At 49.9% G+C, this 71128-nt stretch overlaps 1 protein-coding gene and 1 long non-coding RNA gene across 2 annotated transcripts; both read left to right on the top strand.

The window, feature by feature from the left end:
• Positions 1-31588: 31588 nt before the first annotated feature.
• TEX44 (testis expressed 44) lies at positions 31589-32641 on the top strand. The gene has a single exon (XM_040228998.1). The coding sequence runs from the start codon at positions 31589-31591 to the stop codon at positions 32639-32641; it is 1053 nt and encodes a 350-aa protein (XP_040084932.1).
• Positions 32642-41977: 9336 nt separating this feature from the next.
• LOC120854262 lies at positions 41978-51166 on the top strand. The gene is made up of 2 exons (XR_005718943.1): positions 41978-43899; positions 49543-51166. It is a non-coding gene; the product is annotated as an uncharacterized LOC120854262 (long non-coding RNA).
• The last annotated feature ends 19962 nt before the right edge of the window (positions 51167-71128 follow it).

Below are 71128 nucleotides of genomic sequence, written 5' to 3'. Positions count from 1 at the left end.
GCCGGTTGGGAGGGACAGGTCCCCAGACAGCTGTGGCCGGAGAGCTGGCCCCAGCGGGAGGGAAGGAGAAGACGAAACTAGAGGGAGCATGACCACAGCTCGAGCAGGCTGGGCCCTGCAGCTGGACCTCAGAGACCTCCGCCTCTCCTCCCCATGGAGAGGCCTGCTTGAGGCCGTCTGGCCTTTGCCACCCAAGGGCCAGGCAGCTGGTTTCTGAGCTACCCCAGTCTGTCAGGTCCCCGAGGAACTGAAACCCAGAGGGTCACTCACCTCCTCCCCCAGCGCCTGACAGGTGCCCCAGGCCTCACCCTCCACTGGTGGCCACAGTCACATAGCGAGAGGACCAGAAAAAAGCCTGGACCTCTCTCATCCTGAGCCTGTGTGTCCCTCATGCCTCCTCAGGGTGTGTGTGTGCGTGCATGCCACGCACCTTCCTAGCTAACACACCACGTTCAGAGGCAGTATAGAGACCACTCCTTAGATTGTCCCTTTTAGGAATGCCCACGGTTACTTCAGAACCAAAGCTCCGCCAGTGAATGGAGTCAGACTTGGGAATTCATTAGGTCACCATGGTTCACTGTGTCTATATTAGAGTTTTTGCTTTTCCTTTTAGTTTCTATTTATTTGTGTATGGCTGGGCTGGGTCTTCGTTGCTGTGCAGGCTTTCTCTAGTTGTGGCAGGTGGGGCTCCTCTGTTGCGGAGCACAGGCTTCTCATTGCAGTGCCTTCTCTTGTTGCAGAGTAAGGGCCCTGGAGTGCTCAAGCTTCGGTAGCTGCCAATCTCAGGCTCTGCACAATGTGGGAACTTTCTGGACCAGGGATTGAACACTTTTCCCCTCCATTGGCAGGTGGAGTCTTAACCACTGGACCACCAGGGAAGTCTCTCCCTTTTAGCTTTTAATATTGGCACAGTTTCATGCTTACAGACAAGTTGAAAGAATAGAATCAAGAATTCCTATATGTCCTCCACACAGATTCACCAAATATTAAAATTTTACATTTCTTGAATCCTTTTCTCTGTGTGTGTGTGTGTGTGTGTGTCTGTATGTTTAGTCACTCAGTCCTGTCTGACTCTCTGTGACCCCATGGACTGTAGCCCACCAGGCTCCTCTGTCCATGGGATTCTCCATACAAGAAAACTGGAGTGGGTTTCCATGCCCTCTTTCAGGAGATCTTCCCAACCCAAGGACTGAACCCAGGTCTCCTGCATTGCAGGTGGATTCTTTACCGTCTGAGCCACCAGGGAAGCCCTCTGTGTGTGTGTGTGTGTGTATGCAATTTTTCTGGACTGTGTGACAGTCAGTCGCAAACCTTTACCACTTAATACTTCAGTTCTGGTTCAGTTTCAACATGTTCCATGAATATCAGTTCCATAGGACTGTCTTCCCAGAGGCATTGGCGTACCAAGAGGTGAGGGTAGAGGGAAGAGTCAGCCTGGGAGGAATAATATCTTGCCACTCAGCATTGTGATTATAAAAAGCAGACCACTTCTAGCTGGTCTGATAACCACTTTACTTTTCTTCCCAATTATTGCCATTCCCAAGGCAGACTGCTTCCACAGTCAGTAGATACAAAAGCAGTAAATAGTCAAGTGCCAACAACAACAAAAAATAGGCTCAGGACGACAAAGGAAATAGCATTAAATTGGAGAAAATAAATGAAAGAACCCAGAAGTAGTGAAAAAATGACAATTGTTTGTGCATGTGGGTGAATCTTTCTAAGGTTATCACAAGATGAGAAGTGCTGGGTATAGCCACCAGCAGTCGTTAGACTTGGGGAAGGGTACAAACACAGGACGCTGAGAGCGTGTGGTGGGGAGTTAGGCATCAGTGTGGGCACAATTGTCACAAACTTAAAGATGGCCAGGAGTCTGAGCACTTCAAGGCAAGATGCTAGAAGATTCTATGACTGAAATTCTTTTTTTTTTTTTTAATGAAACAAAGCTTTAATTTTTATTTTACCTATTTATACATAAAACTTCTAAGGAACCCTCTGAATCCAACAAAATGTTAATAGCACATCTAAAAATAAACCTCAGGTAGTCAACATCCACAAAATGTTGAATACTGATTAAAATATATATATATATAATGGAGAGCTACAACTTCACTATGAGGCAAGCATGCACTTATTTGACTTGGATAGCACCGTCATTTATAGTTCTTCTTTAAAACTACAGTGAAGATTGACAGCAGTCAATGGTAAACTACTGCTCCAAGTCAAAATCTCTAAACAAATAAAAATAAAGTATAAACCCCTCTCTTGGATTAACCATGACTTGTGGTGGTGTAAGTACTGTCCATTTTTTGGTAAAAATATAAATTCTTGTAGCAAGTGATGTGGGCTCCTGTGCCCAATTTATTAGTTCATTTGGACTCATATGTGAGGATCTTGGTTTGCAAATATCAAAACTGGCTCTGGCTAATTTAAGCATGATTTCCTGAAGACTAGGCAGCTGAAGACCTCCTGCAGCTGAAAGGGCTGGTGGTGTGGCAACATGAGCCCCAGGCTGGGACCCCATCCCTACTTCTTTGAGGCACCTGATGGACCCCTGCCCAGGGTGACATGCCAGATGCTGTGAAGTTGGATCCTAACTCAGCACTCTCACTATTTGGGAAGGGGAGCCTTCAGGCCCTCTGCAGTGGAGAAAGGAGGATTCCCACGCAATGGGCAGCTATAGCTCCTGGCAGACAGTACAGGGGCCAAGCAGCCAAACAAACCACAAAAGTAAGGAAATGGCAACCCACTCCAGTATTCCTGCCAGGGTAATCCCATGGACAGAGGAGCCTGGCATGCTACAGTCCATGGGGTTGCAAAGAGTTGGAGGCGACTTAGCAACTGAACAACAAGTCTGCCAGCCAGGGCTTCCCAGGGAGCTCAAGAATCTGCCTGCCAATGCAGGAGACTCAGGAGACTTGGATTCAATCCCTGGGTTGGGAAGATCCCCTGGAGAAGGAAATGGCAACCCCCTCTAGTATTCTTGCCTGGAGAATCCCATGGACAGAGGAGCCTACATGGAGGGCGGGCTACAGTCTGTGGGGCTGCAAAGAGTCGGACACGACTGAGCAACTAACACTACTACTATCTGCCAGCCAGGGTTCGAGAGCTCTTCAAATGCACCAGCTTGAGAAAGAGGGGCTGGCGACCCAGCAGAGCTGCTGCTGGGCCTGAGTGGCTTGTCCCAGCTCACAAGTGTCACGTAACCTTTTTGGAAAATGATACCAAGTAGAACATGTGTCTGCCAAGAAGAAAATAAATTCCAATTATTCAAATAGGAAGGCCCAGGTCACACTCCTATTTGAGGGAAGCACATCTGGGAACTGAAAGTTTAACCCTTTTTATTAGTTCATTTGGACTCAAAAATAGCAGACTTATAAACAGCCTGCCCTCGGGAAGAGAATGTCAGTTCTCCTTCCAGCTGCCTTGAGGCGGAGATTATAATGAATTGACTTTTAACATGTGGAAGCAGGGAGCCCACAATGTTCAATAACTTGCCCAAGGTCCCCCAGCTCAGCGCCGGAGCTGGGATTTGACTCAAAGTTTATCTGAGTAAAAATTTTCCCTTTTATTCTACATTTCTGAGCCTGGCTCTCCCATTTTTAAAGCAGGTCAAATTTCAAGAGTCTAGGCTTAAAACAAAAGTTCATATGTATATTTACCCGCTCAGAGACTGGATTTGTATAAACACATCTGCCATAGTTCCCCTCCTTTTTTACAAAAATATTTATTCATTTATTATTTATTTGGCCATGTGTGTCAGGACTTAGTTGCAGCTCACTGGCTTCTCTGGTTGTGGCATGAGTTGCCCCGCAGCATGTGGAATCTTCCAGGTGCACCTGCTAAGTCGCTTCAGGCATGTCCGACTCTTGGCAACCCCATGGACTGTAGCCTACCAGGCTCCTCTGTCCATAGGATTCTCCAGGCAAGAGTACTGGAGTGGGTAGCCATGCCCTCCTCCAGGGGATCTTCCCAAGCCAAGGATCGAACCCCCATCTCTTAGATCTCCCGCATTGGCAGGCAGGTTCTTTACCAGTAGCGCCACCTACAAAGTCCTAGTTCCCCTTCTGAAGCCCCTTTGCCTTTCCCTCACTGGGCTACGAGTTTTCTCCAAGAGCTACCTGGGTGCATCAGGGTTCTTTAAGGCTCTGAACTCCTTGGGGTGCCAGCTGCCATGGGCTAGCCTGTCACCATTTAGCCCAGGGATAGTTGTTCCGTGGGGACAAGCCAGGCCACTGAGTGCCTTTCTCCAGAGTGTTGGTACCCAGTTCACTCTGGAACTTTTGGTAAAAATTCAAACCTTCCCTAGTTAGGGCTTGATGCCTTCCAAGGGGTTATAATGTGTAGTCCCAGCTCAGAGAGGCTGTTAGATGCATTTCCAGGGACACAAGTTGTTTTATCTTCATCCTTTGGCTGTTGGAGATATGATGCTTAGGCTCTCTATGCCTCAGTTTCTTCATCTGTAAAATGGGAATGACAACAGACGTGCTTCATAAGGTTATTATGGAGATTAAATGAAATAAAGGATGCGGAGTTTCCAGGAAGGCACTCAGCCAGCTTTTGATAACTGTTTTTCAAATAAATCAGGGTAGGTGCATGTCTCAAAAACTTCGTACATTTTCTGAACACAAAGGAAGTGATTTTTAATATTTTTTTTCCAAGGCACTGAGAGAAAATAATAAAGAGGTTTCTCTCTTTGTTCCCTGGCAAGAGGGGCTTGTGGAGAGTGAAAGGGAGGGACACAGAAGCTATGGAGTGGAGGCAGGCCCCATCGGGAGGCACTCCCCACCCTCAGGTGGTCTCTCTGGGATCCTGCCTTCCTGTGAAAGCTCTCAAGTTCCCAGAAATCTCTCAAGTGTGTTTGTGTGCAGGCACTGTAAACAAGGTCGGGAAGAGTGGGCTGCAACCAGCAGGGCTTTATTAGGGCATAACCACTTCAGTCAGGCTGAACCCCTGCCACGGGAAAGGTTTCCAACCTCACTGGGCCCCAAAGGACCCAGGAGGACGCCAGCCCCCACGCTGCACCAGGCCCCCAGCAAGAAGGGGGCAGAGACTCCTCTGTAATGAGGGAGGGCAGCTGCAGCGAGGGCAAGGAGAGGCTATGGACCAGCTCGGTGGCCTTGGGTAAGTCCGTTCGCTCTGCCAACCTCAGTCTCCTTGTCTGTAGAATGGGGACGTGTATGCCCCTGGGGAACGAAGCAGACGGGATCCATCCCAGGCACTGAGCAGTACTCAGTTCTGAAGTTGAACGTGGTTATCTCCAAGGAGCAGATTAGGGTAATTGTTTGTTTTCCAATCAAAAGACTCTTTTTCAGCAGTCAACATTCATCCATCCTATAATAATATATATATATAGATATATTTTTTCATTTTACTTTATTTTTTAAAATATTTATTTATTTATTCAGCTACATTGGGTCTTATTTTTGTTGTTCAGTTGCTAAGGCATATCTGACTCTTTTTGACCCCAGTGAACTGCAACACACCAGACTTCCCTATCCTTCATCAAATTCTGGGGTTTGCTCAAACTCTTGTCCATTGAGTCAGTGATGACATCCAACCATCTCATCCTCTGTCATCCCCTTCTCCTCTTGTCCTCAACCTTTCCCAGCATCAGGGTCTTTTACAGTGAGTCAGTTCTTTGAAGCAGGTGGCCAAAGTATTGGAGCTTCAGCTTCAGCATCAGTCCTTCCAATGAATATTCAGGGTTGATTTCCTTTAAGATTGACTGGTTTGATCTCCTTGCAGTCCAAGGGACTCTCAAGAGTCTTCTCCAGTACCACAGTTTGAAAACGTCAATTCCTTGGTGCTCAGCCTTCTTTATGGTCCAACTTTCACATCCACACACAACTACTGGAAAAACCATAGCTTTGACTAGATAGACCTTTGTCAGCAAAGTAATGTCTCTGCTTTTTAATATGCTGTCTAGGTTTGTCATAGCTTTTCTACCAAGGAGTAAGCATCTTAGTTGTAGATTTTTTTTTTCCATTTTAAAAGGCAGTTCCTTTCTTAAACTTGACAGCTTGTCTCTGCTCAAGCCCTTTGTTCAAGCCATCATCAGGGTCATGGCTAGTCTGGTGAGAAGCCTTCGAAGGACAGCTCAGGAAAACTTGGACACAGAAACGCCCGCCAGTTGGTCACATACCCTGTGCCCCCGAGGCCCCTCCATATCGCTGCCGTTTTGTCACCCCGACTGTCACGCCTCTCCTGTGTCGCCCCTGCTGCACACCCAAGTTCCCCAGGCCCTGTGTGAGAAGCCAGGAGCTGGGCACCTGGTCTGCACTCCTCGCCTCTAGGTGTGGCGGCTTCTGCCCTCCTGATCCTGGTGCAGGGGCCAGGATGGAAGGGCACCCTCTGCCCGAAGCCCACGAGGGACACACAGGGGCCTCCGACCAGGAGCCTGGACCAGATCCTGCCCCCTGTGTGGTCCCCAAGTGGGCACAGGACCCATCACGCCTGACGCATGGTCCTCTGGGCGCTTAAAGGCTTCAGTATTATTCTGAGAGGAGACATCACTGGCTCTCCCTCTCCCTGCTTCTCACTCCCCCTGCAAAGCCCTTATCCTGATGGACCACATTCCTCACTGAAAGACCTAAAAAGACAGTGCAGGCCTGGCTGAATCCCCCACTGCCCCAACTCCCTGTGTGAGTCCCAGGGCCTCATTCATCTCACCCATCAAGTGGCTGCTGCAAGGATTAAGTGAGATAATTCTTACAGACTCTGGGGAACATGCAGCATTTTTAACAACAGAATACATTCCAGAAAAATTTTGCGAGCATAGTACATCCTGAACCTTTTGAGAATAAGCTGCTGGCCTGAAGCTCAGTCTCCCTAAATACTTTCTTACCTATTTCCTGCCAATGGAAACCCTCTCCTGTATCACCACAACCTTGCCATCAACATCAGGACTGGCACTGAGGCATTCCAGCTGGCCAGCGCTCAAACGCTTTCACGTTCTGCCAGTTGTCCCAGTCTGCAGTAGTTCCTCAATCATCCCTTGACTCCATAACCTTGGCATTTTTAAAGATTCTAGGCCAGTTGGTTCGTGGGCTTCCCAGGTGGTGCTAGTAGTAAAGAACCTGCCTGCAATGCAGGAGATCTAATAGACTCAGGTTCGATCCCTGGGTCAGGAAGATCCCCTGGAGAAGGGGATCCCACTCCAGTATTCTTGCCTAGAGAGAATTCCATGTTCAGAGGAGCCTGGCAGGCTACAGTCCTTGGAGTCACAAAGAGTCAGACACGACTGAAGTGACTTAGCATGCAGGCCAGTTCTTTTGCAGGATTTCTTTAAATTAAGGCTTGATGTTTCCTTATGAGAGATTCAGGTTATACATTTTGGGTGGCAATATCACAGAAAGGGAGATTTGTTCTTTTCATTGCATCCTATGAGGCAGCCACCAGTTTTGATTGGCCCTGTTACTGAAAATGATCATTTTATTCCCTTGATTAACATGGTATCTGCCAAGGTTCTCCTGTGGAAAACTACTACTTTTTCTTTGGGAATTAATTTGTATCTCACGGAGGGTACTTTGAGATTGTGTAAATATCCCATTTCTCATCAAACACCCACTAATTTAGCATTTGTTTATGATTCTTAGATAAATTAATTATTGGTTGCCAAATGGTAATTCTATCATTCCTTCATTGGTTAGTTTGCACTATACTGAAAGATAAAAATTTGTCCTCTCACTCTTTATTTATATCTGTGTGGAAGCAGGATTTCTAATAATCCATTATCATTATTTATCATGTTTAAATTATCCCAGATTTGGCCAGTGGGAACCTCATCAAGCTGCCTCCTATATCCTTTCCACATCTTCATCATAAACATTTCTGTGTTTTCTTGCACAATAAGATATTACAGGCTCATCATGTATTTCCCTGCACCAGTCTGCAATCAGCCATTTTCCAAGGAGATCTGGTTCCTTTTAGCAGAGACTGGGGTTTAGAAACAAAGATCTGGGTGCCTTGAATGATCATTACTACTGGGGTGTTGCTGCCCCCAGGCCCCGTCAGTGAGCCCAACTAGGAAATATAATTTTCTATTTTACAAAAGTAAATACAATACATATGCACAATCAATATTTATTTTTATATCAATAAACATTGAAAAACATGAACTGACATCAGTACCTCTAATTCCAATCCAATGCCCCAGCATTCACCTTCCCTGAGAGTGAGAAATGTGTCTTCTATTTGCAGCATATTTACTTACTCTGTGGGCCCCCCTCTTCATTTTGTTTTTTCATCTTGTTTTCCAAGGCTAAACTTGCCTGTTACTCCAGGCATATCTTGACTTCCTACTTTTGCATTTCAGTCCTGGATGATGAATAGAACATCTTTTTCAGGTGTTAGTTCTAGGAGGCCTTCTAGGTCTTCATAGAACTGATCGGCTTCTTCAGCATCGGTGGTAGGGGCATAGACTTGGATCACTGTGATGTTGAATGGCTTGCCTTGGAAACAAAGCTAGTACTTTGGTCATCTGATGCCAACTGATGACTCATTGGAAAAGTCCCTGACGCTGGGAAAGATTGAGGGCAGAAGGAGAAGAGAGTGACAGAGGATGAGAAGGCTGGATGGCATCACCAATGCAATGAACATGGACTTGGACAAACTCTGGGAGATGGTGAGGGACAAGGAAGCCTGGCATGCTGCAGTCCATGGGGTCACAGAGTCGGGCACGACTGGGTGACTGACAGCAACAACAAGGACCCCCCTCAGTATGTAACCAATCTTGTCGACCCCTCCTAACCCACACAAGCCTGACTCTGAGCTGTCCCTGCCCTCTCCTCACCTCTATCTGGGAGGCAGGCAGGACACCCTACTCACTTCACTCAGCCTCCCAGAGACAGGGAAACAGTCTCCCTCACCCACCATAGATGAGAATCATAGCATTTCTGGAGGACAAATTGGCCATAGCCACCACATAGTGAGGTTTATCCCTTCGGCCCTGCAACTTTACCTCCAAAAATTTATGGAAAAGAATAGTAGCTCAAATACAGAGATAAGTGTAAGAGGCTACTTGTTATAACTTTGTTTGTAATAATGAAAAATTGGAGACAACCTAAATTATCTTAGCTCCTGAAAGCAGAGTATCCTGGGTAAAGTATCCTTTACCCAGAGCCATCCGCCTGAAGGACCAGACAACTGGTTTCTAACTGACTTTCTCTGGAGCTCTTGGCTCCCCCTGCACTTCCTGACTGTGTTTGTACAAGAGTCCCGAGGACTCCTGTGTGTCAGAGGTCTTGGAGCAGAAAGGGAACAAGGTAAATCCTGTGCCTGAGCGGGGGCCCCCCTCCCTCCCCAGTGAGGCTGAAATCAGAGCCACATTAGGGGAAAAGACAGAGGGCCCCAAAGGCACCTGCTATCTCCGTCAATCAGTTCAGTTTAGTTCAGTCCCTCAGTCGTGTCCGACTCTTTGTGATCCCATGGACTGCAACACTCCAGGCCTCCCTGTCCATCACTAACTCCCTGAGTTTATTCAAACTCATGTCCATTGAGTTGGTGATGCCATCCAACCATCTCATCCTCTGTCGTCCCCTTCTCCTCCCGCCTTCAATCTTTCCCAGCATCAGGGTCTTTTCCAATGAGTCAGTTCTTCGCATCGGGTGGCCAAAGTATTGGAGTTTCAGCTTCAACATCAGTCCTTCCAATGAATGTTCAGGACTGATCTCCTTTAGGATGGACTGGTTGGATCTCCTTGCAGTCCAAGGGACTCTCAAGAGTCTTCTCCAATACCACATTCAAAAGCATCAACTCTCCATCGATAGGGGATGGGAAAACAATTGGTGGGACATGCATATTAAGTAGCACTGTGCATGCATGTAAAAAATGGAGGCTAATCTACACATATTGTCCTAGAGAGGCACCCAGACAAAATATGTTGCCAAGAGAAACCTGTAAGGAACATAATAGCAGGGAGGGTTGGATCCCAGCCATGTAAATGACTAGGTGTTTTTTGCTTTTTTTTTTTTTAAGTAGGTGGGATTAAAAAAAATTTTTTTTAAATAATTTGAATTTTGCCTTCTGTTTTATTTATTTTGGCTGTGTCAACTCTTAGCTGGAGAACACAAGCTCTCTAGTTTTGGCACAATGGCTCAATAGACCTGTAGTATACGGAATCTTATTTTCCCAACCAGGGATTGAACCCACATCCCCTGCATTGGAAGGCAGATTCTTAACCCCTGGACCACCAGGGAAGTCCCACTTATGTGGGATTTTTATGCCCAGAAAATTGTTGAAGAATATGTGTCAGTCAAGCAACCTTGATCATTTCTAGAGTGAGATTATAAGGGACTTCTACTTCCTAGTAATATATTTTTGTTTATTTGTCTTTTCAGCAATGTTTATTGCTTATATAATCATAAAACCAAAAAAAAATCTATTAAGTATTTAAAGAAGCCTGTGGAATCTGCTGAAATAGCTGTTGATCAACTAAGGGAGGAATAGATAAGAGTGGTCGGGAAGGGGAGGGGAGGGATGTTCGAATGAGGGCAAGTGTTGGGTGGCAGTGGGCCTTTCAGCAAGGAAGGAGGATATGGGAGTCTTGATGTGGGATGGGTTTGATCACCATAACAGACCAAATCAGCACCCTGCTCTTATCTCTTGTAAACATCTGCAAATACAGCAACTACTCACTGACAGTTTCCTGAATCTCTGTCTGCCTGAGGGTGTTCTTCTGCATAAAAGTGTCTTCAGGATGTTCAGGTTTAGGGCAGAAGTGTCAGGGACTTAACTCCCCAGAAACAACTCTCCTACGGAAGGGTGGGAATGGATGAATAAATGCCCCATGTGATAGGCAGCCTCCAAGATGGCCCCCATGAGCCTTGCTTCCTGGTATTCACATCCCAAATGGAGAAACAAATGGGTATATATGTACAATGGAATGTTATTCAGCCATGAAAAAGGATTGAAGTATAGATACATGCTATGTATAGCTCAACTGACCCTTGAAAAGTGAAAGAAGCCAGTTACAAAAAATCCACATACTGTATGATTCTATTCATATGAAATGGCTGGAATAGGCAAGTTTACAAATACTGAAAGTAGATTAACAGTTGCGTAGGCTGAGGTGGGGTGGTGGTAGAAAGGGGTTAAATGGGTGTGATTCCTTTTTGAGGCTCTGAAAAGCTTTTCAAATGGACCATGGTGATGGTTGCACATATCTGTAAAAAATTTTTTAAAAACACTGAGTTGTATACTTTTAATAGGTGAATTGCATGGTGTGGCTGTTATATCTTAATAAAACTTAAAAAAAAAAAATACAGCACAGCTTCCTTTCCCCCTGCTGAAATAACTCCGAGGCATGTTCCACAGAGCCTCTCAGAGGGTTCCCACTAGGACTGAACCTCAGTTTCCCAAAGCCAGAAGTGGCTTATTAATATACACCTATGATTTTCTTTCCTCTCATTGTCTCATTCTTCCACCCCATGCTTTTGGGGATCACGTTGCAAACAATGTACTTTACCCAATTCTCATCTCAAGGTTTGCTTTTGAGGGAACCCAAACGAAAGCAATCATGCTCTTCAGGTTGAAGGTCAAGGTCCCTCAGGGCAGTGCTGATTCTGAGCTCCATCCATAGGGAACTCAGCTGGGGGGTCTGCCCCCTGACTGACTGTCCGGGGCAAAGGCTTGAACCAAAATCCAGACTAGTCACAGAGCTGGCCTTCAAACCCCCAGCATAATTAGCATGATTTGCACACATGCTAACACACGCACACACTTTAAGGCCTGGGAACAGTGGTGAGACCATTCAACAAGCAGGGCCTACCTCTGCCCTTTATTCGAGGCAGGATGTGTGGGAGTCTTTGTTTCCCCTTGGGCTTATTTTGCCTGTCTCTGTGGCTGGGTGTCATCTGACCACACAAACCACTAAGACAGAGAAGCAGGAGGTCATGAAGGGCTATGGGGTCAGAGTTCAGCAGACTCTGTGGGAAGAGTCAGACCCTTCACTGTGATCTTATAGTATCTGATTAAGAAAAAGCCAAGACTGCACAGACAAGACTTGCAACTAGGGAGCCAGTAACTCCTCTAGAGGCCCCACAGCCAAAGGGACCAACGTGGTGCGGCATCTCCTGCCCCCGTGAGGCCCAGGTCACTTTGGTCGTGAACCTCACCGATAGTCACTGAGCACAGGCTGAGGGTCAGACAGCAGAAGGGAGAGGTCCAGGCTCCATCCGCCTTCTCACACCAGCCTCTAGGCCTGGATTGGGAAACAGGTGCCTGGAATTTTCTTCTTTCCCAAATTCAGACCTGCTCAGTGTCAAATGCCTTCATTTTCAAGCAAAAGATAGTTGGTACTCCCAAAACACAGAGTTGCCCAGAGCAAGAGTCCAGGTTGGCTTAAAGGTTTCATTATCATTCTATTTCTCTCTCTCGTCTATCTATCCATCCATCTACCTACCTCCCTATCACTTATTTCCTACTGGTTCTGTTTTCCTAGAGAGCCCTGATTGACGCATCTCCTGTCAGTGGAAGGCACGTTGGAGAGGTGTTGAATGGCGCAATGTCAAGGATGAAGGGTCTACCATTCATGGGGTACGAGTGTCTCTCCTGGAAGATATAACCCCCAAGGTCATAGAGAAGCAGGTAGGAAATTTGCTGAGACTTGCTTTGCTTCTCTACACGCATAAAATAAATCCCGCTGTTGGTTTAACCAAGTTGACCAGAAAACCAAAAATAACACTATCCCAAGACAACACTGCAAATGGAAAACTACAGAAACCACTCAAAGGACTCACAAAGTTCAGGTCCCATAGCCGGCTTCCTCATAAATCAAACCAGATCATGCCACTGTCCTGCTGAAAATCCTCCTAAGGCTCTTAGAATAAACCCCAGCTTAAGTCAGAGTGCAGCTCAGCTTTGCTCAGCTGTGTTCATCTTCTCCTTCCCTGTGCTTGGCTGGGCCACTCTCAGACCTCAGGGCCTTTGCACATGCATGCTATTTGTTCTACTAGAACTTTCTCTCCTGGGCTCCTTCCCTTGGACCTTCTTATCTTTCAGGCTCTGAGATGGCTTCCCTGACCACACATTCTGGCATGCCCTCCTCCACTCCCAAACCTTCTGCTACATCCCCTATTTATGCCCTTCCTGGAACTGCAGCCTGGGATAATCTTATTGGTTCATTTTCTTGTTCATTGCCTATCTCCTCTATCTGGTCTGCAGGTTCCAGGAGAACATGACCATCTCATTCTCTTGTATCTTCCTGATACCGGGTCACAGGAGACAGCACCCGATACTGGTTTTTTTTGGTCATGCCTCCTGTCTTACAGGATTTTATTTCCCTGATCAGTGATCAAACTCATGCCCCTTGCAGCTTTGTTTTGTTTTTGGTTTTGTTCACTCACTCAGTTGAGTCTGACTCTTTGCGACCCCATGGACTGCAGCATACCAGGCTTCTCTGTCTTTCACTATCTCCCGGAGTTTGTTCAAACGCATGTTCATTGAGTCAACGATGCTATCTAACCATCTTATCCTCTGCCACCCCTCTTTCCTTTTGCCTTCAATCTTTCCCAGCATCAGGGTCTTTTGCAATGAGTTGGCTCTTCACATCAGGTGGCCTTGTAGTAGAAGCGTTGCATCCTAACCACTGGACCATCAGGGACTTCCCCGATACATAGTCAAGAAACGGATGATCCCTTAACTTCTAAGCTCATCCATGTTCGGGCAGGAGCCCTTCCCACCTTCCGACAGGGGGCTGACCCCATCGGGTCCTTGGGGGTTGACAGTAGAGCGGTGGAATTCAGTGGTGCAGGGGTTTGGGTCCCTGACTGGAGGGTGAAGGGCTTGATGCTGTGAACAGGGTTGGACCTAAAAAGAAAGACTTGCTGCTGAACAAGATGGAACTGAGCTGAGCCCTGAAGAGTATTCCAGGCAGAGAGAACAGCAGGGGAAGGGCCGAGGAGCACTGCTCTCAGTGACTGAGTGGAAGCCAGAGAGGCTCCCCTATGAGCCAGGAGGTCAGCAGGGTGAACCGAGGGCAGAAAGGAGGGCGGGGTCCAAGAGCAGACTCTGGGACCCGGGGAAGCGTCTTCAGCAGAAAAACCCTGCGGTCTGCTTCACAGGTGGAAAGTCCAGAGATTATTTCTGGGCTGAGCGGGTGGGAAGTAGGAGTTAGAAGGAGAATTATTTTCACTATATTATCGGCTGTACTGCTAGATTTTTTTTTTCCCACTCTGTAAAGGCAGTGCCTTAAAATTTAAGCAAACAATCACTCTGGCTGCTAGGTGGAGTCTGAACTGGAAGAGATAGAAGGGATTTGGGTTGGGACCTGCAACAGAGACTCAGACTGCCCACTTCACATACTTTCTTCTTTCCCCTCTTTCCTCACTCGCAGATCCTGGATTCTTTGCTTTTCCAATGGCCTTGTTTTTTAACTTTTTTTTCTTGGCTACCCCAGGTCTGAGTTGAGGCATGCGGGATCTTCCTTGCCATGTGCAGGACCTTCGATGCAGCAGGCCGGTTCTTAGTTGCAGCTTGTGCGATCTAATTCCCTAACTGGGGATCAAACCCAGGCCCCCTCAAAGGGAACACAGAGTCCTAACCACTACCATTTATACAGCATGTATCCAGCTAAATGATGACATTTCCCAAACAGGAGCTACTCTTGAGTAGAAGTTGTTGAGTAAGACTCATGAGAAAATCCTCCCCCACCTTTTTTTTTTTTTTGGCTGCACTGCAAAGCATGTGGGATTTTAGTACTAGACCAGGGATCAAACCCATGTCCCCTGCAGTAGACATGTAGGGTCCTACCCACTGGACCACCAGGGAATTTCACTTCGTTTTATTCAGTATCTCCATGTGTAATCATTTCTTACATACCGTCTTACTTTCTTGTTTCTCTCTAGCACACAGTTTAACAATTAACTGTGCATCATTTCTTAAAATTACTTCAGTGTGTATATTTTATCTCCCCATGCACGTGTGCTAAGTTGCTTCAGTCGTGTCTGACTCTTTGCAACCCTATGGGCTGCACCCTGCCAGGCTCTTCTATCCATGGGATTCTCCAGGCAAGAGTACTGGAGTGGGTAGCCATTCCCTTCTCCAGGGGAATCTTCCCAACCCAAGGATCGAACCCGCATCTCCTATTGTCTCCTGCACTGGCAGGCAAGTTCTTTACCACTAGTGCCACCTGGAAAGCCCCCAGCTATATGTACTGTTCCCTGTTAGAGGCTGCACTGTGGCCCCACAGACTTCACCTGTTGAAATCCTAACCCCCAGTTAGCATGACTAGACATGGAGATAGGATCTTTAAAGAGATGGTTAAACTTAAATGAGGTCACCGGGAGGCCCTAATCCAATATGACTGGTGTTATGAGAAGATAAGATTAGCACACAGAGGGAAGACCATGCAAAGACACAGTGAGAAGATGGCCATCTGCAAGACAAGGGGGAAGGCCTCAGCAGCAACCAAACATGATGACACCTTGATCTCGCTCTTCCGGCTTTCAGAACTGCAAGAAAATTAATTTCGGTTGTTTAAGCCACCCAGCCTGTGCTACTCTGCTATGGCAGCCATAGGAAACTAACACACTCCAGTCTTTCATGCGTTCCTCACAGTCAGAAACACACACACCGAGCACCTATTATGCACTAGGTTCCCTGGATACATGGATGCCTGATTCCCAGGCCTGCCTGCATCCCTTTCCAGCTGAGAGCCCTGCTCAGTCTGCATGGGGCTGCGGGCCAGCTGGTGCCCACTAGCTATTTATAAGCATTCTAGCCTCCCTGCCTGCTCCTCCTCAGCCTCAGTCCCCTTTATTTAGGTGGGACCGTCTCCACCTTGTGATCTGAGCCTCTGCCTGCCCCCTGCAGGCTCATCCACTCACTCCCCAGGAGTGGTCCTCACCAGTGTTCCCTAATCCCTTCCATGAACAGCATCCAGGCTCAGCCCTTCCCAATGGCCTTCTGGACCTGTCCACTGGCTGGAGTCTTCCCATCACCTTGAATATGAACAAACTTTTCACATCTCTGGCTCCGGGCACCAGGCCTGTTCTCCCAGCTGCCTGGATTTTGACTTCTCCTTGTCTTCAATATCCATCAGCCACCAGGTCCTGTTGATTCAGCCTTCAAACTATCTCCCACATTTGCCTTCCACTCCAACCCCGGCGTCCCCACTCAGGCAGGGCCCTTTCTCCCCTGAAGTCCTTCTTAGAAGAACTTGGGAGGGTTTGCTGAGGAAGTGAAAAGGAAGAAGGGCAGAGTAATGGCTCCAAGGAGGGTAAGGTACCCCCTCCACCATCAGAGGGCAAGAGGGGGAGACAGGCAGAGAGGGGAAGGGAGAGAGGAGATCCATGGGCCTGAGGGCAGAGGGACCCATCTCCTGTGTCCTGGCAATGCCCCTTGGGGAGCAGCAGGACCAAGAGAGGGAGGGCACTAGCTGGGTGCCCCCAGGATGAGGAGCCCAGGGTGGCATTAGGGAGCAGCCCCAGCTCAAGCACAGCCCCACGTTGTGGGAGCAGCCACCCTCCGGGGTTCCACAGAGACAGGAGGAGCCTTGCAGCCACAGGGTGGGTTCTTGACCGACGACCCTCAGCTCTCCACCCCCACCCCACCCCTAGCTCTGTGGCATGGGGTGGGGGTGAGGCATGGAGTGGGAAGAGTGTGGGGCAGGGAAGGGCTGAGCTGAAGCCCATCACCGTGGGGGTGAGGAGCTGAAACCAGGCAAGCAAGCTGAGCTTTATACCCTCTGTAAAGCTCAGCCATGAGCTTGATTTGGAAATTTCTGACATTTGTAGGCTTTCCCCTCCCGACCCCACACACCCTTTACTTCCTAGATGCGAAGGGCTCCAGTTCCAGACCAGACTTCAGGCAACTCCGGGCCCGGGTCAGGGCTGCAGAGACCTCCCAGGGCAACCAGCTAGGCCCCCAGCCCCGCTGGCACACGCTCGCCCCTCAACGGGGCAAGAGGAGCGGCCCTTTCGCTCAGATCCGCGGCAGGTCGGCTGGAGATGGGGGCGTGGGGTGCAGTGGGGAGGACCACGGGGGCCCAGGGGCGCCTATGTCTGGCTCCCAAGTCGTGTTTCTAATGGCCCCCACATCACTGAAGCCGGCATTGCGGGGGTGATCAGGGCACACGCCCCTTCCTGTGTCCATCTGAGTCACCGAACTGCCGATTGTAACCCCTGAATTTCTGAGCCCGCAGGGCTGGCGTGGGGCCCAAGGATCCAGTGTTTCTAGCAGGGCCCCAGGTGAGGCGGATGCTGCGGGCCAGGACCGCTCTTCCAGGACCGCGGCTGCGGAAGTTCGGTAACCTGGGTTCCAATCGCAAATCTGCCCTCTGCTGGCAAATGGCCTCTCAGTCCAAAGAAATCACTTCTCGAGCTTAGATTTCTTCTCCACTAGGAAGATAAATAATAATATTTACCTCCTGAGGTGGTGGTAAGTTGAGATACCCTAGGTAAGTTGTTTAGCACAATTCCTGGCACGTGGTAAGACTGGGGGAAAGTTCTTTTTCAGTTGATTGAGGTGTGGGAATTTGGCTAAAGGAAGCTGCTTTTTGGGGGGAGGGGTGTTGTTTTACAAACCTTAAAGAATTGTTTGACTTTTAAAAACATATACCTGTGTGACCTTGTTTAAAATGAAATTTTAATTTTAAAAGTTGCATGAGATCTAATATCATTTAAAAAAAGAGAGTTCAAAAGCACTTTAATAGTTTCAACATGGTAACCTTTGCGGACAATTGTATTATTGTTCCCAATTATTCACCCTCCCTTCCTGAAGAGGATTATACAACCCCACCCACTCCGTGTGACCTGTGGCCCCTTCTCTGGCAGGAGTAGTCGCCTCGCCCCACTGACCTTGGCCTTGACCCCATGCCTGCCTTTGCAAATGGCCTGTGTGGGGACAAAACTTGTGCAGAGACTTTAAGAGCCATTGGCTTATTGCCACCTGCTCACGCACTTCTGTCTTCTGCCACAAAACTGACGTGTCCCTGGGGGCTGTTCCTTTGGCTTGAACAGAGAATTAGAGCCACAGCCGACCCAGCCCATAGGAGCGAAGCCTCAACTACGTTGTGAAGGAAATATAAGAAGGACAAGAAACGAGCCTTGATGATTATGAGCCCCTGAGATGTGGGCATATGTTGTTACTGCAGCTATACCTAGTGAAAACTTGACTAAAAAACATCCCACATAGGTGCCTGGCTAAATAAAGTCGGTGTATCTAAATGATGGAAATGCAGCTATTCAATGTAAAGTAATATTTCCAATTTAAATTTATATTTAAATATATTCAGCTATTAATACTATATTTAAGGCTATAGGAAATTGCTTAAAGTATCATTTTAAATAAGTAAACAATGGAAAAGCTTTAAATGGAAAGTACAGCAAGATCCCAATTAAAAAATATATATGTGTGTGTGTGTATGTGTGTGTGTGTACCATACATACTGAGGTAAGTTGTTGTTGTTCAGTCGCTAAGTTGTGTCCAACTCTTTGTGACCCCATGGACTGCAGCACACCAGGCTCCCTGTCCTTCACTATCTCCCAGAGTTGGCTCAAACTCATGTCCATTGAGTCAGTGATGCCATCCAACTATCTCATCCTCTGTCTCCCCTTTCTCCTCCTGCCCTCAATCTTTCCCAGCATCAGGGTATTTTCTAATGAGTCAGCTCTTCCCATCAGGTGGCCAAAGTATTGCAGCTTCAGCTTCAGCATCAGTCCTTCCAATTCAGGGTTGATTTCCTTTAGGATTGACTGGTTTGATCTCCTTGCTGTCCAAGGAACTCTCAAGAGTCTTCTCCAACACCACAGTTCAAAAAGCATCAATTCTTCAGTGCTCAGCCTTATTTCTGGTCCAGTTCTCACCTCTATACATGACTACTGGAAAACCATAGCTTTGACTGGACGAAACTTTGTTGGCAAAGTAATGTCTCTGCTTTTTAATATACTGTCTAGGTTTGTCATAGCTTTTCTTCCAAGGAGCAAGTGTCTTTTAATTTCATGGCTGTGATTTTGGAGCCCAAGAAAATAAAATCTTTCACCATATCCACTTTTTCCCCTACTATTTGCCATAAAGTGATGGGACCAGAAGCCATGATCCTCATTTTTTGAATGTTGAGTTTTAAGCCAGCTTTTTCACTCTCCTCTTTCACTTTCATCAAGAGGCTTTTTAGTTCCTCTTTGCTTTCTGTCATTAGGGTGGTGTCATTTGCATATCTGAGGTTGTTGATATTTCTCCTGGCAATCTTGATTCCACCCTGGGATTCATCCAGTCCAGCATTTTGCATGATATACTCTGCATATAAATTAAATAAGCAGGGTGACAATATACAGCCTTGACATACTCCTTTCCCAATTTGAACCAGTCCATTGTTCCATGTCCAGTTCTAAGTGTTGCTCCTTGACATGCATACAGATTTCTCAGGAGGCAAGTAAGATGGTCTGGTATTCCCATCTCTTTAAGAATTTTCCACAGTTTGTTATGATCCACACAGTCAAAGGCTTTAATGTAGTCAATGAAGCAGAAGTAGATGTTCTTCTGGAATTCCCTTGCTTTTTCTGTGATCCAACGGATATTGGCAGTTTGATCTCTGGTTCCTCTGCCTTTTCTAAGTCCAGCTAGTACCTCTGGAAGTTCTCAGTTCACGTACTGTTGAAGCTTAGCTTGGAGGATTTTGAGCATTATCTTGTTAGCGTGTGAAATGAGTGCAATTGTGCTGTAGTTTGAACATTCTTTGGCCTTGCCTTTCTTTGGGATTGGAATGAAAATTGGCCTTTTTCACCCACTGCTGAATTTTCCAAATTTGCTGGCATATTGAGTGCAGCACTTTAACAACATCCTTTTAATATTTTAAATAGCTCAGCTGAAGTTCTGTCATATCTCCACTACCTTTGTTCATAGTAATGCTTCCTAAGGCCCACTTGACTTCACACTCCATGATGTCTGGCTCTAGGTGAGTGATCACACCATCGTGGTTATCCATGTTATTAAGACCTTTTTTGTATAGTTCTTCTGTGTATTCTTGTCACCTCTTAATCTCTTCTGTTCTGTTAGGTCCTTGCCATTTCTCTCTTTTACTGTGCCAATCTTTGCATGGAATGTTACCTTGGTACCTCTGATTTTCTTAAAGAGTTCTCTAGTCTTTCTTATTCTATTGTTTTTCTCTATTTCTTTGCATTGGTCATTTAAGGACACTTTCTTTTCTCTCCTTGCTATTCTCTGTAACTCTGCATTCAGTTTGTTATATCTTTCCCTTTCTCCTTTGCCTTTTGCTTATCTTCCTAGCTATTTGTAAGTCCTCTTCAGACAATCACTTTGCCTTCTTGCATTTCTTTTTTGGGGGGATAGTTATGGTCACCACCTCTTGTACAAGGTTATGAACCTCCATCCATAGTTCTTCAGGCACTCTACCAAATCTAATCCCTTGAATCTATTCATCACCTCCACTGAATAATCGTAAGGGATTTGAAGCCCATAATGGTCTGGGCTTCCCTGGTGGCTCAGACAATAAAGAATCTGCCTGCAGTGCAGAAGACCTGGGTTCAATCCCTGGATCAGGAAGATCCCCTGGAGAAGGAAATGACAACCCACTCCAGTGTTCTTGCCTGGGAAATTCCATGGACAGAGGGGCCTGGCAGGCTATAGTTCATGGGGTCCCAGACAGTGGAACGTGACTGAGCCACTAAAATACACACAAACACACACACACACACACCTGAATGGTCTAGTGGTTTTCCCCACTTTCTTCAATTTAAGCCTGAATTTTGCAATAAGGAGCTCACGTTCTGAGCCACAGTCAGCTCCAGGTCTTGTTTCTCTAACTGTGTAGAGCTTCTCCATCTTCAGCTCCAAAGAATATCTCATTGAGTTATCTGGTGATGTCCATGTGTAGAGTCATCTCTTGTGTTGTTGAAAGAGGGTGTTTGCTATGACCAATATGTTATTTTGACAAAACCCTATTAGTCTTTGCCCAGATTCATTTTGTACTCCAAGGTCAAACTTGCCTGTTACTCCAGATATCTCTTGACTTCCTACTTTTGTATTTCAGTCCCCAAGAACCTGGGTCTCCTGCATTGCATACTAATTCTCTACCATCTGAGCCACCAGGGAAGCCCAGTGGTAAAGAATCTGCTTGCCAATGGAGACGCAAGAGGCTTGGGTTCTATGCCTGGGTCAGAAGGATCCCCCTGAGAAGGAAATGGCTACTCACTCTCCAGTATTCTTGCTGGGAAAATCCCATGGACAGAGGAGCCCGGCGAGCTACAGTCCATGGGGTTGCAGAGTCAAACACAACTGAGTGACTGAGCATGCATGCACGGAGGCAGTGGTTGGTAACGATCCATAGTCTCCTGTCCCTGGACACCTTGTGGTGTGACAGTGAATGTGTAGCTTTTAGAGTGGGGGTAGGAGTGAGGCATGGCGTGCAGTCCTCTTCCTCACTCTGTCCCTTGGCTGGGAAGGATGCCACCTACCAGAGCCAGGAGCCTGCATAAAGAATAATGGATGGGCAGCCTCCTGCAGTGCCTCAGAGCCAGCGCGAGGGGGCAGCCGAGAGCCAGGCCCAGTAGGAGGACACCAGGGAGGTGCCCCACATCAGCTGCTCTCTTGCCCGCGTTCCCTGTCCCTGACGCTCCCAAGACAACCAAGACTAACGAAGACAATCATTTCTGCAAGGTTTGCAGAAGATGGTGCCATTTCTCAAGAGGGAATTGCTTTTTAAGCAAACCCATGTGTTTCACCAGCTCCTTCCAGTGGGATATTCAAAAATACCCAAGATAGGTCAGCGTTCACATGTTTGATACATTCTGTCATTCGAAACATTTCCAGTTTCTCTCTAGCCAATCTATGGCTAATTTCAGGGACCAATCTAATAAACCTCACATCCTATTTTTGTGGGGTATCAGTTTAAGATTTTTCACCTGATATTATTGGGCTTCCCAGGTGGCACAGCAATAAAAGAATCCACCTGCCAGTGCAGAAGACACAAGAGATGTGGGTTCAATCCCTGGGTTGGGAAGATCCCCTGGAGAAGGAAATGGCCACCCACTGCAGTATTCTTGCCTGGAAATGTCCATGGACAGAGGAGTCTGCCGGGCTACAGTCCATGGGGTCACAAAGAGTTGGACACAGCTGAGCATGCATTCATCATGCTAATATCTTTAAAAGGCTAGAAAATTTTAATAGTAAAACTGGTGACAAAGATGTTCCCCAAAGTACTGAGAAGGCCGACTTGGTACAGGCTGGGGGCTGAAATGGTCCAGACAGCCCCACACACATGTCTGATGTTTGGCAGGGGTGACGAAGGCAACTAGGCCACACAAATCTCGTTATCAAGCTGGCCAGACTCCTTCGCTTGGCAGCTGGGCTCCAAAAGGAGTGAGAAAAGCCAAGCCCCGATGCAGAAACACGTTTTAAGCCTCTGTTTGTCATGTTTCCTCTTGTCTGCTTGACCGACACAAGTCACATGCCTAAGCCCTGATTCAGCGGCTACAGAAAATAGACTCCTTTTGACAGGAGGAGCTGCAAGATGATGTGACCTTCAGAAAATACCTACTACATCTTCTTTCTTCTCTCCTGTCGTACCAAGGACATCCTTATGCAGGCACGGATGGATGACAGCCACCTGCTCACTAACAGTGGCCCCTGCCACCCCCTATCCCTGGGGTCAAGTTCAAGGCAATTAAATCTGCATCTACCCAGGTGTGTCAGTGCGAAAGGTGTTTGTGTTCTCCCCGCAACTCCACTGCAAACTCATATGTTGAAGGTCTAATGTGACTATACTTAGAAATACTTTTAAGGAGGTAATCAAGATTAAATGAAGCCGAAAGCATAGGACCCTAATCCAGCAGGACTCACGTCCTTATAAAAAGAGAAAGAGACACTGGAGCTCTTATGTGCTCTCGCTGTCTCTCTCTGCATGTACGCACAGAAAGGAGTCCATGCGAGGGCACAGTGAGAAGGCAGCCATCTGCAAGGCAGGAAAAGAGACCTCCCCAGAGCTAACCTTGCCAACACCTTGATCTTGGACTCCAGACTGTGGGAAACAAATGTCAGTTGTCTAAGCCACTAGTCTGTGGTATTTTGTATGGCAGCCCAAGCTGACCAATATATGAGTGTTCCTTGGTCAAATAAGCTTGGGAAATGTGTGTTCAACACTGGTTGCCCCCATCTTAAAAACTCAAAGAGCTCTGTAGCCTATCAAAGGCTCTGAGACGTTCCTCAGGAACGAAACCTCTAGTTTGACACATGCTCGGTTGCTTCAGTCATGTCCAACCCTTTGCCACTCTATGGACTGTAGCCTGCCAGGCTCCTCTGTCCATGGGATTCTCCAGGCAAGAATGCTGGAGAGGGTTACCACACCCTCCTTCAGGAGATCTTCCTGACTCAGATCAAACCCACGTCTCCTGCATAGCAGGTAGACTCTTTACTGCTGAGCCACCGTGGAAGCCCAGTGTTTCTGAAATTCATTTACACGTGTGATCCTTTCCCAACACCTGTGATCACCATAGGTAGCTGTATTCATCTCTAGGTTGTCATAACAAACTACTGCAAACTTTTGTTTTTTTAACTTTTATTGGCGTATATTAATTTACAATATTCTGCTAGTTTCTGCTGTACATCAAAGTGAATCAGTTATATATATACATATATCCACTCCTTTTTAGATTCTTTTCCCATACAGGCCATCACAGAGCATTGATTGGAGTCCCCTGAGCTATACAGCAGCTTCTTATTAGTTATCTATTTTATATGTGCAAACTTATAAAGATGGCCTTATTCTCTCACAGTTCTGGAAACCTGAAGTTAGAAATTGTCAACAGGATTGGTTCTTTCTGGAGGCCCTGTGGGAGAATGTGCCCCGTGCCCCTCTCCTGGGCTCTGTTTGCTGCTAGTGACTTTGAGTTTTCCTTGGCCCCCATCTCCCTCAGTCTTCACGTGGCCTCCCCCTCTGTGCCTCCTTCCCAGCATCTTCCCCTGTGCTCTTACAAGGACCCAGTCATTGGAATGAGGGCCCACCCTAAATCCAGGATGATCTCATCTGGAGATGAGCTTAATAAATTTGGAATCTGCAAATTTCAAATTTGGAAAAAAATTTGGAATCTGCAAATTCCAAATAAGTCCCCATTCTGAGGTTGCAGGTGGACATGTCTTTTGGGCGCCACAATTCAATCCAGAAGCCAAGGGACACCCAAGGTGGCTGGCTGAGTGTAGACACAAAGTGGGGGGTGGGGTGAGTGGGACCTGTCTAGGTGTCTGCAAGCTGGCAGTCCCTCCACTCCAGGGGACACACTGGGGACATCACCTTCTTACCTTGACAATGCTGTCCACTCCCCAAACCCCAGTTTCCTAAGCTCCTTGCTGATCGTCCCCTGTGAATACATTCCTGTTAGGGGCAGGTTGAGACTTTCTGTTCTTTTCACTCAAAACCTGATTGGGCCTCCTGCCCTGCGGTTCCTGCTTTGTTCTGAAAGACAGAGCCTGTCTTTCTGGGGAATGTTTGCAAAATGCTTGTTCATGCTGCAGTGTGGCAGGCAGGCTCTTACAGACCTGGGCTCCTAGTGGCTTCTTCCCCAAACCTTTCCAAAGCTCTGCTTCTTCCATGCCTTTCCCCTGGCCTCCAGGAGAAAGTGAGATCTTCTGCCTCAGGGACAGGCTTCCTTCCAGCATCAGTCAAGGTGCTCCCACTGCCTCGCTACAGGCCCCCTCTTGCTGCTTTGGTGCCTTCCACCCGGATTCCATCCCTGACCACCCTTCCCTCCACTTGTGCACAGCCGTGGGCCGACCAGTCACTTGGCAGGTGGATTTTGGGGGTCTGCTTGTCCCTGGAATGCAAATAACCAGACACAGCTCAGATCTTAGAGGTGGTTGTTGTTGTTAATTTGCTAAGTCGTATCCAACTCTTTGTGACCCAGTGGACTTTATAGCCTGCCAGGCTCCTCTGTCCATGGAATTCTCCAGGCAAGAATACTGGAGTGGACTGTCATTTCCTTTGTCTGGGGAGTGGCCCATATCTTTCACCACTTCTCCAAATTTTCCTTCCAGACTAAGGAGGCTAAAACCATTAGTTTAGAGCTAAGGCTCAGTAACTCTTCCTTAGAGCAATACGTCTGGGGAAACCCACCTGAAGTGGAAGAGGCCCTCTCCCCACTTTTGCTGAGTTGAGGGGCCCCTGATGGGAGGAGAAAAGAGGCAGCAGTGAGTCCCGGTCGCAGGAAACACAGATCGTCCAGACAAGCTGCCCAAGGGGTGGAGCAAAGCTGGGTCCATGCTGGGAGCCGGTGATGGCTCAGGGCTCTGCCCTGACCCCATACCCTACCTTTCCACTCTCCAGCCCCCATAGGAGACTAGCAGATCTCTGGAGCCAGAAGAGAGCTGGGAAGGCTGAGGTCACCAAACCCTGTGACCTCACCACCGTGGTTTGACCTCTAGCCATCCTCTTAAGTCTTCCCAGAATCCCAAACCCAGGGAACCTACACACTTTTGGGAATGTGCTTTCAACCTACTAGCTACCTTGTGACAGCAGATTGGTGACCTGTCTCTCGAATTAGATGATAGATTCTTTGCCATTAGATACCTATCTTTAATCTCTGTGTGATTTTTAAAAATAAATTTATGTATTTTTGGCTGTGCTGGGGCTTCCTTGCTGTGCGGACTTTTCTCTAGTTGTGACAAGCAGGGGCTACTCTCTAGCTGCCGTGCACAGGCTTCTCATTGCAGTGGCTTCTCTTGTTGCAGCCACTGAGCTCTAGGATGCGCGGGCTTCAGTATTCGTGACACATGGGCTCAGTAGTTGCGGCTCCCGGGCTCTAGAGCACAGGCTCAGTAGTTGCGGCTCCCGGGCTTAGCTGCTCCATGGCGTGTGGGAGCCTCCTGGATCAGGGATCAGACCCGTGTGTCTCCTGCATTGGCAGGCGGATTCTTTACCACTGGGCACCAGGGAATCCCTCTCTGATTCTATTTGAGGGCCTAATCCTTTGCTCAGGAGTACCGTGTCTGTCAGCTCGGCTGCCAGAACAAAGTACCGCAGATGAGGGGGTGCTTAAGCAACAGAACTGCAGGCAGAAGTCAGAAATCAAGACATTGGCAGTGTCTACTCCTTCCGAGGGCCATGAAGGAAGGCGCTGTCCCCAGCTGCTCTCCTTGGTTTACGGGTGGCCATCTTCGTGTTCACATGGTTTTCTCTGTGTGTCTGTCTGCATCCACATTTCCTCTTCTTAAAAGGACACCAGTCATTCTGAGCTAGGGCTCACCCGGATGATCCTCTTCTAAATTACCTCCTTACAGGCCCGTCTCCTAATAGAGTCACATTCTGAAGTACGGACACCCAGGAGTAATACAAGAAGAATGGATGGAGGGACGCATGGGCAGACTTCTGGCCTCTCAAGGCTGGTCTGCACAAGCGTCCCTTCAGCGCACCGCCCAGGCCACCCCACAGCCACCAACCAGACCTCTGAGGGACTTGAGTTCTCTCACAGCCGCTGGCCAGCCAAACCTGAGAATAGGGAGAGATGGGGGTGGACCCTGGAGGTGGAGACTAGCAAAGGCATCCTAAGAGTTGCAGCAGTCCAAAGGGTCTGTGTGTGTGTGTGTGTGTGCGTGTGTGTGTGTGTGTATTTGTGGTGTGTGTGGGGGGGCGGCTGAAGTACCCCCTTTGTTTTGCAGAGGGAGGTGTGGGGGTGGCCCCTCAGTTTGAGTCTCTTCCCACTCAGAGTGGGTGTTTGGGTGGCCCCAGGAATGCTATCTACATTCAGAGCCCAGGCTTCTGGAAGGTTAGGGAGAAGGAATTTATCTTAACTTGCAAATTTGTTCTAATGCTTCAAGTAGTTTTTACCCATTGTTGAAAGGGCAAATGAATTGTATAAATTTTAAAATGTGCAAGAGCTTGAAAGAGAAAACTTGCCCATGATCCACCACAAAGAAAAATTCTCTGATACAGGCTATTCATTCGTTATTTGACCAAACCACGTGCTTTTAACTTTTAGAATCTTTTCTTAATGCAAGCAAGAAATATTACTAGAGAAACATCAGAAAACAAAGTTTGCTCCCCTCCAAAAATTAAGTCACTTATCATCCCACTACCCCAAAATATCTTGTTTTGCTTTTTTTTTTTAATCTTGTATTTCTTTGACCACTAGTACTTCTGAATTTTGTCTCATGGCTATTAGTTATTTAGATTTCTTCGGTGAATGGTCTGTTCTCATTCTTTGCATATTGTGTTATTTGGAACATAATGGTGTCCTTTCAATCTGGGATCTTTATACAGTATAGATATTAACCCTGTAGGGTATTTGTAGCAAATATTTTTTGTCTGTGGCTTGTACTTAAAATTTTTTAGATTACTTTTTGACCTCTTTTATCTTTTAAGGAATATTTATTTATTTATTTGGTTGTGCCTAGTCTTAGTTGAGGCACGTGGGATCTAGTTCCCTAACCAGGGGTCAAACCCGGGCACCCTCCATTGGCAGCGCAGTCTTAGACCACTGGATCACCAGGGAAGTCCTTGACCTATTTTTAGACTGATTCCCCCCCTTGGAATTTCTTTACTGGCTTCTATATTTAGAAAGTACTTCTTCCCCAAATCAAGTATTTGCAGTTTACTTATGACCTCTCACTCTCTCTCTTTGTAGTTTTCATCTCCAAGTGAGAGTGAGAAACTAACCCACTGTTTTTCCAATGCCTAACCGATTGTCCCAGCACCATTTTGTAGCTCAGCACTCCACTGTCCCTGTTCTGCGTTCCCAGGGCAGTCGGCTCTGTGCCAACCTACAGGAGAAAACCGTACCCTCCTGCTCCTTGGGGCCTGACGTCTCTGGCACCAGCACTCACACAAAAGCTCTGGCAAACAAGGCCTGATTTCTGATGTTGTGGAGGTGAGGGGTTTACCTTGGAGACCTCAACACAAACAATTTAAAAATTCCCTCTAGATGTTTCTGTTCTCCCCAAGCCTCACCTGCTCCACCCCCAGAGAGGCCTGACCTTTCTTCCCTTCTTGGTGCAGCCAAGGAACTTCAAAGCCTTCACCCCTTCTCTCCCACAGAACGGCCTGGCTGTAGGACTCCCAGCCCAAACCCAGCTCTTCCCAAACGAAGCCTCTCCTCTCCAGATAACCACGTTCACCTCCTTAGAAAGCAGGGTGATGGGCTTTGTCATTTGAGAATGAATGCCTTTGGGGTCTCAGCCCCCATCCCATGAGGCTTATTAACCTGCTTCTCCCAAACAAATCCAGTGTAGGTTCTAAGTGGAATTCCCACACCACCTGCTAATGGTTGGAGCTCCGACTCCTTAAGTGTCTTGAACACGCAGAAAGTGGGAGTCCTGGCAAGGGGCAAAAACTGCAGTTTCCCCTTAGAACACTGGTGTTCAGGGTGGCTGCCCTGGCAGCGAGAGCTGTGACGGAGCACCCACCAAAGACTCAGGCCCCAAGATGGTCTCACGGGCAGGTGGGGGCCGCGGGCACCCCCCTAGTCATGGACAGGGCCCCAGGGGATTCTTGCAGACAAGAGCTGCAGGCCCACACTTGCAGGAACCGTGGTGGAAGGCTGGGGAGTGGCCCGATCCCAGTGGCCACCTCAAGGTGGCAGCACTGAGCAGTGCCCATGGCAAAGGCACCCATCACAGCAGGTGTAGAAAAGCTGTAGAAACATCAGGTACTGGGGCAACGGGGATGGCGGGCGCCGGGGGGGTTGCCCTAGAAATGATCACACAGGTTTGTGGAAACAAAGTTCTGACCTACGCCAAAGGGGTGCTGGCTGCTAAATGTCAGTTGGCCTGATCGGGCTGGGGTGAAGAGTGTGGGCTCAAACCAGACAACCTGGCTCATACCCAGGTCTTCCTCTATCTGAGCTGCAGTCTCCCCATCTGTACAAAGTGGTAACAGTGCTTAACCATGAGACATTGTTGGAGGACAAGTACATGGTGTCTGAGCACGTGTTGAGAGTGATAATAACTGGACATCACCATCACTGTGAGAGGCTATCTTAGTTTCCCACGGCTGCCGAGGCAAATATCCACGGGCTGGGTGTCTGACAACAACACAGAGTCATTCTCTCATGGTTCTGGAGACCTGAGTCCAAAGTCAAGCTGTCAACAGGGCCACACTCCCCTCTCAAAGCTCCAGGAAGGCCCTCCTTGCCTCTTCCAGCTTCTGGGGGTTTCCAGGCCTTCCTTGGCTTCCTTATTCGGTTGTGTGAGCTCTTAGTTGCAGCACGTAGAATCTTTAACTGTGGCAGGTGAACTCTTGGTTGCGGCATGTGCAATCTAGTTCTCCGACCAGGGATCGAACCCAGGCCCCCTGCATTGGGATCACTGAGTCTTATCCACTGGACCACCTGGGAAGTTCCTACAGTATAGATACTAACCCTATATGATATTTGTGTGAGTGTGCTGGTGTAACAGGCTTCCCACTCACTCAGTCTACCATATTGCTTAGGGTATTTTTATTTTTATTGCTATTTACCTGTTTTTGCTTATCTGTATTTTCTGATTTTGTCACAATAATCAGAGTCTCTTCTGAACATTTTGCTTCATTACCTGCCAGGCTTTTCCCCAATTAATAGACTTTCTTTAGATGTCTATAATCGCCATAGAGTGGATCTCTTCTGTGTTTCTTGACCAGCATCCATTTTGCCTTCTTTTGGTAATGGCACCCAGTTTCTTTTGGGGACCAACCTGATTTCCAGCTACAGGCCTTATGTTTCAGTGGGGCTGACCTCAAGCCCCATTCCAGGCCTGACCAACCAGGGTTTGGTCCCCAAGCTGTGTTGACTCCTTCATAGAAGGCCCATGAGACTCAGGGCTTGATGTTTGCCATTAATTACCAAGGACCAGGGTATCTTGCACTAGCCTGAAGGTGCTAGCAACCTGCACCCAGAGGAATCTTCCCCTAAATCTAGCCATCAGTGAGAAAGGGGAAACCCAGAGAAGGAGAGAAAGAAGACTAAATCTTGAAGGCATCGCTGAACTCTTGTCTGTGCAGAAACTTTCCCTTAGACTTTAGGCTTTTGTGAGCAACTACCAGTCTTCTCAATAATTCTTTCACAAAGTATAAGGTTATCCCACCCACAATAAGCTTGGGTTTGCCCTGTGACCTCTCAGATGGTTGAGAGCATTCATGGGGAGAAGAAATACTTTTGAGCCTGGTGCTGGGAGAAGTGACAGCAACTGTTACCTACTGATGTGGCTGGATTATTACTCTCTGCATTAGCTAGTATCCTTACCATGCTGGTCATTCAATATTTCAGTATCCCTTCTGGGTATGAAATAGTGCTGGAGAACTTGACTTCTGAAACCAGACGGGGTTCAAATCACAGATTCAGTGCTTATTGATATGTGCCTTTGAATAAGTCACTTATTCCCTCTGAGGCTTAGCTTCCCCCTGTAAAGAATGGGTATAATAATGGATGGCACCTATCTAGAGATGATAGGGTAGTTGGAAGGATTAGATGTTTAGCTGCTTCTTCTGTCCATCATAAAAGTGAAAGTGAATCACTCAGTTGTGTCCGACTCTTTGCGACCCCATGGACTGTAGCCTACCATGCTCCTCCATCCTTGGGATTTTCCAGGCAAGAGTTGGAGTGCATTGCCATTTCCTTCTCCAGAGGATCTTCCCAACCCAGGGATCGAAACTTGGTCTCCTGCATTGTAGTCAGACTCTTTACATTTGAGCCACCAAGGCAGTCACATATCTGCCTATGATAAGCAGTCACTAAATATTAGCTGATAACCCCTGGGGAAGTAAGACACAACAGACTGGAACCTTTACTCCAGCCACCTTCTTAATGAAGAGCACAAGCTCAAATAGGTTTATCTGGGTCCACACATTTCCAGAGAACACTCGAGGCATTACAGATCGTTTGTTATTCTCTGCCCTCTCAGCCTAGCTAAGCAGGGAGAAGATGGAGATAGTTTATTCCACATCACAGGGTTAACCCCTGTATTAGCACATTTGGGCTGCAGATTCAGTGTCCAGTGAAGCCTGCTTCCTGGTTTATAGATAGCTGTTTTCTAGCTGCATTTCAAATGGAGAAGGGAGCCAGAGAGTCTATGTGGTCCCTTTTATAAGCCTCCACCCTCATGACCCAATCACTTCCCCAAGTCTCCACCTCCAAGTACTATAGCTTTCAACCATACAAACTTTGTGGTGAGACACAAACCTTAAGTCTATAGCTCCCCACAACCAAGACAGTCAGGGCTGGGAGCTGCCCAAGCCCCTCCCCTTCCCTTGTTCCTACTCACCACTGCTGCGAAACTGAGTCTCTGCAGAAGGACTAGCCAAGTGAGTCACCAGTGTGGACAGAGAGGTGCTGGGAGTGGTCCCTTATAACATTTATTACAAATCAACATCTGCATCCCATCCTTTCACGAGAGCCAGGTGCATCCCGATTCCTGGTGGGCACCTGCCCCTGTATACAACCTCCCTGCTTTTCCAAGACACCTGCCTGCGTCTCCTTAGACATCTGAACCGTGGCTACAAACAGCCCCACAGACTCAGCCCGCTAGGGCAGCCACTCCAGAGGCACAGGCCCCTTGCTCTGCAAGTACCTGTGACATCGCCAGCTTCGACAGTCCCCTGTGACCTCACCCTCTGGGGGGCTCAGCCCAGCAGGGCCACGGCCACTCTCTCAACCAGCACAAGTAACAAAGGGCCTACATGACCACCGTGCCCTCGGGAGAGGCCGGAGTCACCAGCACCCCTCTGCATGGGGACAGCAGGTCTACAGACATCCCAGCAGTGGGGTCCCAAAGTCAGGTCCCCCTCCTCACAGATGACCCAGCGTCTCTTGATGCTATAACATCAGCTGAATGGCAGGATGTAGTTCAGGCCTCCACTGAGCCAGCCACCTCGGGGACCACGTCAGAGTCCGGGGATGCAGATAAGCATGAAGCTGCCGAGGGGCAGGCCCAGGAGCCCAGGGAGGCCACAGCTCTGCCAGCTGACCCGGCCCCAGGTGCCCTGAAAAATTCCCTGGGCTTCCAGAACCTAGTGCAGAAAGGGCTGCTGCAAGATTCCAGCAGGACTCAGAATCCTCAGATTTTCCAAGTTAACTCCCTGGTTGAGGAAGCGACACCACAAGCAGTGGCCGCCCCGGACAGGGAGCAGGAGCCAGCAACAGCCACCCCAAGTGCCGAGGCACAGTTCCCCCAAAATGTGGAGGCTCAGCCCATCGTGAGCACCACAGACCCCAAGGACCAGCTTGACCCTGGGACTGCTGACACCCCTGAAGCTGTTGAGGAGAAGCCGGAGGGTCCCGAAGCCTTGAACCCTGACCCTGATGCTTCGCCGTCAGCCCCTGCCTCGCCGGGCCCTGGAGCGCCAGCCCCGGGGACAGGTCCCCTGGACTCCACGGCTGATGAGAACAGCTACATGCGCTCCATGACCAGCTTGCTGGGCGGGGGTGAGGGGTCCATCAGCTCCCTGGCAGACATCCTGGTGTGGTCCGATGCCAACATGGGCCTAGCCACAGGCCTCCTGGCCACTGGCCATGGCTCCGTGTCAGACCTGTTGCACACCCCGGGGCCCAGCCTGCGCTCCGTCTCCAGCATCCTGGGGAGAGCCAGCTCTGCCCTGTCCTCCAGGTTAATGGTGAGGACCAGATCGGCCCTGCGCTCCATCACCCACGTACTGGAATCGGTGGAGCGGGGAACCATCGAGGGAATCCGTTCGGCCGTGTGCTACCTGACCAGCCATCTCACCCTACACTAGGCCCACACCAGCCCCTACTGGGACTGGACCCCATGTTCGGCAGCTTCCTGAGACCCCGGGGACACTCCTGCCCCGCTTTCTCGCCCACCCCTGCTTTGGACAGCTCTCCCCAGACTGGGCAATAAATCACTGGCCAGCGTTTATTTTCCAAGCGCCAGACTCCTCCCTTGTCTGTGCAGTGGGCTCAGGCTGGAGGGACAGGAAGGGGCTAGGGTGTTCTGAAGACGGAAAGGTGCCCCCCCCAAGGGCTTCTTAGCTTGTCCCACTCAGGAGCTGGGAGCCAAAGTGCAGAAAGAGACCTGCCTTGGGACTTTCCCGAGTGGTCCAGTGGCTAAGACTCTGAGCCTTCCAGTGCAGGGGGCACAGGTTCAGTCCCCAGCCTGGGAACTAAGATCCTGCATGCCACACGGCATGGCCAATACAATTTTAAAAATTAAAATTAAAAGAGAAAGAGAAGGGCCTGGGCAGGCCTGGGAGGCCAGATGTGGGGAGCTGTGGGCGCTGTCCCTCAGTCGTGTCTGACTCTTTGCAACCCCATGCACTGTAGCCCACCAGGCTCCTCTGCCCATGGAATTTTCCAGGTGATAATACTGGAGTGGGTTGCCATTTCCTCCTCCAGGGGATCTTCCCAACCCAGGGATGGCACCCGCATCTCCTGGGTCTCATGCACTGGCAGGCGGATTCTTTACCACTGCAAAAATTGATCTGATCTCGTCCTCTAACCAGGTAAGTGCATTTCTGTGGAAGCAAGACCTGGCCCTTCTTTGGGGCTTCCTGGCTCAGCAGGCTCAGGCCAGCTTACCGGGCTCTCTGGTAGTGGGGTTGAGAACACAGAGCAAGACCAGTGTGGATTCAAATCCCAGCACCCCTACTGTCCATGGGCCAATCCCTTCACCCTCCTGAACTTCCAATTCTCCTCCATAGAACCAGCAGCAAACCCATACCGTGAAGATATTCTAAGACGTAAGGAGAACAACGCAGGTCCTTACACATGATGTCTGGCACTTAATGAGTTCACACGTGTCAGCTGCCATGATTATTGTCCTCTAGCAGATGGCGGACACAGTGGGAAGAGGGATCCTGGTAGGGTGGCCAACCACCCTGCTTTGCCTGGGGTTCCTAGGATGTGAGACTTTCAGATTTAAAACCAAGAAAATCCCAGGCAAACTAAGATAAGTTGGTCACCTTAGACCCAGGTCTCTTGACGTGGTTTTGAGCCTTGTCTGTGATCTGTCCACCTTGACAAGGGAGCCACCTGCTTTGGAAAGCCACCAGACCACCCTCTGGCTGGACACAGTGCCAATCTGGCCGCGTGACTTGGTGAGTGATCTGGCTGGACATCAGCCCTGACTCTCGCCCTTGGCTGGGCACCTTACATGGGTCACAACCCACACACCTTCTCTACAGCCCTGGCCATGGAGTCCTTCATTCACCCATCCTTCATTCTCAGCAGAGTCTCCAAATTGGAGACAACCTTGGCGGGAACCAGCCCACTGACGGATTGTTTGCCCTTCACAGTAGTTCTTTCTTTCTTTTTATTTTATTTTCCGCTGTGCTGGTCTTCATTCTTTCACGCAGGTTTTCTCTAGTTGTGGCAAGCGGGGGCTACTCGTCATTGTGGTGGGAAGGTTTCTCATTGCAGTGGCTTCTATTGTTGCGAAGCACCGGCTCTACGGTGCACGGGCTTCGGCAGTTGTGTTGCACAGATTCAGTAGATGTGACTTGAGGGCTCTAGAGCACAGGCTCAGTGATTGTGGTGCTCTGGCTTAGTTGCCCTGAGGCATACGGAATCTTCCAAGACCAGGAATTGAACCCGAGTCCCCTGCATTGGCAGGTGGATTTCTTATCCACTGCCCCACTAGGGAAGTCCAAGCCAAGAGATTTTAAATAAAAACATGGATCTCTGAGGACTTCCCTGGTGGCCCAGTGGCTCATCCACGCCCCCCATGTAGGGGGCCCAGGTTCGATCCCCAGTCAGGGAACTGGATCCCACATGCCACAACTAAGAGTTTGCATACTGCACCAAAGATTGAAGATCCTGCGTGCCATGACTAAAACCTGGTGCAGCCAAATAAATAAATACTTATTAATGGACTTCTGCTTCTCTTGAGAAACCTAGGGGCCTTCTTTATTCTGGGCAACCTGCAGCCAAGCTGCCCACTTTAGAGGGAACCGCCTGCCCTACATCAGCACTGACGTCACCGGCCTGACCCCCAGAGGCATGCATTTACCACCCCTCCCCAGCAGATGCTTCCTGTGAATAAGTCTGATGCCAGGCCCCAAGGGCATAAAACCAGGTGTGTCTACCCCTTCCCTCAAGGAGCTGCCGCTTTCTGTAGGTGAGCTGCCCCTGTGGAGTGAAAGCAAGGAAACCAGAGGAGGGAGGTTGTCAGTTCATATTCTAGGATCAGGGGCCCTTTGAGGCAGGCCTAAAGAGAAGAAGGATGTGTCCCCGACAGAGGCAAGGACGACAAAAGTAGAGGCAGGCATGGTGGGTGCTTGGTGGGGAGGGTGGCCCAGCAGCTCGACCTGTCCAGAGTCCAGAGCAGAGGAGACAGAACTGCCAGGTGGACCCCAAATGCTTTCAACAAATATTTTTAAAGCAGCGTAAGGGCCGCTATTGGGCTTCCCAGGTGGTGCTAGTGGTAAAGAATCCAGCTGCCAATGCAGGTAGGCCTAAGAGATGCGAGTTTGATCCCTGGGTCTGGAAGATCCCCTGGAGGAGGGCACGGTGACCCATTCTAGTATTCTTACTTTGAGAATTCCATGGACAGAGAAGTCTAGCAGGCTGCTGCCCATAGAGTCTTACAGAGTCAGACATGACCAAAGTGACTTATCACGCACACACGCAAGTGCCACTCTGCTCCCCAGGAAGTTCAGTGGTAAAGAATCCACCTGCCAATGCAGAAAACTCAGGTTCGATCCCTGAGTCGGGAAGATCCCCTGGAGAAGGAAATGGCAACCCACTCCAGTATTCTTGCCTGAGAAATCTCATGGACAGAGGAGCCTGTCCATGAGGCTATAGTCCATGGGGTCACAGAGTCGGACCCAAGTTACCAACTAAACAAGAACAAAGCGCTGCTTTAGGCCAGGCACTGCCAGATCCTGAGACTGCAAAGGCAAACGAGAGATGGAAGCTGAGTGCAACCCAGGTTAGGGGCAAGATTAGCCAATGAACACAATTGCCAAGTGCCGGAGTGTTTGCACCCAGGCCTCAGCCGTGTCCTCAGGGCTCTGTCTTTCCAGCTTGGCCCCTCCTGTGCTAGCTCCATTCTCTGGTGCTCAGACACCTTCCTGGAAAGAGAGGCTCTTGTTCCCCCTGGCTCTGGCAGGAGAGTCCCAGGGGAAGACATGGCTCCGATGCTCTGCTGAGCCAATCATGGAGGCCACAGGAAATGAAGTAGCTCTTTGCCTGGCGTGGGCCTCAAGTCCACCTCTGGGGCAGGGTCAGTCCAGAAATGGGGGTTCCTCACAGCAAGGGCTGCTGGACCAACACCACTTTGTGTGTTAAAGCCAGCAGAGTTTCAGACTATCCTGGGGTTAAAGTGGATAAGAATCTGCCTTGCAATGCAAGGGACATGGGTTTGATCCCTAGTCCAAGAAGATTCCACATGCCTCAGGCAACTAAAGCCTGGGCACCACAACTACTGAGCCCGGGCTCTAGTGCCTGAGAGCTGCAGCTACTGAAGTCTGCGAGCCCGAGCCTGTGCTCCACAACAAGAGAAGCCCCTGCCGTGAGCAGCCCACATGCTGCAGCTAGAGTGGCACCCACTCACCACAACCAGAGAAAAGCCTGGGCAGCAGCGAAGACCTAGCACAACCGAAATAAATAAATGTTATAAAAATTACTATTTGTAAGCAAATAATTTTTAAAAAATAAAAGCTTCCACACCCATGAAGTTAAAAAAAAAAAAAGAAAGAAAGCCACCTTAGTTATATAGAGGATGCCTTGCCTCCAATGCGGGAGACCCGGTCAATCCCTGAGTTGGGAAGATCCTCTGGAGAAGGAAACGGCAACCCACTCCAGTACTCTTGCCTGCAAAATCCCATGGATGCAGGAGTGTGGTAGGCTACAGTCCATGGAGTCGCAAAGAGTCTGATGAGACTGAGCGACTTCATTTTCACTTTCACTTTGGGGGTCAGGCTACCTTGAGTTCTCCTAGCTACATTCCTTTCATCCCCCATGTGACGGTCTCCTCATCTGTAAAATGATGATACACCTGCCCCATCAGGCTGTTGTGAGGAATAAATGAAGCAAGGGCTTGGAAATGTGCCTGGCACACTGTTGAGTGCAATGTGTTAACGATCATTGTGTTTATTAGGACAGAAGCGTGCTATGGAGCTGTGTGCTAAGGACGGAATTTCCCTGCCTGCTCCTGGCCTTTCCCTTTGTAGTGGGATTAACTGTGGTGTTGGCAAATACACCTGGCAACACGTCGTCTCTGCAGGTGGGAATCCCCAGGCATCCAGGTGCTACTGTACCTGCAAGGTCAGGGCGGTGCACTCAGGAATGAGGAATCCAACACAGGGGCTCATGGGTGCACCGCAACTCTGGCTGGAGTGAGCAAGGCAAGGCCCAGAGTCAGGGATTTGGAGAAAGGCCCCATTTCACAGGCCAAGAGGAAGCAATTTATGAAACAGGAGTACTCAGCAAATGGGGGTGATCCAGCCTATCACAGGCACATGGGCCACTGTGTTGGATGGATAAATACTAAACTTTTTTTTTTTTTTTGGCTGCACCACGCAGCTTACAGGATCTTAGTTCCTCAACGAGGGATCAAACCCTGGGCTCTGGCAGTGAAAGTGCCAAGTGCTAACAACTGGACTGCCAGGGAATTCCTTGAACAACTATTGAACTATTGGGGAGGGGCAGTTGGTAGGGACAGAAGGTGGTGTATAAACGGGAAAAGAATGAGCCATCGTCAGAACAACAGGGCAGCTGTATGGAGGGTACTCTTTGGTGTTGAGAATTGAGACACAACAAAGTTATAAGTTCACCCCAACAAAGCCGGTGTCTCTCCAGTTTCTTGTTTATATATTAGGGTTAACACCTGACAGCTACCAGCATATCTCTAGACCAACAGCAGTCTTTTCGGGTGTGTGTTCTGCCTCTGAGAGATTGACCGGTAAGCAGAGGTTTTGATTAAAGAAACATTTAGGCTGGGCTAAGAGCCATAGCGGGAGAAGGCAATGGCAACCCACTCCAGTACTCTTGCCTGGAAAATCCCATGGGCATAGGAGCCTGGTGGGCTGCCCTCTATGGGGTTGCACAGAGTCAGACACGACTGAAGCGACAGCAGCAGCAGCAGTGACAAGAGCCATAGAGAGGACACAACACCCTAATCTCTGAGCCCGGCCAGGGTGTGGCTAAGAGCAGGAAACTGACAAGTCCTGGGAGTGTTATGCCCAGAGTCCGAGTCCCCAAAACTGAGAGAATAAGACGTCCACAGCAATGCAAAAGCATGAAGGGGTTTTATTTCTAGCTCGAGCTAGGGCTCCCACCACATCCAACACAGTGGACTGGAGCAAGGAGCCCCGAGCCCAGATTTACAGCAGTATTTATAGGTTTTAGAACAAAGACAGAGAGTTGGCAAGGGCTGATTGGCTGCAGGAGTTTCCTAGTATTTACTAATTGGCTAATCTTTATTGGCTGCAGGGGGATGTCTTTTACGTCCTGATAAACTCAAACCAGGTTACGGGGAATATGGTGATTAGACAAGTCCTGGCATCCGTGGGGATGACCTCACTGGGCAATGACTCAGCTTTTCCCGTGAGTCCTACCTTAGTCCCTGAAGCCTATCATGGCGTTTGTTAGGTCCCAACAGGAGATGACAGAGGAATGCTGAGGCCTCAAGAGGAGGGCTTGGCTGGTGGGTCTCTGGATGGGCAGGGACCACAGATGCTGCACTGGCCCCCTCTGTGGAGTCCTCACGGCCACTGCAGTGCTCAGTGAGGGCCAGACCTCCACTTCTTCACCTCTAAAATGCCTGTGATCGAGAATGCATTCAGTGCAGTTCAGTCACTCAGTCGTGTCCCACTCTCTGCGACCCCATGAATTGCAGCACGCCAGGACTCCCTGTCCATCACCAACTCCCGGAGTTCACTCAAACTCATGTCCTTCGAGTCGGTGATGCCATCCAGCCATCTCATCCTCGGTCGTCCCCTTCTCCTCCTGCCCCCAATCCCTCCCAGCATCAGAGTCTTTTCCAATGAGTCAACTCTTCGAATGAGGTGGCCAAAGTACTGGAGTTTCAGCTTTAGCATCGGTCCTTCCAAAGAACACCCAGGACTGATCTCCTTTAGGATGGACTAGTTGGACCTCCTTGCAGTCCAAGGGACTCTCAAGAGTCTTCTCCAACACCACAGTTCATTCTGTAAACCAATTATCCTTCAATAAAAAAATTTAAAAAAGAATGCATTAGAAAAAGAACAGCATTTAACAGTAGGTCTGTGACAAATGTTAGTTTTCTTCCTTCCTTGGGGCTTTCTGCATTGTCTTTATATTGGTCAGGAGTCTCTTCATTGGAAGTGACAAAAACCCACAGATTTGACAAGCTGGGCAGAAAAGGGCTGAGAAGGAACTGACTTTCGAGACGCCTGCTGTCGGGTCACAAAGCTGTCAGATATCTCCATGGCTGTGTCCTCTACCTCCCATGGCAACTCTTCTCCAAGCTTCTGCTTATGTCGGAGAACGAGGCTCCTGGAGGCTCCAGGTCCACAGCCTTGCACTTCCACGACCAAGAGGAAAGGTCTGTTTCCTTCTCCAGTCTGATAAATTCCAAGGGGAAGGACTCTGGTTGGCCCAGCCTGGATCACATGGTGGAAAGGTCAGACCTGGTGCCTCTCTGAGCAGGCAGCTCTGGGCATCCTGAGCCATGCCCCTCCCTCCCAGAGACAAAAAGCGGGAGCCAGGCAAACTGTCCTTTTCTGGCTGCCTGGGGTTCCCCACTGCAGGTGGCACAGCCCTGACCTCCCTTTCCATTCACACCTGAAGGTTCCCCCGCAGATAAAAGTCACTTTTCCCACAAAACCAGTCTGAGGCTCCAGATGAGGTCAGATGTCCGCACAAAGCCACACAGAGTACAGTTCTCAGCTCTGGGCCCTGAAGATGCCCACCACAACACTAGAGTTTGTCTGTGAATCCTCTGCCCACAGTCAGACTGTCTCTGAACCATGTGTTTGGAAAGAGCTGAGGCATTCTGAAGTGTTCTTGCAATTCCATGGATTGAAAATTCTTCCTTTGGATCTCTAAATTTTAAATATCCATGAGAAAATAGGATTCGCCTAAAACACCTGGTTTTGTTTCTGACTGCCTGTATATTATTGAGTGTGTTTTAGTTGCTCAGTCGTGTCCAACTCTGAGACCCTATGGACTGCCACCTGCCAGGCTCCTCTGTCCAGGGGATTCTCCAGACAATACTGGAATGGGTAGCCATTCCCTTCTCCAGAGGATTTTCCCAACCCAGGGATCGAACCTGTGTCTCCTGCATTGCAGGCAGATTCTTTACCGTTTGAGCCACCAGGGAATATTAGGTGCTTGTCAAAATGCAGTTTTTGATGAAGAAAAACGCCTGCCACAGTAGGCCTCCACCGCTCTGAAGGTGAACAAGAAATCAAGGTGCTGTAGCAAGAGAAGGTGGTTAGGATTATTCCTGGCCAAAGACGGTTTAGTCAAGGCAGGATGGAGGCAGGGCAGAGTGGCAGATTGCTGCTGGTCCCTGAAAGGTTCTGGGCTTGGGGATTCGGCATTGTATAATCTGCTATGGTGTGAAATGGAGATGGGGCAACCGCGGAACAACACCCACAACAGAAACTCTGGAAAGCGGTCAGGTAGTCTCTACCCTCCCCACTGCCCCCCACCCGGGGGTGACCCGGCCAAACCGCACCCAGCACCGGCAGGCAGGCATGGAGGTGAATGTCACAGCACAGGGGAAGGCACCAGGGGAAGGTACGTCAGGGGAAGGCACCAGGGGAAGGTGGAGGAGGGAATCAAGGATGGGAGCAGAGTGGCATGAGCAGGGCCCCGTGTTTCCTCCCACAAGGCAGGTAGCCAAACACTGCTGAGATGTCCTGGGCAATGGGGGTGGGGAGAAATGTCCCGTGCTGCCGCCTGGTCCTTGTCTCCAGAGCAGGAACCCAGGCTGGGGACCGAAAAGGGGGCAGGCAGGGGGGTGACGGTGAACAAAGGCCTCTCTGGGAAAGAGATCCCAGTTGGAGGCAGGACGTACTTTAGGCCACCACGGGGCCCTCGCCAGCCGCCCTGAGGCCAGGAGGCGCCATTTCCTCCGCTGGGGCTGGTCCCCTTCCGTCGCGGGGAGGAGCGGAGGGCGCGACCAGGCGGGCGAGGGGCGAGGAGGACAGGGCGGCCGGGCAGCGCCCTGCCCAGTCCCGCCGTCTCCATGGCGACGGCTACCTCACCGCGGAGGCGGGGAGAGCTGCAGGGTGAGTCTTTGCCGGTTGCTACGCAACGGCCCAGTGACGTCAGGCGATTGAGTTTGGTTCCCAAGGTAACTGGCTGGGCAGCTGGGCCGGGAACTATTTGCGTCTGTCCCCGAGGGTCTGCGGAGCCTCCGGGGTCTGGCGCAGCTGCGGAAATGCGCTCCTGGCCCGCGGGCAGGCAGGAGACGGAACACAGAGGCCCTTTTCAGCTCTCGGAGACCGGCGACTCAGGCGGGGCGGGATCTGCGCCCAAAGCAGGACGCCCCCCACTCTGCTCCCTGTCGCCCAGGTTTTCTCCCCACTCGGGGGCCCCTGGGACCGCCAGGCTTTGGCCTACTTATAAATGCTCGGCTGGGTGAACTCCTTGAAGTGATGCACTCCTGTTTGGAGCAGCCCAGGCTCACTGTCACCCTCATTGGCAGACAGTGGGCACGCTGCACGCGCTTCCCATGGGGCTGCAGATGTTCCCCTGGGAGAGGATATTGTTTCAACCTGGAGTGGAAGAAGGGGAGGGACAGGACACCACAGGAGCAGAAAGAGCATCAGGTGTGCAAAGACAAAGCCGTGAACTGGCCCAGGCCCAGGAAGGTGGGGATGCGAGGTGGGGCAGGCAGTGGGGAGCGGGTCCCCTCAGGACCCAGCCCCTAACTGTGTCTCAGGACTTAAGTGACACAGTCTGTCCAGGCCTCTCAGGCTCCTTCCTCCGTATGCCACCTGTCAAACAGAGTAACACCCAAGCCTCTCACAGTCTGTCTCCAGGGAGCTGTCCAGTGAGCCAGACCAGACTGGACTCGGGGACACAGATGTCTGAACCCAGGCCAGAGAGAATCAGCCGAGCGCCCACATCCTGGCCAATTGTTGACCCAGGAGCCAGGGGGCGCTCTGCCGGTCCCAGCCAAGTGTGGCCCTTCCTGTCTCAGTCTCACTGATGGGGTGGAAGACGGGAGGCACCTGGCATCTCTGAAAGACCAGCCTCAGGGGCTGGCTTCCTGGGCCTGGTTCTCAATTGAGAAAAGCCTGCAGCCTTCATCCTCTCCTCCCCTCAGGGTGGAGCAAGCTCCATGATCCCAGATTCACACAAAGACCTGTTCAAGGATCCCCCCGCCCCCAACCTGTGTTCTCCCAGATGGGCCCTGCAGAACGGGCTCTGGGCCCAGGAACCAGAGTTGGCAAGCAAAACCAGTTACATAATGTATGGGGCCCAAGTGAAGCAAAAATACAAGGCCCCTTCTTCAAAAAGTATTGAGAATGTCAAGACAACAACAAAAACAAAAAAGAAAACAAAAATGAAATTTAAAAAGGACATCAAGACAGGGACGGCGAAGCATTAAGCCAAGCCCAGAACCCCATGGGACTGCACAGGGTACAGACTCATGGGGCCAACCCAGCTGCTATGTCCCCGACACCAAACAAGGCTCCTTCCTGGGCACAGCCTGCCTCTTCCTTCTCTCAGGTCCCTCTGCTTGCCTCTCCCCATGCTGCTGCTAGCTGCTTCCTGGACCACTGTACACACCATCCAATCAACACAATGTGGACATCTAGGGTAGCCTCAAAGAGGCTCACAAGATAGCACATGTGGGGGTGGAGTAGACCTGGTACTTTCTTAGCAAAGGACCCAAACCACAGAACACTTTCAGAAATGCTCATTCCTGCAAATACTGATTGTCTGATTCCCTATTTGGAGCTGAACAAAACTTGCTCTTGGAAAAATATGAGGGTCATCTACCTAAGATGATGAAATGTAAAGTGTAGCAGCTGATGGATGATAAGTTGACACTGATTAACACTACACCAACACAGAGGAACAAAAGTCAAGGTTGTGCCTATGGTCTACATCCCACCCATGACTCATCCCACTCTGTCTTCAGGGAACCAAGGGAGAGAACTTCTGCCTCAGCCCATCTGGTTCATCTCTACCCTGGGATCAGGGCTGGCAAACCCCTCTGCTGGACTCCCTGCACAGCCCGCCCCCTCCACCAGGCTCTCTGATTCCTGCCCTCCTGCCAGGGTGAGTACCCCCACGTGGGCGCTGTGCTGCACCATCCAGGTCACCTGTAGGCCTGAAGGACTTAGGGTACCCCAGAGCTGGGAGTTACAGGCTTCAGACAGAAGGACCCTCAGCTGTCAGCCCTCTCTGGGGATCACCTCAACTGAAGAAAGTAAAATATCTTGGCCAAAGCCCAGAGCATCACTTGTTTAAAGCATCACTCTGGCTACCGGGAGGAGAATGGATTCACCACAAGCATCCCCTTTGGCACGTTAGCCCTTTGGCCCAGTTGCTAGGTTTAACCTCCATTTGTGCGAGATAACTAATCTGCCACTTGAGGCTGGAACCCAGCCCTTGGACTGTTTGGATCCCTGCACAGCCTTGCACTGACTGTGTGTGTTAGTCGCTCGGTCGTGTCCAACTCTTTGAGACCCCATGGACTGTAGCCTGCCGGGCTCCTCTGTCCATGGAGTTCTTCAGGCAAGAATACTGGAGTGGGTTGCCCTTCTCCCTGACCCAGCGGATCTTCCCTACCCAGGGATCGAACCCAGGTCTCCTGCACTGCAGTCGGATTCTTTACCTTCTGAGCCACCAAGGAAGCCTTGCACCGAGTAAATACTCAATGAACATTTATGGCTCACAGTCTACTGACACTTCTGTTTCTGCAGTGATCTCTGAGGGCCTTGCTTCTCAGACCAGCATCAGCACCACTTGGGAGCTTGTAGGAAATATAGAATCCCAGGCCCCACACAGACCTCCTCAGTCAGGACCTGCAGCGTAATAAGGTCTCGCAGAAATTTGGATATGTGGGAAAGCTTGAGAAGCACTTCTGGTGAGTAGGATAACTAGAGGAAGTGTGGTAAGTGGGAAGTGAGCCAGGGGGCAAGCCCAGATGTATATAGAGGGCTCACTGCAGGGAGGGGAGGTGTTATCCCTTAAGAGTGCTGCTCACCCTGAGTCACAGAGTCTTGAGAAGGGACCAGTAATAAAGCTCTTAGTGGGTGTTTTCTATGTCCCAGACACTGGTTTCTCCACCTTTTAAATCCAGTAACTAATTCAGCCTTCACAACAGCCCTATAAAGTGGGATCACTGTGTCCTTACAGAAGATAGAGAAACCGAGGTGAGGCTGAGATTGTTCCAGAATCTTCAGCAGGTACACACATTTGGCTGTACCTGGTGTTTAGGGCAGGATCTGTTCTGATTGGTCGCTGCCTGTCCTACTGGTTATTCAATGTTTTGAGTGTCGCCCTGGTTACACAGCTGGATGGAGGAGGCAGGATCCAAACCAGCCCTCTGGTGCTGGAGCCACGCCCCAAACCAGGATCCTCTATCCATCTAGGGCCGTCACCACCCAGAAACAACACACCTCAGGGACGAGTAATGTGTGTCAAAGTGCTGTGTAAGCTGTAAAGCACAGTGTAAATGCCAAATGGATTCCTCCGGGACAGAAGTGAGAGGAGCCTGTTAAAAATGGAGAAGCAGGGCTGTGAGAAGGCAGACCAGAGGCTGCTGCGGCGAAGCAGAATTCTCTCTGGTTGCTCAACGGGGTAGCTGAAGCAAGATGGAAAAGCCTCCCTGAGTGGAGCCCCAGGATCAGCCCATGGAAGCTCTAAATTGCCAGAGCCCCCATCAGGCACCAAAAGCAGAGTAGCCCGCGTGAGTCCTCCTGGAATAACCGAACCCTCCCGATATTTACCACGAGGGGGCGCTGCTCCCCAGCCTACGTCCCACTGGACCCCACCTGCTCTCAGGAAATTAGGCCTTGGAAGGAGTCCTGGTGAGCAAGCTCCAGGGGCTTTGAGAAGTGGAAAAGGAAGGCAGGCAGGATGGAGGGAGCCTACGGAGGAGCTCTTGTTCCCACTTTACAGATGAGGAATCTGAGGTCCAGAGATGTCGGATCAGATCCCCCAAACCAGGAAGTTAGGGAGAGGCCGGGTATGGGTCATTTGATTCCAACCTCAGTTCCCAAGGAGACCACAAGTGGCTGCCAGCTCCTCTGACCCTGTCCTGTCGCTGGTGTGCCTGTATTCTGTATTCTGGGAGGTGGCTGGAACTCCCAGCACAACTGTATTCCCACAATTCCAACAGCCAGACCTCAGAAAGACAGCCCTGTTCCTGAACTTTTTGAGGTGGTGGGCTCCCTGCCCTCCGGGCTTCAAGAACCCCAACCTGCCACCCCAACCTAGCAGCCTCCCCACTCAGGCAGAACCTGAAGTCTCTTCTCCAGAATCTGGCTCTGGGCCCCCCAGAATTATGTCCTCTTCCACGCCCCCTCCCCACTCAGGGACCCCCATGGGTTCACGTTTGCACCCTGGCGCCCCACTGCAGGCAGAAGCACAAACAAGGGGACGTTTGAGCCTGTGGCTGGGGCCAAATCAGGCACCAAGGTTTTTTTTCCTCCGCTCCCACCAACTCCTTTTATGGTCTCTGGGTCCAGTTCCTCCTTCATAATAAGTCGTTAACTGGAAAGACCTCAGAAGTCACTGAGCCCGACTCCAGCCAACACTTTCCCTTTCTAAAGAGAAAAAAAAGTCTTTATGCCTCCCCGTCTCCAGGCGGGTTCCTAAGACCAGGACCAGCAGGTGGCATCCTGAATGGGAGGGAAACTCTAGCCCTGAGATGGGATCCTGGCACACACTTGTAAAGTAGGGGGAAGGGGGGACCCTAACCTCGCGTCAGATTCGGTCCTTGCCTCTAGCTCCTGAGGTTCTGTCACCTGCCCTGGGGGCCGCCAAAGGAGCATCTAATCCGGGGCCCGGTAGGACGCTTTCCTTCCCTCTGTCCTGGGAGCTGGGGTCAGCTCGCGTGTCAGGGAGCACGTGCGTGTATATGATCATGTGTGTACAGAGGCGTGTGAGCGGCCGCACACGCGTCGGCGCCCTGGCCTGGGGGTGGGGGGGAGGTGTCTGTGCGCGCCCCCTAGGGGCCGGCCACCACCCGCTGCCGCAGCTGCCCACTGGCCGTGTACAGTCCGCGTGTACCCGGCGCGCACCAGGCCGGCCACCCTCCCGCCCCGGCTGAGAGCACGAGGGTATGCTGGCGGAGCCAGGATGCGCGCCGCCCCCGGAGCCAGGGTACTTCTGGTTCTCGGTTCCCAGGCCGCCCCTTCCCGCCCAGCATTCTCTGTTTTCCCGGGTCTCCCCCTCTGCCCGCGAGGAGCGCTCCCGGGGCGGGATCCGAGAGCAGCCCCGCCCGGGCGGGCCGGCGAGCGTGGCGGGGCGGTCTGGCGCGCGCCGCCCCTCCCCTGTCGCCCCTGCCCCGGCGCACCGATGGGTTTTTCCATGACTGCATCCGGCCGCGGGCCGTCTTTGTTCCCGCCATCCGCGGCCGTGCCTGCGAGCTGGCCCGTCTCTCCCCCGCGCGCCGGGGTTTTTCCAGGGCTCAACTGTAGCATGGAGGAGCCGCCTCCCCGCCCCCGGCCGAGCGGCGGCCCCCGCGGGACCCTGCGATCCCAGACGCACCGCACCGTCCGTTCCGTCCCCGCCGCCGCGGCGCGGCCCCTGAGCCCGTATTTGTGCGCCAAGTTGACTGTCACCCGGCCTGAGCGCCCCTGCGTTTCGTTACGCGCTCTTGGCGTCCCGAGTCCCTCCCGGGCTGCACCTTGTGGGGCGAGGGTCGGGTCGGCGCAGTGTCTGCAGAGCCTCCAGCTTGTGTTGGGGGCTCACATTTCTCCCCAGGGGCAGGCGGCCCAGAGGGGCACCCGGGCGCGCGCCAACGGCCCCATCACAGCGAGAGATCGCCGTGTGTGCCCAGCGCGCGCCGACAGCTTGCGAGCAGAAATGCGCCCACTTCCGCGGGAAAATGGGCACGCTCGCGGGCAGCAAGCGCCAAAGCGCGGGGGACTCCTCTGTCCCACTCCCTCAAGAAGGGGAAACAGGCAGGCGGAAACTGGGAGATGGGAGATGCGGGGGTGGGGGGCTGGTGTTCGAGGGAGTGAGGACAGGCACGCGGTTTCCATGTGCCCCCTGGGGACTGTCTGCAGCCTGGTTCTGCACTGAGCCGCCTTCATTTTGTGTCTGCGAACCGGCGGAGCCTCCCGGCTATTACCCCGCCATGTTGGCGGGAAAAGTGTAAGAAACACTGTTTTTTGCTAAGCCCTGCTGAGAAGCCAGACTCCCAGGGTGGCCTGCAGGCTGGGGTACCGGGATGAAGGGGCGACTGGGCAGAGGAAGGGTTTCTGAATTAAGAGGGTATGTGGCTCTGTGAGAGTTTGGGGACTTTCTGACAGGTCCCCTCCCCACAGCCCGAGAGGAGGCAGCCTCAGAGGGCTAAAGATCTGGAGGTGGGGATGGGAGAAGGATGCAGGGTAAGGGACCCCTAGATCCGCAGAGACCCAGAGCCTCCTGGCTGTGGGGAGTGGAAGGGAGGTCCCTAGACCTCTCTGAGTGCCAGCCTCTTCTCCCGTCCCTGGTGCACCATCTTGTCTGCTGAGCAGTCTTGAGGAGCCCACTGTTCTGAAAGGGCCCTTTCTCCAGGTGTGTCTCTGTCGGTGGAGCGCACTCGGTCCAGCCCCTTCCCCTCTTCTCTGCTAAGAGACTGAACTTCAGCCACCTCTACCCACCAGTCCTCCCAGGATCTCGAAGTCTTGGTTCCTGGGCTTCCTCGTGCTCACAGGTTAACACAGATGCCCTTGCCCTTGTGGACCTAGTGGAAGGTTCCAGAAGCCGAGACAGGCCCCTTGCCCTGCACCACAGAGTTTCTGTCTGTCCTTGGCCAGCGTTAGCAGTGGGGACAGCAGGTTAGCGAATCTGCTAGCACTAGCATCCTATTTGCTTTTACCTTGCCCTCAATTATCTTGTCCACCACTGACCCTTCGGCCTTCCCAGGTGGCACTAGTGGTAAAGAATCCGCTTGCCAATGCAGAAGTCACAAGAGGCCACTGGTTCGATCCCTGGATCAGGAAAATCCCCTGGAGAAGGAGATGGCAACCCACTCCAGTGTTCCTGCCTAGAAAAATCCCATGGACAGAGGAGCCTGGCAGGCTACAGTCCATGAGGTCGCAAAGAGCCGGACACGACTTACCGACTGAGCACTCAGGCACAACCCTTCAATCATGATCCTGCTCAAGTTGAGAATTTTAGGCCCTGCTTAATCATCCCTTAGTTTTCTTATCTATAAATGGGTAAATGGTGCCTACTCTCCTGGGTGTTTGGGTTAAAGGAATGTATATGAATTTTAATGAATTTAATGTATGTAAAAAGCCTGGCATATGGTAGTGTAGTGGTGGTTTAGTCACTAAGTCATGTTCAGCTCTTACGACCCTATGGACTGTAGCCTGCCAGCCTCCTCTGTCCATGGGATTGTCCTGGCAAGAATACTGGAGTGGGTTCCTATTTCCTTCTCCAGGAAATCTTCCCAACCCAGGGATCGAACCCGAGTTGCCTGCATTGCAGGCAGCCTCCTACATTGCAAGCGGATTCTTTACTGCTGATTCACCAGGGAAGCCCAAGCCTGGTACGTAGCAGATACTAAGCAAGCATGTACTGTCCTTATTGGAAGTTAAGTAACTTGTCCAAAGTCATACAGTGACTAAGCTTAATGCCATGTGACCTTAGAACCCAGACTTTAATACTGTGCTAGTGAAACTTTGCAGTAACTATATCTATAATGTAGGGGAAAACAATAGGTGCTGGGGGTTAGGAGACATTTTTCCGGGGAAGGGCCAAATTAATAATAGTGATATCTGACCTAGTTCCCACTTTATGGCTACTACCTTTGTTTTATGTTTGTCAATCAAGAAATTTATGACAATCAGATAATCACGTTGATGGTAGAAGACTTGCAGTCTTTCCAGCAGTAATGTGAATCCTATAATGTGTCTTCATCTCATATTTATCAACTTACCTATACCCCACATTTTAGTGAATTCTGTGGGGGCAGGGAGAGCATTCTTAGCAGGAATTGTTTGCTCACTTCGCTGTGTATGTCTTGTGTGACCTGATGCTCTTATTTGCCAAAAGGAGTAGTTCAGTTAGAGAGCGGTTACTATCCGATGAGGACTTGCAGTGGACAGATTTGAGGTGGCCCCATGAGCCTTCCTCCTGGGTGTGAGAGGGAAGCATGGATGTGTGGCACTTGTTCTAACCAGTAAAATAGGGCACAGGTGATGAGATGTGTGGTTGTGTGTGTGTGATTGTGCTATGCTAGATGGTAACAACCATCTTGCCAGGGTACCCCTTCCCTTACTGACTTTGAAGAAGTAAGCTGCCGAACTGTGGACTGCCTATAGAGAGGGTAGAATCCCAGCTGGCACCAAGCAAGAAACTGAGGCTTCTGCCTGTCACCTGTAAAGAACTGAATTCTGCCAACAGCCACGTGAGCTTGCAAGCAGATTCTTCCTCAGTCAAACCTCAGATGAGACACCAGCCCGTCCAGCACCTTGACTGAAGCCCTGCTGAAGCGCTCAGACTCCCGTGATAAACTGACTAATAAAGGCATATTGTCTTAAGATGCTGTGTTTGTTGTGTTTTGCAGCAACAGAGAACTGACTCAGGACCTATGGGTGAAAAGTGCTACATGGGACTGTTCCGGGGCACAAAAAAAGTATAAGGAACCCAGCACTTAAGGAGCTTCCTGGCAATCAAGATGAGAAAGGAAACAGCATGGTTTCACCACTGGACAAAAGGAAAGTAATGTTTCTAAAGAGGCGACTTGGCTCTTGATGCTCAGAAGAGCTTGTCATGTGGACAGTGGACTCTATAACCAGAGCATAGAGTCTGCAGGGCCTGGACCTTCCTGTATTTCAAGATCCTTCTTCATCCTTCCTTCTTCCTGCCTGACCTCTTGAGACATCACACCCTCCCATTCGCTACCCTCTTCCTGGACTGCCCTTCTCCCTTTTCTGCCTGTTGACTCCTACATTGAAGGACCAGCTTGGTCCTGTAGCCTCATCTGTGAAGGCTTCTTCAGTTCCCTAGAAGAATTAACTGCTTCCTCGTGATTTCTCAAATGTTTGTTATCAGAGGCATGTCATATTATTCATTGTAATTATTTATTGAGCACCTACTAAGCATTAGGTCTCCTGTTAGGTACAAGATATAGTCACAGATACAGCATAGGGCTATCTTTGGAGCCTACAGGCTGGTGGTGGCACGGCTGTCATGGGCCCCTTCTGTCCTCCACTTAGGGCCAGGCCCTTTCAGCATCCTCAGAGCTCACCACAGGACACTGCAGCCACAAGTCTCCGTGTTGCTTGAGTGAGTGACCAAGCCTGGGCAAGTCTTCCTCTGAGTATCCCCTGATGGGTTGCTGACCTCTCAACAAGCTTTGGGGCATGAGTTAGCTATAAAATATGCCCCCGAATAGTTGAAGCTGTTGGATATTATGATTTAATGATGACCATGTGATCTCAGCATTCAACATGTTGACAATGAAACTGACTTAGTTTACCTGTAGTGGGGCTTTTGGGGCTGACAGTCATTAATCAGTAGGTTCACCAGTATTTTAAGTTTGATCAGTTCTCAGCAGTAGTCATGTACGGATGTGAGAACTGGACCATAAAGAAGGCTGAGCACGGATGCTTTTGAACTGTTGCTGGAGGAGACTCTCCAGAGTCCCTTCGACAGTGAGAAGATCAAACCAGTCAATCCTAAGGGAAATCAACCCTGAATAGTCATTGGAAGGACTGATGCTGAAGCTGAAGCTGCAGTACTTTGGCCAGCTGATGTGAAGAGTCAACTCACTGGAAAAGACCCTGATGCTGGGAAAGACTGAGAGCAAGAGGAGAAGGGGACGACAGAGGAAGACATGGTTGCTCAATGGACATGAGCAAACTCAGGCAGATAGTGAAGGACAGGGAAGCCTGGCGTGCTGCAGTTTATGGGGTCACAAAGAGTCAGATGTGACTTAGCGACTGAACAACAACAGTTCTCAGCAGGATGGAAGGAGACAGGGAACATCCTGTGCCAGTGATGAGAGATTCATGCATCTAATTTATCTTAAAAAGGAAGGCCTTAGGAATTCGAATTTCCTGGTGGTCCAGTGGTTAGGATTCCACGCTTCCACTGCTGAGGGCACAGATTTAATCCTTGGTCGAGGATCTAAGATCCCACAAGCCATGTGGTGCAGCCAAAAAAAAAAAATTAAAAATAAATTTACAGTGGGTCTTAGAAGCCAGGGCAAGTAAGTAGACATGGCGAGCCTAAAAAAAAAAATAATAATAAATTTACAAAATAAAAAATTGAAGGCTTTTAGCAGCAAGTTAAAAAGAAAGGGGACCAGGTCGTGGCTTTGCTAATTCTTGTGGCTCATCACCACACTTAGGTGTTTACAAGGTGGGATATACAATTCTATTGCAACTAGTGGCAGCCCTCTTAATGACTTCAAAAAGGACTGCCCACCTGCACTGTCAGGTGGAGGTTTGGAAATGTCTGAGGGCCACAGAGGGCACAGATGTGGCATTCGGCTGTTGCCACAGGGAGCATCCCACTCCATCCTCCACTACCCCTCTAATTTCCTGGCCAGCCCAGGCAAGGTGTGGCCTCCTTGTGCTCAGTTTCCTGAAGAGTCTCTCTTCCCAAATATCCAGCCCTCAGGGAAGGGGTGGGATATGGCCTCCATTTCCCCCAGCAGTGGGGTCCTGCCAGCCTTTTCCAGGGCTCCCCACTGGGTCCTGCATTTGCTTGTGTCTTGGATGGATTTTCCTGGCTGTGGCCCATCCTTGTACCTGGGCCCTCCATTATCTTTGTTCAGAATCTCCAAGCCACTACAAACTCCTCCAATGGGAACCTCCACCCCACTCCCAGACACTGACCAGGGCCTCTTGGGGCCTTTCTGCAGTGTGACGAGGTTCCTGGAATCCGCCTGGAGCTCTGCCTCACTTCCTGGAACTTGTTGACTGCAGCCTCCCTCGGGGACCTGTGGGAGCCTTTTCCCCAGTGTCGGGGAACCTGTTTGTGCTTGTTTCCTCCCTTCCCCAGTTTGCCTGCCTTCCTTCCTGGGCAGGGCGGATGTCCCCTTTTAACGTACGCTGCGGGGGAAATGGTCTTGGGAATGACCTAAAGGGTTGCCCCTCAGCCCCGTAATCTAGAAGCTCCTCCTGTGAACCTTGTACCCTGTTCTGTCACACCTCCGCCTCTTCCATCCTCCCTGGAGCTGTGCCATTTGGGGTGTTCATTCTTCATCCATATTTCTGATCCTTGGGGTTTGATGACCCAAGTTTGGAACTGACACCTTGGCTCTGGGCCTGTCATTACTTTGGGTCCCCTCTCAGACTTGGCATGGAGTTCTAGCAGGACTGCCCGCCCGCTCTGCGCTCTGTCCACCCTCAGGCTCCACCCCTGCCCAGCCCCAGGATGTTGCTCCACTGTGGCCACTGTGAGGACACATTTCCAGGCTCTGATCACTTCCTCAAATGGACAGCTCAGCCCGGGCAGTTTCCAGCTGATGGTATGGGTTTAATAAACACAGTAGGAAGTCTTTATTCCTAAAAAAAGCAAGTTCTCTTTTTTAAAAAAAAATAGTGATGCACATGATAAAAAATTCAAAAAGCAAAAGAGAAACTCAGATACGCTTGCGCTCTACTCCCACCCTGCATGGGTAACTATTTGGGATTTCTTGTTTCCTACAAACATGTTTTAAGCACTACTCTCCTCATCGCCCTGGCCACCGAACAAAAAGGCCTGATTTGTAGAGCTTGCCAGTTTTTCTGGTATACATACTCCCACCATGGCTGATGTCAAGTGACCAACATGATGTCAGTGAATGTGGAGTTGAGAAGACGTGCTCATGACTGGTGAAGGGTGAGAACCAGCTCCAGCTCGCCACTGTGAAGTTATGTGTGTGTCATCAGACATGACAGCTTGCTTCTTACTTTGTACCTAACCAACTTCTCAGTAAGATGAAGCCAAATACAGCAAGAACCACAGTGGAACTGATGCATCCGACCTGCCTCATATAAGACCACAGATTGGGAGGGTCTGTCCTACAACCTCTGAGAAGTGTGTGTGGCAGGGCTTCCCTAGTGGGCCAGTGGTTAAGAATCTGCCTTGCAATGCAAGGGACACAGGTTCAATCCCCGGTCTGGGAAGATCCCACATGCCACGGGGCAACTAAGCCTGTGTGCCACAACTACTGAGTGGACGGTCTAGAACCCGTGAACTGCAACTACTGAAGCCAAAGGGCCTGTGCTCCACAACAAGAGAGAAGTCACTGCAGTGAGAAGCCAGTGCACCACAATGAAGAGAAGCCCCTTGTTTGCTGCAACTAGAGAAAGCCTGAGTGCAGCAATGAAGACCCACCACAGCCAAACAATAAAAAACGAAGTGTGTGTGGCAGAAAACTAGGAAGGGTCATCAGGTCAAATATGAGGTAAGTGATTTTAAGAAGCTAATTAGTGGAATGTCATTTTTGAAGAATAAAAACTTTGTTTTGAAAAGGCAATATCTTAATTTTTAATCGAGTAGTTAGGAGTTAATTCAAGATGGGATTTAGACTGCCAGGAAAAAAAAGATATTCACCAAACTACTTTTAAAACCTCAGATGATCAGATTTCCCAGTCAGAATTCAGGAATCTACAAAGCTTGGAGAACAAAGCCTAAGGAGAGAGGCAGGTGTGTGACTGTGAACTGCCCAGGTTCTCTTCAGAAGCCATGGATGGCCCAGGCTGATATTGCCCAAATGATCTGCCTGGGCGGCTGCCCGGGAAACCCTCCAAGCTCCGTTACGAAACATTTGTTTTCTTAAAAGAAACATAAGCACTTGAGAAGAGGATTTCAACTCCCTGGGTCTCTGGTGACTTCCTCTGTGGTTGGCCTGTCACTCTGCCTCCCGGCTTCTGTGTCAGACCTTTCGAATTTCCAGCTGGCTTTGTCACAAGGAGGGCAACTAGCTCTGGTGTCTACCTGGGCTCTCGCCGTCTGGGTTATTCTCCGGAAGGCTGCTTCTCCTAGACAGCTCTGTGTGCTCTTCAGGTGCCAGAAGGTGACTCATGGGACCCACGCCATGCTGGCCTCTGTGAACCCCTCCTCTCCCATCTCAGTCCCAGGAGTGGGTGGACAAAGGGGCACAGGGTTGAGCATTAGAAGCACACTCTTGTGCTGTGTGCTAAGTTGCTTCAGTCGTGTCCAACCCTTTGCAATCCCATGGACTGTAGCCAGGCAGCCTCCTCTGTCCATGGGATTCTCCTGGCAAGAATACTGGAGTGGGTTGCCATTTCCTCCTCCAGGGGATCTTCCCGACCCAGGGATTGAACCCATGTCGCTTATGTTTCCTGCATTGGCAGGCAGGTTCTTTACCACTAGCGCCAACTGAGAAGCCCCAGCACATACTTAGTTCATGGGAAGCTGTGAGTCTCACACTTAAGAGCACAGGACTCATTCCAGATGCTGAGGGTGTTAGGGTCCCTGGATGCATCCCGCCAGCCTACAGCAGGAGGTTATGGATGACTCTGCTGACAGCTTTTGGGGTTCCTGTGTGAAGCAAGTGACTAAGCCCCTGTGGGAAGCAATTCTCTGCGCCCTCTTTTCCAGTGATACATCTCAGCAAAGCCTGCCACGCAGCATAGGGGAGTATACAAAATGGACATATGTGGCTAACAGGTACACACAAAGTTCAAGACTGTCAGGCTGGAACCAGATAACTGAGAATCTCTTTGACTTAAGATAGATCCCTGAGGACAATGTCATTTCAGTCTGTTTAGGGAGCAGCAGGAGGAGAGATGGGTCATTATGAGGTCCAGGTAATCAGAGATGACCCCTTGTGGTGAGGAAGCCCACTGCTTTAACGGGATCTTCAAAGGGAAGTTGAGAAACCTAGAACGGAAGATTTGTTGTCTAAAAGCCACAGGCTGATAAAGAAATGAGGCCTGTCCTGGGAAGAAATATCAGCCTTTGGATTTATTTCTCCATCCTGCCGCGTTGCAGGTAGTTTCATTCACTAGCAGGCTATGTGTTTCAGAATAGCCTTGGGGACAGGAAACATAAAGCCATTTATACTTTTGGCCTGATTTACTCGCATCATCAGGGTTAGACACGCCTCATTTATTTAGGCTGAAGGGTAGTGATGCAGAGAACTTCACTCACCTGGCTGGAGCCTTGCCACATGTCCTTGGCCTGGCCTCGGTGGGGAGACCAGGACTTCAGAACCATCGAGGGGAAGGGCTGCTGCAGGTGAAACTCCACAGAGAGGGAATCTAGGGAAGGAGGATGGCAGAGCACAGAAGGCCCTGGGTGGATGGTCCTCGGGGTCAGGATGGAGGAAAGGCGCCAGCTGTGTAACATGCAATAAAAGACTGGGAGCAGACAGAGAAGGAGAAATACTGTTTGACATTCCTTATACTTGGAATCTAAAAAGAAATGATATAAATGAACTTACTTAGAAAGCAGAGACTCACAGACTTAGGAAATGAACTTATGGTTGCGAGGGGGAGGGATAGTTAGGGACTTTGGGTAGGCCATGGACACATTGCTATGTTTAAAATGGATACCCAACAAGGACCTATTGTATAGCACATGGAATTCTGCTCAATGTTATGTTCCAGCCTGGATGGGAGAGAGGTTTAGGGGAGAATGCTGCTGCTGCTGCTGCTAAGTCGCTTCACTCGCGTCCAACTCTGTGAGACCCCATAGACGGCAGCCCACCAGGCTCCCCCGTCCCTGGGGTTCTCCAGGCAAGAACACTGGAGTGGGTTGCCATGTCCTTCTCCAATGCATGAAAGTGAAAAGTGAAAGTGAAGTCGCTCACTTGTGTCCGACTCCTAGCGACCCCACGGACTGCAGCCTACCAGGCTCCTCCGTCCACGGGATTTGCCAGGCAAGAGTACTGGAGTGGGGTGCCATCACCTTCTCCGTTAGGGGAGAATGGATACATATAAATGTATGGCTGACTCCCTTCGCTGTTTCACCCGAAACTACCACAATGTTGTTAATCGACTACACGTGCGAAGAGCTGTCACTGCAGTCATATCTGACTCTTTGCGACCCCATGGACTGCAGCCCACCAGGCTCCTCTGTCCATGGAATCCTTCAGGCAAGAATACTGGAGTGGGTTGCCATGCTCTCTTCCAGAGGATCTTCCCGACCCAGGGATCAAACTCTCGTCTCCTGTGGCTCCTGCACTGCAGGCAGATTCTTTACCGCTGAGCCACCAGGGAAGCCCTGGCAATACCCCAACACAAAATAAAAGGTTTCTAGTTTGAAAAAAAAAAAAAGAGAGAAAGACTGGGAGGGCTTCCCTAGTGGCTTAGCGGCAAAGAATCTACCTGTCAATGCAGGAGACACAGGTTCAATTCCTAATCCCGGAAAATCCCACATGCCACAGAGTAACTAAGGCCATATGCCACAACTTCTGAGCTTGTGCTCTAGAGCCTGGGAACCACAAGTACTGAGCCCACGTGCCGCAGCTATTAAAGCCCTCACACCCTAGAGCCCATGCCCTGCAACAAGAGAGTGGCCCCTACTCGCTGCAGCTAGAGAAAAGCCAGCACCGCAACAAAGACCCAGCACAGCCAAAACTAAATAAATAAAATTATTTTTTTTAAAAAAAGACTGGGAGCAAAAGAGATGGACTCGAAATATGGAAGGAAAATCATTTTTTTTAAAAAAAAAGGTAAATGTGAATAAAGAGATGCTGCTGAGGAAGGAGGGCGAGAGGAAGATAAAAATTCTTTTATCCCGGAGGTACCTGTGGACTGGGTGACAGTCCTAGTAAACTGAAGGTGTGCACAGCACAGACCCAGCTGTGGGCTCCCCCTGGGGACTCTCCCGAAAGGTCTTTGGCACAGGTGCCCCAGAAAACAAATACAATTCACTGAAGCACTGTTTGTAACAGCAAAAAAAAAAAAGTGAAAACAATCTTCCTCTCAACAAAAGAAAGGACAAAATGAACTCTTAACTAAATGCTCACAGGAGGTGCTCTCTGCTGCAGTTAGAATGAATGAACCAGACTTTCATGTATCAACATGTATAATCTCAAAACCATATTGAGTGGAAAAATCAAGTTACAGAGTGCTACACAGTGATTCCTTTTACATAAAGTTTCAAAACATGCCAAAAATAGAACTGTTCTGTTTAGAAATGCATTTTTAATATGTAGCGAAGAACAGAAACATACAGGTGGGTTATTTTCACCAACCTCTGAGGAGAGGAGGAATGAAAAATAACATAGGGCTCTGCTGCTGCTGCTGCTGCTAAGTCGCTTCAGTCGTGTCCGACTCTGTGCGACCTCATAGACGGCAGCCCTCCAGGCTCCTCTGTTCCCTGGGATTCTCCAGGCAAGAACACTGGAGTGGGTTGCCATTTCCTTCTCCAATGCATGAAAGTGAAAAGTGAAAGTGAAGTCACTGAGTCGTGTCCAACTCTCAGCGACCCCACGGACTGCAGCCTACAAGCCTCCTCCATCCATGGGATTTTCTAGGCAAGAGTACTGGAGTGAGGTGCCATTGTTTCTAAAACTTTATTTCTCAAAAAAAAAAATGAAAAGAAGGCAACATGTTAGTATCTATTTACTCTTGGTGGTAGATACAGATGTGTATCCAGATTACATTTTGTACCTGTGGTGGGCTGAATAATGGCCCCCAGAAATGTCTATCCACGTCCTAGTCCCCAGAACCTATGAGTATGTTACCTTTAAAGAGACACTGCATGAGTGTTAAGTGAAAGAAAGTAAAAGTGTTAGTTGCTCAGTCATGTCCAACTCTTTTTGACCCCATGGACTGTAGCCCACCAGGCTCCTCTGTCCATGGAATTGGGGGGGTTGTCATTCCCTTCTCCTGAAGAGCTTCCCAACCCAGGGATCGAACCTGGGTCCCCAGCATTGCAGGCAGATCTTTTACCATCTGAGCCACCAAGGAAGACACAATAAGGAGATTCTCCTGAACTATAGGAGCGGGTCTAATGTAACCAGGAGGGTCTTTATAAGAGGAAAACAGGAGAGCCATCAGAGCCAGCAAGGGGAGACAGGACAGTGGAGGAAGAGGGTGGAGGGTTGCCCTCTGGAGACGGAAGAAGGAAGGGCCCAGAGCTGAGGAATGCACAAGGTCCCTAGAAGCTGAAAAAGGCAAGAAAACAGATCTTCCCCCTGAAGGCTCCAGGAGGAACACAGCACTGCCACACCTCGATTTTAGGCTTCTGACCTCCAGGGCTGTAAGAGAACAGATCGGCATTGTTTCCGTCACTGAATTCGTGGTAAACTGGTATGGTGGCAAGAGGAAACGAATCCAGTTCTTCTGGGGGACGTTTCATAATCCAAGCTTGTTTGCTTTCATTTTATGATACTGAGTTAGGAGAATGGTGGTTAAGGCCTGGGCCCTGGCTTCCTGTTCCTCCCCCTTCACAGGAGGCAGAGCTATTTGGGAACCTTGGGCTGTGCGGGTGGAGGGTTGGTATCTAAGAGGCAGGGCCCTGGGGTTTCAGGTTGTCAGAACAAGTCTGGGCACTGGGGGAGCGGCTCCCTCCCTCCCAGGGTAGGGAAAGCTACGGAAGGGAAACTCCCAGATGTCTGAGGGTGGCTGCAGAGGTGCCCTTGAGGCCCTGCGCAGAGAGCTCCCCAAGACGCTCCGGGCCCTGGCATGCATCTCCTAAAGGCTCAGCCCGTATCGCAGGGTTTTGCCTGGGAGTGGAAACTCCAGATGTCGGATGGCCAGGCCCTCCTCCAAGGCCACAGCTCTTCTGTTCCTGTTGGGTAGGAGAGGAAGGCAGAGGGACGAACAACAGCACTCTGCTAACAGGAGCCTCCACCCCTCGACCTGGGTCAGTGCCCTCTCAGCAAGCATGCAGCCTGGGGTCAGTCTGTTACAGGTGGACGTATGGTATTCAGGGAGGGAGCCCACTCGGTGAAGAAGTTGGGCTTAAGAGAGAGAGAGGGCTGAAAGGAGATTGGGTTTAAACGCATGTAAGGATCCAGAAAAAGATGATTTTTCTTGGAAGAAAAACACCTGTATATATATTTGTGTGTGTGTGTGTGCGCGCGCGTGCATGTATGTACACACAGAGGTCCTAGGTAAGGGACTATCAAGGGGAAAGAAGCTGGAATGAGATGGGTATGGTCCAGACCATGGAACAGTTGTGGGGGAGGCTGCAGGGCCCAGATCACAGCACAAACAGAAGAGCTATCTTGGGAGAGAAGAATGATGGTTCTTTCTCTCTCCAGGTCTGGAAACTAGCTAGGGAATCCATGGACAAGGGTCGGAAGGACAGCCCACTTGCCCTGGAGTTACCCCAGTGTGGGACTGTGGAGGTGGGGAGGATGAAGGCTCTTCACTGCATCTGGATCACCTGAATTGTTTTACAATGGAGATGTGCTCCTATGTCACTTGTGAAATTAAAAATCAACTTAAATAAGTTGCTCAGTTGTGTCCGACTCTTTGTAACTCCACGGACTATAGCCGGCCAGGCTCCTCTGTCCATGGACTTCTCCAGGCAAGAATACTGGAGTGGGTTGCCATTTTGTTTCTCCAGGGGAATCTTCCCCACCCAGAAATTGAACCTGCGTCTCTTTTTGTCTGCTGCATTGGCAGGCAGATTCTTTACCATCTGAACCACTAGAGAACACCCTAAATAAATCAGACCCTCTGAGCAGCACAGTAAGTGCTAGTTACCCAGAGAAGGGTGAGACAGGTTTAGGAGTCACCCAGTGGAGTGGGTGAGCTGGATGGGATTTGACCAGGTGACGGGGCACCTTGGGGAAGAGCTGAGAAAGAAAGGGAAGGTGTGGCAAGTTGTGAAGGCAGCAAGACCCCTATGGCCTGAGAGACGTGCCTGTTGGAGAGGAACTGGGCCCTGAGGAGATGCCTCCCTGAGCAGCTGCTTCAGGGTTTCTGGGAGGTGTGTTCAAAAGCAGAGATACTCAGCTACATATAAGTGCACCCACACGCACGCACACACACACACTCGGCCTGGTCTCTCTCTCTCTCTCTCACACACACACCCACTCTCAGCCTGGTTTCTCTCTCTCACACACACATACTCAACTTGGTCTCTCTCTCTCTCACACACACATTCGGCCTGGTCTATCTCTCTCTCATACACACACACACACACACACACACACACACACTTGGCCTGGTCTCTCTCTCACACACACAGCCTGGTTTTTCTCTCTCTCACACACATACTCGACTTGGTCTCTCTCTCTCTTTCTCACACACATACACACACACACACTTGGCCTGGTCTATCTCTCTCACACACACATTCGGCCTGGTCTATCTCTCTCTCTCACACACACACATTCGGCCTGGTCTATCTCTCTCTCTCATACACACACACACACACACACACACACACACACACACACTCAGCCTGGTTTCTCTCTCTCTGACACACACACACACTTGGCTTGGTCTCTCTCTCCCTCTCTCTCTCTCTCTCTCACACACACACACACACACACACACACACACTTGGCCTCTCTCTCACACTCACACATACACACACACACAGCCTGGCCTGGACTCCGGAATTCCTGTTTGTTCAGTTCCTCAGCTGATGCTGACGGTAATAGTAACCTGTTCGCCTCTGTAAGGATTTTCCTCTGGGGATGGGGGGAGGGGTTGGCGTCTCATCCTGCTCCCACCCGCCGCCGCCCAGGGCAGCTCAGCATTTATGTTTTGCATGGGGGCAGCCAAAACCGGGGTCCTACAGCTAAAAATAAAAGTGTGAACACCACTAGCCTAGAATAAGAAAATGCAAGTGGTTGTGTCAACTCGGAAGTAAACTGAACTCAGCCTGACCACGTTTCTGAGCAGACAGGCAGCACCTGAGACAGTGCGGACCCTAGGGAAGGAGGGCTGGGATGAGGAGGACTGGTGGAAAAGAAATGGCCGAGAGACATTTAGGAGAAGGACTCAGGAAATTCCTGACTCTACGAGGGAGGCACGCAGGGCAGTGAGAAAGCTGGCCTCTGTTAGGCAGACCTGATGAGGCAGCCATACTGGGCGGAAGCATCCCAGTGAGGCGAAGACGGGGACCGGCCGTTCAGACCCAGCCCAGCCCAGGCCAGGCTGAATCTGCTTTCGAGGCCACCTTGAGGAAGTGGCTGTCCCGCTGGGGAGAGGGTCTCTGGAGCGTCCTGGCCATGTGAGGGAGCTGCCGGAGGGCAGCGGGAGGAGGGGACTCGGCGGACTCACAGAGGAAAGCTCAAGGGATGTGGCAGCTTTCCATAAAAGGGTTTTCTCTGTGTTCCCTTTCTTTTCCAAGAGACTTTCACCCCTGGGAAGGCCTGGGACAGCCCGATGCCATGCTGACAGCAGGGTGGGTGATGGGGGAAGCAGAGGGTGTGAGGTCCAAAGGCCTGTTGACCCCATCCCCTCCTGGAAAGGGCTTCTCACTCCAGACAGTGGGCTCAGCATCATGGCTCCCGCTCTAACTGCCTGTAATTCAACCACCACACTTCTTCCAAGAGCCTCCCTCCTGCTTTTCCGGCAGCTGCTCTCCACATAGCGTCCTTGCGGGTCTCATGGGCTTCATTCAGCCCCAGGTCCCACCCGCCTCAGAGCAGGAAGCTGAAGGCGAAGACCCTTTCCACAGGTGACGGGACCTACGGGGGACTGAGTCAGCCCCCAGATTCACTCTGGCTCAGATATCTATCAACTGCATTTTTTAAATTAAGGTACTGAAATACAAAGCAATGTTCTGGCACACTGTGTTCAGAATTTAAATAAATGTAACATAAGACAGGCCCAGGAGCATTGGGTATACAATCAACAAAGTGGGGATGAAATTATAAGTGCTTTTTTTTGTTTGTTTTAACAACAGTACTGCAACAAGTATTTCTGTAGTTATGCATTTTGGACACCTTAAAGATTCCCTTCTAGGATACTTCCAGAGGTAGAAATGACAGGTCAAAAGGTACTGGCTAATTTTCAGGCTTAATTTTCCCTCAAAAAAGGCTCTTCCAATTATTGGGCATTCTTAGAAGTAATTAAAGAGGAAGCTCCTACTCAACAGTGGGGGTTCATTTGCCAGTCTGAGATGTAATAAGGGGAAATGTTATCACAAAGGTTTTGTGTGTATGTGTGTGTGTGTTGCTTTGAGTATTCCGGAGAGTGAAATTTTTCTCTTATTAACCATTTGTTTCATCCTGCTGAATCTGTCTGCTCACATCTCCCATCTTTCTTTGGTGCCCTATACTTTACAAAAGCCTTTTGTATATTAAGGGTATTTGCCTCTGTTGCCATATTTATCTGGAAAATATGTGTTTCAAGTTTGTCTTTTGCCATCAATTTGTTTTGCTTGTGGGTTTTGACATACAGAAAATTTTCATTAAACATGTTGCATCTAATTTTTTTTGTTTTTTTTTTTTTGCTTCCTTTCTGTCTTGGGTGAGGCACTGATTAATATCTCAAACAATGAGGTATGAACAGTAAGAACAGGAGAGACTGAGTGAGGCAAGGTCCCAGCTCACTAAAGGTAGGCACCAGGCTCACCCAGAAACTCCTGTCGGGCTAGGGAAAGGGAGGGAAAGGGAGGAAAGGACAGAGGAAGTTTCTGGACAGTAGGTCAGGGCCAGCCAGACCCAGTGTGTAGATCTGAAGCTGTCTCTAGGTAGGTCCAGCCCTGTCGTGGGAGTGGAGAGAGGCCTGCCTGCCCAGGGAGAATAGCTTCTCTCAAACAAAAACCAATTCAGTGTCTGAAACATCCCGGGAAGGGGACAGAATCTATACAAGGGGCTGTCTTTGGACCCAGCTGAGGGCACACTGTCCCCTAGACAGGCAGTCTACACAACACACTAGGGATTTCCCTGGTGGTCCAGTGGCTAAAACCTCACACTCCCAATGCAGGGGGCTTGGGTTCGATTCCTGGTCAGGGAACTAGATCCCACTTGCCACAACCGAGAGTTCTCATGATGCAACAAAGATTGAAGATCCCTCATGGCGTGACCAAGACCCAGTGTAACCAAATAAATAGATATTTTAAAAATACACAAACAAACACCACCCCGCAAGTTCTGCCTAATCACAGATGAGGGCTGAGTGTGAAAACTAGATGGAGGTCAAGTCCTCATTTCACCCATTCCTAGTTAGTGAGGGGTGCTATCCAGAAGGGGTCTTTTCCTGTTGTTCATGCTACACTTTCAGAGACTCCAGAGCTGCTGCTGCTGCTTTCCTGTTTACCAGGGTGGAATTTTTAGAATCATTAAAGTTGGTAAACTTGCCTTTCCTCTGCCTCCAAAAGCGGAAAAGAAACTTCAGGCGCGGTTTGTGAATTTCAAATTTTAAAAATCGTCCTTTAAGTTTTCACATTATGTGTTCAGTGTTCGCATACTTGAATTTGAAAACCAACGTCAGAGGCATTCTTTGTAACTTGCAGACATTTCAAAAGAACAATCTCTGGCTAATGCTAAGAAGTTACAGAAATAGACTGTTGGGTCACTGGCTAATTACAATGGAAAAGCCAAAGGTTTTTTCGAGAGGAAACAAAAGGAGGTGAGGCTTCTAGACTCTGGCCACTCAGAAGAGTGCCATGTGTCACTGAGCTATGACCGGAAGTAAGGGGGGGTTGCCCCAGGACTGTCTACATCTGGGTAAGCTTTTTGGGGGGTGAGCAGGCTCTTTAGTCACACAGCTGTTTCTGACTTGAAGGGTATGACTGAGAGCATATTCGTGTGGTAAGAGGCCGTGCAAGGGGCGGCCAGCTTCATGCAGTCTGCCTGTGCAGAAACAACGCATGCGTCAGCCCAGGGCTGGTGTGTGTCCCTGGGTCTGTCATTCCCTGTTGCTGGGCAACCCAGTGTGTCTGGGTGTGTCCCCTTAGCACGCTGCGTTCCCTCCTGCTAAAGTTCATGGGTACAGCCTGCACATGAGCGTCTGGGCTGTGGCCATCCCCACAGGAATCAGGTCTGTGGCAGCCCCTGTCCTCTGGTCTCAGGGAGTAAAAGTGCTGCCTGGCTGATGTTCTCCCAAACTGCTGCCTCCGACTGTTGTTGTTTGGTCGCTAAGTTGTGTCCAACTCTTGCGACCCCATGGACAGTAGCCCTTCCGGCTCCTCTGTCCATAGAATTTCCCAGGCAAAAATACCTGAGTGGGTTGCTGTTTCCTTCTCCAGGGGATCTTCCCGACCCAGGGATCGAACCCGCGTCTTCTGTGGCTCCTGCATTAGCAAGTGGATTCTTTACCACTGAGCCACCAGTGAAGCCCACTTCCTCTGAAGTTGGGGTTTAAAACTGGAAGTTTCCGTTTGGCCATGAGTTTGCAGACCCCTCTAAGTGGGGGACTCTTCTAAGGCCATGGTAGGACTCTGATTATGGCTGAGGGTTTGCAGAGTGGACTGGCTGCTCCAGGCACCTCTCGCCATCCTCCCAGGAATCTTTGCAATCAGTATTTGGAACCAGCCCAAAGCCTCTCAGTACCATGGGCAGTGATCCCTTCAGGCAGAAACGTCTGGAAAACACAACCAGGCAGGCATGTGAGTGCCTGAAACTGGTTCTAAAGGAATTTTTCAGGGAAAAAAACTTAAAAAATATTTTGCACAGTGAAAGCAACCCTTTTGGAATAGAGAAGTTTCTGGGGTGATACCTGTAGAGTTCTGTTCTATTTTGATTTTCAAGAGATCTGTTGTTACTACTGTAGAAGTGGAAAAGTGGGTTCAGGAGAGGAGCTGATTCGCTCAGGCCACATAGGGAGGTGGAGACAGCTGAAACTGGGCCTGGGCTGGGAGGGTTTTCCCAGTGTTTGTTTCTGTTTACATCTGTGAGTCTCTGGGCGTGGCCCCTTCTGGGTGGTGATGGACAGGCAGGGTCTAGGTGTGTCCCACCTCGGGGCAGCTCTCCTAGCGGGGTGATTTCTCCAGGACAGGGAAATTCCAGGGGGCAGATCCTGCCGCAGCTGCGGTGAGACATTATTTCCTTGGGAGGAAACCAGCTCTCAGCAGCCAGAAACGAAACAGTTTCCACTCCGGGAGAGAGGAGGGAGGAAGAAAGGGGGGAGTGGAAGGCCTTGATGCAGGAGGCTGGCCCAGAAGGGAGCCGCCCCAGGGCCCAGGCCCCCCTGCTCTCTGAGGCCCCCAGACAGTTTAAATTTAGACCTTCTATTCTGGTCACTGCCGTTCTGCTCTGACCTGTAGCCATAGAACCAGCCAGTTTCCCTGAGCACAACAGCTCCTCAAAGTAAGCTCTTCTCCTGGAAGCTGGTCCTTAGAGTTATTCTGTGGAAGCCTGAGGAAGGGAGGTGTAAGACAGATCAAAGGCAGGAAAGTCCACCACCCTAACTCACATTTCCAAACCTGGGGCCCTTCTGTCCCCATCTTGGTCCCTGTTCACTGTGGGATGAGAGAAGGGCTGACTGGGCACAGCACATGGGAACACAGCCGGAGGGGCAAAGAGCAAGGCCACTTCCTATGGTCACCAGTTCCTCCCACCTCCTCTGGAATGGCCCCTCCCTAACCATCCAAATCAATGCACCTCTCCGTCTCAGCCCCAACCTGCTTCCTTTTCTCAGAGTGCACATCCTTATCTGACCACGGCCTGTGTTCCTCTCCAGAACAGAAGACCCACCAGGAGAGCAGGGACATGATTTTGCTCAGCGCTGTATCCCCAGTTCCCAGAGAAGTTCGCTGTATTAACCGAACACTTGCTAGGTGTGGGGGGCACTGTATTAGGTGCTTTATTTACTTATTTATTTTTGTATTTGGTGCTTTAAAAGCATTATCTAATTTTATCCTCAGGACAATTTTATGAGGGTTTTTACCCAAGTAGAATGATGCCCAGAAAAGTTGAGACTCTTGACCAGGAACACACAGTTGGACCCTGGAGTCCACGCCCCTGCGTGTACCCCTTAACCACTACACGGACCCGGCCACAAGAAGGTGGCCTCGTACCTCCTCTGCTGGGAAGGGTACCCCACTCGCTCTGCCTTTGCTCGCTGAGCCAAACCCCTAGCTCCCACCAGCTCACCCCCAAACAGTATGGTCTTTGGGTGAAGAGAAGAGGGGCATGCGGATAGATCCAGTACACCCCACTGTGAAGAGTTCTTTTTTTGTTTTCTACTTCCCCCTGCCCATTCCCCTTATCTAGAAGCAGTGCCTCCTCAAAGCCCGGACTGTCGTATATCCTCTCCCTCCAAAGTTTTGCAACCTCTTATCTCTGGAGAGAAGTCTACATGAATAACATGAGTATATAGTGCCACAAAACTATCCAATCTCTCATCTATTCTCCTAAGCGCTCTTTCAAAAAAGTCAGTTATTTTTCCATAAATGCCTTTTTCCATCTCCCCTTCCCCTCCTAAGATGATGTGTGTGTGTGTGTGTGTGTGTGTGTGTATGTGCGCGCACTCTGCCGTCGCTTCAGTCGTGTCCGACTCTTAGCGACCCCCATGGATTGTAGCCTGCCAGGCTCCTCTGTCCATGAGGTTCTCCGGACAAGAATACTGGAGTGGGTTGCCATGCCCTCCTCCAGGGATCTTCCCGACCCAGGGATCAAACCCATGTCTCCTGCATCTCCTGCCTTGCAAGTGGATTCTTTACCACTGAGCCACCAGAGAAGCCTTCCTAAGTTGATATATAAGGCCCCTAATTCTAACCATTGCCTGGAGTCACATTTTTCTGTGAATTTCCATGCATGCGTGTAAATTAAACATCTGTCTTTTATCTTGTGAATCTGTATTTTGCCAGATTAATTTGCAGGTTCAGAGGTACTGAACCTAACAGAGTAGAGGAAAAGGTCATTATCTCCCAGGTAATGCCCAGTTAGATCTGGAGGGAAAAACACTCCAGATGGAAGGGGGCCTGTGGACCCCTGGCTGCTTCTTGATTGTCAGAATGGATTTGTGCTCGTTTTTCTTCTGCCTGCTTGCTGTGGGGAATTCACCACAGTCTGCAGTGCAGCCCTTGGCTCTGTGGGCCAGAGGGGATCACTTTCAGCAGGACTGACTCACACTAATCAAACTCACCAAGCACTGATGTAAAAATCAGAATGCTATCTTCCAAGTTTGCAGAGAAGCCTGTTTGGCCAGCAAGATGCTCATATTAGCAGGTCTGGACAGTCTCTCTCTCTCTCTCCCAGTGAGAAGGTTGCTGGGTGGGCCTGGGAGCTGGCAGGAAAAAGAAGCTGGTAAAGTTTGAGGCCAAGGCCCAGGGAGGGAGAGAAACTTACCATATTCTCTTCTCCACTTTTGACACTTGTTCCATGTGCTCCTGTATCAATTCAAGGAACAATTTGTCTTTAAGTTTTCACTTGGCTTGATGGTCGACTGCAGCGGCTCCTGCCTCTAGCTCTTGGACCCAGTTCTGTGCTCTGCTGCTAACCTGCTCCCAGGTCTTCATCACAGGTCAGGCGAGCACCACACGTCTGTGCCAGGGACTCAGGGACCCTGGCAAGCAAGCGGGTGCAGGAAATGGCACAAGGGGTCCCCCAGCAAGAGTTTGGGGCACATATCTTCATCTATTCCTCACAAGGCCCAGAAGGAATAGGAGGACCACAGCACCTCACAAAGCCAACAGGTGCCATATGGGCCAACCCCAGAAGATGACAGCTTGTGGCCAGGCTTCCAAGGAGGGGGCCAGCCACACACAGCACACGGGAGTGGGCACTGGAACCCCAGAGAGAGGGCTGGCAGGGTAACTGTGAGAGCGGGAGGGGCCCCAGGCAGGCTGGGTGGGCTTCCTCATCTTCTCTGTGTCACAGGACCCTCTGGAGTCTGTTGAAGCCACCAGACCCCTCTCATAGTGAGAGCTTTAAATGTGTAAAGTAAAATACCCAGGATTACCAAGGAAGCAAATTATATTGAAATCAATGACCATATGTGATTGGTTAAGGTCAGTTCAGTTTTCAGTCGTTCAGTCATGTCCAACTCTTTGTAGCCCCATGAACTTGCAGGACACCAGGCTTCACTGTCCATCACCAACTCCCGAAGCTTGCTCAAAGTCACGTCCATCGAGTCGGTGATGCCATCCAACCATCTCATTCTCTGTCATCCCCTTCTCCTGCCTTCAGTCTTTTCCAGCATCAGGGTCTTTTCCATTGAGTCAGTTCTTCGCATCAGCTGGCCAAAGTATTGGAGCTTCAGCTTCAGCATCAGTCCTTCCAATGAATGAATATTCAGGACTGATTTCCTTTAGGATGGACTGGTTGGATCTCTTTGCAGTCCAAGGGACTCTCAAGAGTCTTCTCCAACACCACAGTTCAAAAGCATCAATTCTTCGGCATTCAGCTTTCTTTATGGCCCAACTCTCACATCTGTACATGACTATTCGAAAGACCATAGCTTTGACTATATGGATCTTTGTCGGGAAAGTAATGTCTCTGCTTTTTAACATGCTCTCTAGGTTTGTCATAGTTTTCCTTCCAAGGTATTGTGATTGTAATTCTTTATTAATGTATTAAATCAGGACCAGATCTGGTGGTAGGCTTAATAACTTCTATGATTTTTAAGTCATGATGAAGGTAGACAGTTTTCAAAATATCTGCACCAACTGTGCTGTGATATGAAAATAGCTATGACTTCTATTGTGACAAGATCCCAGGAACTGCCTATACTACATGTGGTGAGATGCCTACAGGCACAAGAGAAGGAAGTGCTAGATTTCAATGAAAGATTATTGAAAATAGACATGAAAAATTTTCCTGTCCCAGTTCAACAACTCCTAAAAACTTAACCGCAGGCTAAGAATCTGAGTGAAGGTTTGGAGGGCACCAAGTGGGGAAGAAAAGATGGGTTTCTAGACCATCTCACCCAACCAGAGTTCATTTTTGCCATTCAAATCGAGACTGGAAGGCATAGGAGGAGCAAGGGAGATGGGGAGGCCGGGGGCTTGTCAAGCTGCTGCCAGCACACTTTGCTCTGACTGGAAGCAGGCATGGAGTCTGCATGGGATGGGTGCCCTGTCCCAGCCTCCAGGCCCTCTGGTGACCAAAGGAAATCGGGGCTCCTGTCCTCCTCATTCCTCCATCTCCCATCCAAGCCCACCCCAGTTCACTTCACTTCAGAGGGAGACGGAAAAGAGCCCAGAGCCCCTCTTCCTCCACTGAGACTCACTTCCTCTCAATATGGGGCCAACAACGAGGAAGGGGGAAGTCCATCTACTCTGCTATGCCTCCACCTGAACCAGTGCTGTGGGTCTGAATCTACAGACAGGAGACCAGACATTCCATTTGTCTAGATGATCCCCTTTTACATCTGTGGGCTTGGCATATATATGAAAGTGAAAGTGAAGTTGCTCAGTCGTGTCCGACTCTTTGCGACCCCATGGGTTGTAGCCTACCAGGTTCCTCCATCCATGGGATTTTCCAGGCAAGAGTACTGGAGTGGGTTGCCATTTCCTTCTCCAGGGGATCTTTCTGATTCAGGGATCGAACCTGGGTCCATGTATATTTATATATTTTTTAGTTTATTTTTTTGGTTTGCTTTTCCACTTTGTGTTTCAAAATTTTTTTAAACATACATAAAAGTAGATAAAATGGACTCCCGTATTCTACAGCTATCAACCTTTCGCAACACTCCCTTTATTTGTCCCTTTCCAGCATAATAATCGTCACTCCCCAAAGTCCTAGCTTGAACAACTACATGCAATACCTGATACTAGACAGGATCCTACACTGGAGGGGAAAAAAAATCTATTAAGGACATCTTGGGGTCAATTGATAAAAGCTGGGATATAAACCGTAGTGTGGGGGCGGGGGGGGGGGGTCCCTAGTGGTCCAGTGGTTAGGAGTCAGTGCTTTCACTGCCGAGGCCTAGGTTCAACCCCTGGTAGAGGAACTAAGATGCTGTAAGATGCATGGTGCGGCCAAACAACAACACGAAGAGTGGTGCAAATAGAAATGTTATCTCAAAGTTATATTTACTCAAGTTGGTTTAAAAAATTACGGTTATGTAAGACAGACTCCTTATTCTTAGGAAATGAAGAGGAGTAAGGGGCCATGATATATGCAACTGACTTTCAAATGTTTCAGGAAAAAAAGTGTACACATATGTACATTTAAACATATATGTGTATACACATATATGCATATGTGTATATATAGAGGAGAAAATTGAAAATAAATAGGGAAAATGTTAAGATAGGCGAATCTGAGTAGAAGACATAGGAGTGTTCTTACACCATTTGTATTCTCACAACTATTCTATAGGTTTGGGTTTTCAGAAAAAACTTACCAAAAAACATATTACCTAACCAGTGAGAAGCACTAGTATGGACAATACATTGTACGACTACACAGTTCATTTAAATAGTCTACAATGACCAATATGGCTTGACTGGGAGGTGGGTCCTGGGGTTCAGGATTTAAGGAGCTCCGGTTCGCAGTTCTGTGTTCATTCTCTGCCCTTGCACATGTTTGCATCTGTCTGAGAGTCTACAGAGAATACCCATAAAATCAGCGCTGCTGCTGAACAAGGACTAGTTGCAGGACACTGGGGCCAGGGCAGCAGGGCCTAAGACTGGATATGGGCTGTGGGCAGGTGGACAGCGTTAGGGGCCATCCTGTTGGACAGAGAGCTCTTCTACCCCAAGTTTGTCCCTGCCAGCGGGGGCCATGGAGACCCTCCAGGGCTGAAGTTCCACAGGCTGGCCCCCCCTCCCCTCCCCCTCACCTGTGCCCTGGCCTGCAGCAAGCTCCTGCTGGGGGTGTCCCTCCACCTCATTGACACTGATGCCCAGTAGAACAAACCAGAACAAGAGCCGACTGTCCACGCCCTCACCCATCACCTTGGCTTTTGTCTAGAGTCCCTGAGAATTCCAAGAAAAGATCTCCTACGTGGAAGCATCCTGCTCCATCATGTAATTTTCTGTACCCCTCTCTGGGCTGGAATTTAACGTATTAACTCTAATAACCCAGACATCTTTGCCTCAACTCATGTGCCCGCTCCCTCTGCACTCTTCTCACACCCTTGAAACACACATGTGTAACAAAATCAACAGCTGCCATTTACTGACACTTTTTGTGCATCTGATCATTCACTTATCCCAAGGAGGTAAGTACTATTATTCCATTCTGAACAGTTTGGTAAACATTAACCAAGTTCACCCAGTTGGAAAGTTATGGAGCAGATATTCCATCACAGAAAGGCCTGGAAGGACCAGGGCAGGCAGGCTGCACATGGAAGGCATCTCCACCTCAACCCAGAGGTTGAACTGACCACTCTGGAAAGCCCACATGGGTGAGGCACGGTCCAAGATTTATGAATCTC

This window comes from Oryx dammah, unplaced genomic scaffold (assembly GCF_014754425.2).
Source record: "Oryx dammah isolate SB20612 unplaced genomic scaffold, SCBI_Odam_1.1 HiC_scaffold_27, whole genome shotgun sequence".
Taxonomy (NCBI): domain Eukaryota; kingdom Metazoa; phylum Chordata; class Mammalia; order Artiodactyla; family Bovidae; genus Oryx; species Oryx dammah.
This window is presented reverse-complemented; position numbering and strand designations above follow the sequence as displayed.

Excerpts from the sequence above, each read along its gene's own strand:
- TEX44 (XM_040228998.1), top strand. The coding sequence starts at position 31,589 with ATGACCACCGTGCCCTCGGGAGAGGCCGGAGTCACCAGCACCCCTCTG.